Source organism: Mustelus asterias, unplaced genomic scaffold (assembly GCF_964213995.1).
Source record: "Mustelus asterias unplaced genomic scaffold, sMusAst1.hap1.1 HAP1_SCAFFOLD_930, whole genome shotgun sequence".
In the NCBI taxonomy this organism is placed as follows: Eukaryota; Metazoa; Chordata; class Chondrichthyes; order Carcharhiniformes; family Triakidae; genus Mustelus; species Mustelus asterias.
The window spans coordinates 47,634-119,442 of NW_027590876.1; the positions used below are offsets into that span (position 1 = coordinate 47,634).

At 52.1% G+C, this 71,809-nt stretch overlaps 1 long non-coding RNA gene across 1 annotated transcript; it reads left to right on the forward strand.

Annotated features, from left to right (window-relative positions):
• The first annotated feature begins 2,077 nt into the window (after window positions 1–2,077).
• LOC144487622 (uncharacterized) lies at window positions 2,078–54,772 on the forward strand. The gene is made up of 3 exons (XR_013496440.1): window positions 2,078–2,178; window positions 9,102–9,188; window positions 51,222–54,772. It is a non-coding gene; the product is annotated as an uncharacterized LOC144487622 (long non-coding RNA).
• The last annotated feature ends 17,037 nt before the right edge of the window (window positions 54,773–71,809 follow it).

Consider the following 71,809-nt stretch of genomic DNA (forward strand, 5'->3'; position numbering starts at 1 on the left):
GATTCCACTCGCCCACCACCCTCTGTGTGAAAAACTTCCCCCTAACATCTCCCCTGTACCTACCCCCCAGCACCTTAAACCTGTGTCCTCTCGTAGCAGCCATTTCCACCCTGGGAAAAAGCCTCTGAGAGTCCACCCGATCTATGCCTCTCAACATCTTATACACCTCTATTAGGTCTCCTCTCATCCTACGTCTCTCCAAGGAGAAAAGCCCGAGCTCCCTCAGCCTATCCTCATAAGGCATGCCACTCAATCCAGGCAACATCTTTGTAAATCTCCTCTGCACCCTTTCAATCTTTTCCACATCCTTCCTGTAATGAGGCGACCAGAACTGAGCACAGTACTCCAAGTGGGGTCTGACGAGGGTCTTATATAGCTGCATCATTATCCCCGGACTCCTAAACTCAATCCCTCGATTGACAAAGGCCAGATTGATAAAGTTCTTCCTCAACTCAGTCCTAAATCTGCTTCTCCTTATTTTGAGGCTATGTCCCCTAGTTCTAGTTTCACCCGCCAGTGGAAACAACCTCCCTGCTTCTTTCTTATCTATTCCCTTCATAATCTTATATGTTTCTATACGATCTCCCCTCGTTCTTCTGAAGTCCAACGAGTGTAGCCCCAGTCTACTCATCCTTGTAAGAAGACCAAAGATATGCAGGTTAGGTGCATTGGCCGTGCTAAATTGCCCCCTTGTGTCAGGGGGACTAGCTAGGATAAATGCCTGGGGATAGGGTCTGGGTGGGATTGTGGTTAGCATGGGCTGAATGGTCTCCTTCTGCACTGTAGGATTCTATGACCAAAAAGACAACTCTGTCCGTCTGAGGGAGCTACCTAAGGGCGAGGTTCCCCTCGATTATGGAGGACTGGCGCAGTGAATTAGTCTCTGACCTCTTCATGTCAGGTTGTTAATAAACTTAAAACAATTACAGGCCATCCTAAAACACTTCACAGCCAGTTCAGTGCGGTACTTTTTGTAGTGTGGTCCCTGCTGTAATGTAGCGAGTGCACAGCAAGATCCCACAGGCGTCAGTGTGTTTTTTTGTAATGCTGTTTGAGGGCCTCAGGACATCATGTGGAATCCCCTCTTCGCGCAACCCCCCCCACTCCCACAGCCTTCCCACCCTCAGCCTTCGGGTAGGGATTTACATCCACCCACCACATAAAGGACAGACGGGGGCAAGGGTTCAACATCCAAAAGACAGGCACTTCCCACAGTGCGGCGCTCCCTCAGCACTGATCCTCCCACAGTGCGGCGCTCCCTCAACACTGACCCTCCCACAGTGCGGGCGCTCCCTCAGCACTGACCCTCCCACAGTGCGGGTGCTCCCTCAGCACTGACCCTCCGACAGTGCGGCGCTCCCTCAGCACTGACCCTCTGACAGTGCGGCACTCCCTCAGCACTGACCCTCCCACAGTGCAGCGCTCCCTCAGCACTGACCCTCCCACAGTGCGGCACTCCCTCAGCACTGACCCTCCCACAGTGCGGGCGCTCCCTCAGCACTGACCCTCCCACAGTGCGGCGCTCCCTCAGCACTGACCCTCCTACAGTGCGGCACTCCCTCAGCACTGACCCTCACACAGTGCGGTGCTCCCTCAGCACTGACCCTCCCACAGTGCGGGCGCTCCCTCAGCACTGACCCTCCCACAGTGCGGCGCTCCCTCAGCACTGACCCTCCTACAGTGCGGCACTCCCTCAGCACTGACCCTCACACAATGCGGTGCTCCCTCAGCACTGACCCTCCCACAGTGCGGGCGCTCCCTCAGCACTGACCCTCCCACAGTGCGGGCGCTCCCTCAGCACTGACCCTCCCACAGTGCGGGCGCTCCCTCAGCACTGACCCTCCCACAGTGCGGGCGCTCCCTCAGCACTGACCCTCCCACAGTGCGGCGCTCCCTCAGCACTGACCCTCCTACAGTGCGGCACTCCCTCAGCACTGACCCTCACACAATGCGGTGCTCCCTCAGCACAGACACTTGGAATGTCCATCTGGACATTTGTGCTGAGGACTCCAGTCGTGGGACTCGAACCCGTGAACTCCTGACTCGATGGGAGGGAGTGAGGGTTCTAGTCACTGGGGATTGGGGCAGATTAATCACCGTGTTTGTTTTCATAGCCTGACAAAGCACACTGCTTCGTCAACACTTTTGCTTCAAAGAGTGAAATCTTGGCCTGAACAGGTAAATGTCAGCGTTCAGCCTGCTGTTCCTGTGTGTTTGTGAAAAATGATTCTCTTTTAATCCCCTCTCGGAACAGCTTTGTGCTCGGAATGAATTGTACCTCAGATTGTTCAAAGCTTTCCAGCAAGGGAAACAGCTCGTTTAACATCTTCTGGAATGTCTTCATGCCAGCGCTGCCTCCAGCCAGCACGTTCCTCCACGGTCGCCCCTGAGTCCAGAGATAAGACCATAATCCGGGTGTGCCACGCTGTCAGAGGGTCAGTGCTGAGGGAGCGCCGCACTGTGGGAGGGTCAGTGCTGAGGGAGCGCCGCACTGTGGGAGGATCAGTGCTGAGGGAGCGCCGCACTGTCATAGGGTCAGTGCTGAGGGAGCGCCGCACTGTCGAAGGCTCAGTGCTGAGGGAGTGCCGCACTGTGGGAGGGTCAGTGCTGAGGGAGCGCCGCACTGTCATAGGGTCAGTGCTGAGGGAGCGCCGCACTGTCATAGGGTCAGTGCTGAGGGAGTGGCGCACTGTCAGGGTCAGTGCTGAGGGGGTGCCGCACTGTGGGAGGGTCAGTGCTGAGGGAGCGCCGCACTGTCATAGGGTCAGTGCTGAGGGAGCGCCGCACTGTCAGGGTCAGTGCTGAGGGAGTGCCGCACTGTCAGGGTCAGTGCTGAGGGAGCGCCGCACTGTCATAGGGTCAGTGCTGAGGGAGCGCCGCACTGTCAGGGTCAGTGCTGAGGGAGTGCCGCAGTGTTACAGGGTCAGTGCTGAGAGAGTGGCGCACTGTCAGGGTCAGTGCTGAGGGAGTGCCGCACTGTCGGAGTGTTAGTGCTGAGGGAGTGGCGCACTGTCAGGGTCAGTGCTGAGGGAGCGCCGCACTGTCAGGGTCAGTGCTGAGGGAGTGCCGCAGTGTTACAGGGTCAGTGCTGAGAGAGTGGCGCACTGTCAGGGTCAGTGCTGAGGGAGTGCCGCACTGTCGGAGTGTTAGTGCTGAGGGAGTGGCGCACTGTCAGGGTCAGTGCTGAGGGAGCGCCGCACTGTCAGGGTCAGTGCTGAGGGAGTGCCGCAGTGTTACAGGGTCAGTGCTGAGAGAACGCAGCATTGTCGGAGAGTCAGTGCTGAGGGAGCGCCGCACTGTCGGAGTGTTAGTGCTGAGGGAGCGCCGCACTGTGGGAGAGTCAGTGCTGAGGGAGTGCCGCACTGTGGGAGAGTCAGTGCTGAGGGAGTGCCGCACTGTGGGAGAGTCAGTGCTGAGGGAGCGCCGCACTGTGGGAGAGTCAGTGCTGAGGGAGTGCCGCACTGTGGGAGAGTCAGTGCTGAGGGAGTGCCGCACTGTGGGAGAGTCAGTGCTGAGGGAGTGCCGCACTGTGGGAGGGTCAGTGCTGAGGGAGTGCCGCACTGTGGGAGGGTCAGTGCTGAGGGAGTGCCGCACTGTGGGAGGGTCAGTGCTGAGAGCTCCGCATTGTGGGAGGGTCAGTGCTGAGGGGACGCCGCACTGTCGGAGTGTTAGTGCTGAGGGAGCGTTGCACTGTGGGAGCGCCACATTGTGGGAGGGTCACATTGTGGGAGGGTCAGTGCTGAGGGACATAGGAGCAGAATGAGGCCACTCGGTCCATCGAGTCTGCTCCGCCATTCAATCATGGCTGATATGTTTCTCATCCCCATTCTCCTGCCTTTTCCCCATAACCCCCGGTCCCCTTATTAATCAAGAACCTATCTAACTCTGTCTTAAAGACACTCAATGAGCCGGCCTCCACAGCCTTCTGCGGCGAAGAGTTCCACAGATTCACCACTCTCTGGCTGAAGAAATTCCTCCTCATCTCTGTTTTCAAGGATCGTCCCTTTAGCCTGAGGCTGTGCCCTCTGGTTCTAGTTTTTCCTACTAGTGGAAACATCCTCTCCACTTCCACTCTATCCAGGCCTCGCAGTATTCTGTAAGTTTCAATAAGATCCCCCCCCCATCCTTCTAAACTCCATCGGGTACAGACCCAGAGTCCTCAACCGCTGCACCCACAGCTGCGAGGGGGACAGGGTGCTGCACCCACAACTGCGAGGGGGACAGGGTGCTGCACCCATAACTGCGAGGGGGACAGGGTGCTGCACCCACAACTGCGAGGGGGACAGGGTGCTGCACCCACAACTGCGAGGGGGACAGGGTGCTGCACCCACAACTGCGAGGGGGACAGGGTGCTGCACCCACAACTGCGAGGGGGACAGGGTGCTGCACCCACAACTGCGAGGGGGACAGGGTGCTGCACCCACAACTGCGAGGGGGACAGGGTGCTGCACCCACAACTGCGAGGGGGACAGGGTGCTGCACCCACAACTGCGAGGGGGACAGGGTGCTGCACCCACAACTGCGAGGGGGACAGGGTGCTGCACCCACAACTGCGAGGAGGACAGGGTGCTGCACCCACAACTGCGAGGGGGACAGGGTGCTGCACCCACAACTGCGAGGGGGACAGGGTGCTGCACCCACAACTGCGAGGGGGACAGGGTGCTGCACCCACAACTGCGAGGGGGACAGGGTGCTGCACCCACAACTGCGAGGGGGACAGGGTGCTGCACCCACAACTGCGAGGGGGACAGGGTGCTGCACCCACAGCTGCGAGGGGGACAGGGTGCTGCACCCTCAGCTGCCTGGGGTCCTATGCTCAGGAATTCCCTCCATAAACGTCTGTCTCTCTCTCTCTCTCCCCCCTCCTTTGAGACCTTCCTTAAGAAAACCAACAGCCTTTGATCGCGCTTGCGGTCTCTGCCCTGCTATCCCCTCACGCGGCTTACTGTGAAATAGTCTTTGACAACGCAGCTTCCTAAACTGGAGGACGAGCACTCCAGAGACCCGGGGTCAAGTTTCGGGGGCCCTGGGTTCGAATCCCGCCACGACAGATGGGGAGACTGGAATTCAAGACGACACAAAAATGTGGAACTAAAAGCCCACATCCCATGAATAAAAATAATCAAGTTCTTGGAAAGCGAAGTGGTGACTCGCCGTGAGTGCAGGCTGCCTGTCTGACTGTACTCTCAGCTGTTTGGCAGTGGGGCGGTTGGGACTGCAGTAAGAAATATTCCGAGATCTGGGCCAACATTCGGAGGACAGAGCTAAACTCTGGAGATTACTGCGTCTAAATATGTATATAATATACAGTCCTAATGTAAGCAAGTATTAATTACATTTTTAGTCTTTGTGGGAGTTCGAATAGTCACTGATAGACTACATATGTTAGCGCAGAGGCCAGCCAGGTTCTGCAGGCTGTGGTATATAAAACCCATCTTCCTCAGTCAAAAACGATTCAGAGGCCGTTCGTTGCAGCTAAAACTTCGAAAATACGAATACTCCGTACTGTTTCAAAACGCAATATAATCACAGTTAAATGATCTGAACAGGAAGTCCAAATTGTGCAGGTTAGGTGGATTGGCCATGCTAAATTGCCCCTTAGTGTCCAAAGATGTGTAGGTTAGGTGGATTGACCATGCTAAATTGTCCCTTAGTGTCCAAAGATGTGCAGGTTAGGTGGATTGGCCATGCTAAATTGCCCCTTAGTGTCCAAAGATGTGTAGGTTAGGTGGATTGGCCATGCTAAATTGCCCCTTAGTGTCCAAATTGTGCAGGTTAGGTGGATTGGCCATGCTAAATTGCCCCTTAGTGTCCAAAGATGTGTAGATTAGGTGGATTGGCCATGCTAAATTGCCCCTTAGTGTCCAAAGATGTGCAGGTTAGGCGGGTTGGCCATGCTAAATTGCCCCTTAGTGTCCAAAGATGTGCAGGTTAGGCGGATTGGCCATGCTAAATTGCCCCTTAGTGTCCAAAGATGTGCAGGTTAGGCGGGTTGGCCATGCTAAATTGCCCCTTAGTGTCCAAAGATGTGCAGGTTAGGCGGATTGGCCATGCTAAATTGTCCCTTAGTGTCCAAAGATGTGCGGGTTAGGTGGATTGGCCATGCTAAATTGTCCCTTAGTGTCCAAAGATGTGCAGGTTAGGTGGATTGGCCATGCTAAATTGCCCCTTAGTGTCCAAATTGTGCAGGTTAGGTGGATTGGCCATGCTAAATTGTCCCTTAGTGTCCAAAGATGTGCGGGTTAGGTGGATTGGCCATGCTAAATTGCCCCTTAGTGTCCAAAGATGTGCAGGTTAGGTGGATTGGCCATGCTAAATTGCCCCTTAGTGTCCAAATTGTGCAGGTTAGGTGGATTGGCCATGCTAAATTGCCCCTTAGTGTCCAAAGATGTGTAGGTTAGGTGGATTGGCCATGCTAAATTGCCCCTTAGTGTCCAAAGATGTGTAGGTTAGGTGGATTGGCCATGCTAAATTGCCCCTTAGTGTCCAAAGATGTGCAGGTTAGGCGGGTTGGCCATGCTAAATTGCCCCTTAGTGTCCAAAGATGTGCAGGTTAGACGGATTGGCCATGCTAAATTGTCCCTTAGTGTCCAAAGATGTGCGGGTTAGGTGGATTGGCCATGCTAAATTGCCCCTTAGTGTCCAAAGATGTGCAGGTTGGGTGGATTGGCCATGATAAATTGCCCCTTAGTGTCCAAAGATGTGTAGGTTAGGTGGATTGGCCATGCTAAATTGTCCCTTAGTGTCCAAAGATGTGCAGGTTGGGTGGATTGGCCATGCTAAATTGCCCCTTAGTGTCCAAAGATGTGCAGGTTAGGTGGATTGGCCATGCTAAATTGCCCCTTAGTGTCCAAAGATGTGCAGGTTAGGTGGATTGGCCATGCTAAATTGCCCCTTAGTGTCCAAATTGTGCAGGTTAGGTGGATTGGCCATGCTAAATTGCCCCTTAGTGTCCAAATTGTGCAGGTTAGGTGGATTGGCCATGCTAAATTGCCCCTTAGTGTCCAAAGATGTGCAGGTTAGGCAGATTGGCCATGCTAAATTGCCCCTTAGTGTCCAAAGATGTGCAGGTTAGGCGGATTGGCCATGCTAAATTGTCCCTTAGCGTCCAAAGATGTGCGGGTTAAGCAGATTGGCCATGCTAAATTGCCCCTTAGTGTCCAAAGATGTGCAGGTTTGGTGGATTGGCCATGCTAAATTGCCCCTTAGTGTCCAAAGATGTGCGGGTTAAGCAGATTGGCCATGCTAAATTGCCCCTTAGTGTCCAAAGATGTGCAGGTTTGGTGGATTGGCCATGCTAAATTGCCCCTTAGTGTCCAAAGATGTGGGGGTTACGTGGATTGGCCATGCTAAATTGCTCCTTAGTGTCCAAAGCTGTGTAGGTTAGGCGGATTGGCCATGCTAAATTGTCCCTTAGCGTCCAAAGATGTGCAGGTTAAGCAGATTGGCCGTGCTAAATTGCCCCTTAGTGTCCAAAGATGTGCAGGTTTGGTGGATTGGCCATGCTAAATTGCCCCTTAGTGTCCAAAGATGTGCAGGTTTGGTGGATTGGCCATGCTAAATTGTCCCTTAGTGTCCAAAGATGTGCGGGTTAAGCAGATTGGCCATGCTAAATTGCCCCTTAGTGTCCAAAGATGTGCAGGTTTGGTGGATTGGCCATGCTAAATTGCCCCTTAGTGTCCAAAGATGTGGGGGTTACGTGGATTGGCCATGCTAAATTGTCCCTTAGTGTCCAAAGATGTGCGGGTTAGGCGGATTATTAGCGGGGTAAATACGTGGGTTTACGGGGTTAGGGGCTGTGTAATATGCTCTGTCAGAGAGCCGGTGCAGACTCAATGGGCCAAATGGCCTCCTCCTGCACCGTAGAGATTCTATGTTTCTGAAACAGCAGGGTTGGAGGAGTGCAGAGATCTCAGAGGATTGCAGGGCTGGAAGAGATTACAGAGAGAGAGAGACGGGACAAGGAGGGATTTGAAAATGGGGTTGAGAATGTATAAAATCGAAATGGTGTTTATCCAGGAGCCCATGTAGGCTAGCGCGGGGGAGTCACGGTTGGACAGGACTCAGTACGAGTTGGGATGAGAATGGGAGCAGGGTCAAAAGTTTATTATTTATTAACAGGATATGGGCATCGCTGGCCTGGTCCAGCATTTATTGCCCAGCCGTAAGATGTCCGTAATATCCGTAAGATATTGTCCCACGAGAAGGTGGTGGGTGAGTCGCCATCTTGAACCCACTGCAGTCCCCGTCTGGTCCCCAGACTTCTGTATCTTTTTCCCAAAGGAAGAAGGTGGAAGAGAGAATGTCCACGGTGCGTGGTGTCCTTAATTATGCTGGCTACTTTTCCCGAGTCTTCTTACTGTGTTTACCCCAGTCCAATGCCGGCATCTCCACACCATGACTACTTTTCCCATGGCAGCGGGAAGTGTAGACGGAGTCAATGGATGGGAGGCTGGTTTGCGTGATGGGACTGGGCTACATTCACAATCCTTTTGTTGTTTCTTGCGGTCTTGGTCAAAGCAGGAGCCCATACCAAGCTGTGATACATCCGGAAAGGATGCTCTCTACGGTGCGTCGGTAAAGATTGTTTTATTCATTCATGGGGTGTGGGCGAGACTGGCTGGGCCAGCATTTATTGCCCAAATCCCTGGTTGCCGTTGAACTGAGTGGTTTGTTGGGCCATTACAGAGGGCAGTTGAGAGTCAACCACATTGCTGTGGCTCTGAAGTCACGTGTATTGGTGAGAGTCGGAGCAGACATGCCAAATTTCCTTAGCCCCCTGAGAAAGTAGAGGCGTTGGTGGTCTGGACACGTAGAAACTTGAAGCTCTCAACCATTTCCACTTCATCCTGGTTGCTGTCATTGTAATTGATGTGTGATCATTGCCACTGAGACCGGAGGATATAGGAGCAGAATTAGGCCAGACAAGGGCAGCAGATTACCTTTCTTGAAGGAGATCTCAGTCCACTCGTTCCGTGGTGTTCAGGACTGACGCTCTCGTTCTAATCTCGGAATCATGTCCCCCGATCGAATTCGGTGAAAGTTGAGGTTGCGAACCAGAATGTTCCGGCCTTTGTTAATCGCAGCTTATTGTCTTGCAGGAAACTGGAAGAAGTTCACAAAGACTTCATGGACAGTAAGGACCAGGCCATAACCAAGATCTACAACGAATCCAAGGAACGAGCCAGGTAACCTCCCGGCGCGGCGGAGCGCAGAGCGGGCTGGGCCCAGGGAGGCCATGGCCGAGGCTCACGGGGGCAGGGTTGAGACTCTCAGAACCGTCCCAGCACCAGAGGAGGCCGTTTGGCCCATCCAACCAGTGCTGGCTCGTGGCAAGAGCAATATAGCGAGGCCCTCTCATTTCTCCCCCTCTGTAGCCTTTGCACACTTCACTCTCTCCTCAGACGAAGATCCAATTCTCTCCTGAATCTTCCTCCAGCATGCAGGTGGATTGGCCATGCTAGATTCTCCCTCAGTGTATCCGAATAGGCGCCAGAGTGCAGCGACGAGGGGATTTTCACACTAACTTCATTGCAGTGTTAATGTAAGCCTACTTGTGACACTAATCATAGAATCCCCACAGTGCAGAAGGAGGCCATTCAGCCCATCGAGTCTGCACCGACCACAATCCTACTCAGGCCCTATCCCCGTAACCCCACATATTTCGCCCGCTAATCCCTCTAACCTATGTATCCCGAGATACTAAGGGACAATTTAGCATGGCCAATCCACCTAACCTGCACATCTTTGGACACTGAGGGACAATTTAGCATGGCCAATCCACCTAACCCGCACATCTTTGGACACTAAGGGGCAATTTAGCACGGCCAATCCACCTAACCTGCACATCTTTGGACACTAAGGGGCAATTTAGCACGGCCAATCCACCTAACCTGCACATCTTTGGGCCCCCGTAATAAGTAAACTTGATCTCCAGTTACAGAAGACCCACGCCCCCCCCCCCACCACCACCCCCCCCCCCCCAACACACACCTCAGCCCCGATCCCTGTGTCCCGTAAATCTTTTCACACCCTCTCCAAAGCCCTCCCGTCCTTCTCACAGTCTAGTTTAAAGTCTATTTTATTATCGTCACAAGTAGGCTGACATTAACACTGCGGTGAAGTTAGTGTGAGAATCTCCCAGCAGCGAGGACGCACTATGAACGGCGTGAGCTGGGGAGGGGGGGGGGGAATCCCTGCAGTGACTGAGCATCTTTGTGACTGTGTACGTGAGGCAGCTGGCGTGTGAGCTCTCCACTGACTGCTGGCAGCTTTAAACTTTTATTACCGAGCCTATAATTAAGGTTTAAGCGGAGATAAAGGACTGGTTTATTGGTGTGCTTCAACCCGCCACTGATTACAGCGTTCGGGGAATGTTAATATCTGTGGCACCTTTTTTATTGCCCACACGGGTTTGGTATGGGTTTCAGACACTCCCATTGCGATATTATGTTTTCCTGGAATGCTCCCAGCCGGAGATTTTGAAGCAACCAAGCTTCGTAGCAGCTTGCAAAAGCCTCCAGTATCATGAAGCAGTCATCCAGTGTCCTGTTTTGAAGGGGCTGCCTCACGCCTCGGCAATGATTTGATTTATTACTGTCACATGTATTAGTATATGGTGAAAAGTATTGGTTCTTGCGCGCTATACAGACAAAGCATACCGTTCATAGAGAAGGAAAGGAGAGGGTGCAGAATGTAGTGTTACAGTCACAGCTAGGGTGCAGAGAAAGATCAGCTTAATATTTGATTTGATTTATTATTGTCACATGTATTGGGATACAGTGAAAAGTATTGTTTCTTGCGCGCTATACAGACAAAGCATACCGTTCATAGAGATGGAAAGGAGAGGGTGCAGAATGTAGTGTTACAGTCACAGCTAGGGTGCAGAGAAAGGTCAACTTAATGCGAGGTAGGTCCATTCAAAAGTCTGACAGCAGCAGGGAAGAAGCTGTTCTTGAGTCGGTCGGTACGTGACCTCAGACTTTGGTATCTTTTTCCCGACGGAAGAAGGTGGAAGAGAGAATGTCCGGGGTGCGTGGGGTCCTTGATTATGCCGGCTGCTTTTCCCCGAGGCAGCGGGAAGTGTAGACAGAGTCAATGGATGGGAGGCTGGTTTGCATGATGGATTGGGCTTTATTCACGACCCCTTTGTAGTTCCTTGCGGTCTTGGGCAGAGCAGGAGCCCCATACCAAGCTGTGATACATCCGGAAAGAATGCTTTCTATGGTGCATCTGTAAAAGTTGGTGAGAGTCGTAGCTGACATGCCAAATTTCCTTAGCCTCCTGAGAAAGTAGAGGCGTTGGTGGGGCTTTCGTAACTATAGTGTCGGCGTGGGGGGGACCAGGACAGGTTGTTGGTGACCTGGACACCTAGAAATCTTTTACTGGGTGGGTGTGGCGCATTGGACTGCGCTCTGAGCCTCGATCGCTGCATTAAAAAAAACAGCCGGTGACGAGTCAGGTGTCCAGCTTGGAGAAATGCTGCCCTCTCATCAACAATCCCCATGTTCAAAACTCCTGTTTCCTTCCGTCCCAGCCCCCCCCGGTCAAGAACTGCACCCTAAACCGCTTCGCTCAACAAATCTACCCCCCCCCCCCTCCCCACACACCAGGATGACACAAAGCCGGAGTCAGGAAATGGGGAAAGAGAGTTTGGGAATCATTGTGCTGCAGAACCAGCCCTGGACTACCTTCCGTGCTGCCCATCGCGTGTCCCACACAGACAATAAATCTTCAGTCGCGACCCTCTCTACCTCGGTCACATCCGAGGCCGCTACAGCCCTTACCCCAACCCGCCATCGCTGGCAAAGCCTCCATTCCCAAGATTCCGGTCCTCGTGCGCTTTCCGGCTTTGTGCCACCAATGGCAGCCGTGCCTTCAGCCGCCTAAAGTCCGTGAGCACTGGGGGGGAATGGCAGAGAACCGCTGGCGGAAATGCAGCGTCCAGCAGTAGGCCAAAGATGTGCGGGTTAGGTGGATTGGCCGTGATAAATTGACCCCGGTGTGAAGAGGATTAGCAGGGTAAATATGCGGGGTTACGGGGATGGGACCTGGATGGGATTGTAGTCGGTGCAGACTCGATAGGCCGAATGGCCTCCTCCTGCACTGTAGGGATTCTATGGGATTCTGTGACTCGGGGAACCGCAGTGTAGAGCACTGGGGGAATGGCAGTGTCCTGCACTGGGGGAATGGCAGTGCCCTGCACTGGGGGAATGGCAGTGCTGTGCACTGGGGAATGGCAGTGTCCTGCACTGGGGGATTGGCAGTGTCCTGCACTGGGGGAATGGCAGTGCCCTGCACTGGGGGAACGGCAGTGCCCTGCACTGGGGGAATGGCAGTGTCCTGCACTGGGGGAACGGCAGTGTCCAGCCCTGGGGGCGTGGCAGTGTTCAGCACTGGGGAAACGGCAGTGTCCAGCACTGGGGGAACAGCAGTGTCCAGCCCTGGGGGAACGGCAGTGTCCTGCACTGGGGGAATGGCAGTGTTCAGCACTGGGGGAACGGCAGTGTCCTGCACTGGGGGGACGGCAGTGTCCTGCACTGGGGGAACGGCAGTGTCCAGCACTGGGGGAACGGCAGTGCAACACTGGGAGAATGGCAGTGTCCTGCAATGGGGGAAAGGCAGTGGAGCACTGGGAGAATGGCGGTGTCCTGCACTGGGGGAATGGCAGTGTCCTGCAATGGGGGAAAGGCAGTGCAACACTGGGGGGACAGCAGTGTCCTGCACTGGGGGGACGGCAGTGTCCTGCACTGGGGGAACGGCAGTGTCTTGCACTGGGGGAATGGCAGTGTCCTGCACTGGGGAACGGCAGTGCAACACTGGGGAAATGGCAGTGTTCTGCACTGGGGGAACGGCAGTGTCCAGCACTGGGGGAACAGCAGTGCACCACTGGGGGAACGGCAGTGCCCTGCACTGGAGGAATGGCAGTGTCCTGCACTGGGGGAACGGCAGTGCCCTGCACTGGGGAACGGCAGTGTCCTGCACTGGGGAAACGGCAGTGTCCAGCACTGGGGGAATGGCAGTGTCCTGCACTGGGGGAACAGCAGTGCACCACTGGGGGAACGGCAGTGCCCTGCACTGGAGGAATGGCAGTGTCCTGCACTGGGGGAATGGCAGTGTCCTGCACTGGGGGAACGGCAGTGCAACACTGGGGGAAATGGCAATCTCCTGCACTGGGGGAACGGCAGTGTCCTGCACTGGGGAACAGCAGTGTCCTGCACTGGGGGAATGGCAGTGTCCTGCACTGGGGGAACGGCAGTGTCCTGCACTGGGGAAGAGCAGTGTCCTGCACTGGGGGAACGGCAGTGTCCTGCACTGGGGGAACGGCAGTGTCCTGCACTGGGGGAATGGCAGTGTCCCGCACTGGGAGAATGGCAGTGTCCTGCACTGGGGGAACGGCAGTGCCCTGCACTGGGGGAATGGCAGTGTCCTGCACTGGGGGAACAGCAGTGTCCTGCACTGGGGGAACGGCAGTGTCCTGCCCTGGGGGCGTGGCAGTGTTCAGCACTGGGGGCGTGGCAGTGGAGCACTGGGGGCATGGCAGTGGAGCACTGGTGGAATGGCAGTGTCCTGCACTGGGGAACGGCAGTGCCCTGCACTGGGGGCGTGGCAGTGGAGCACTGGGGGAATGGCAGTGGAGCACTGGGGGAATGGCAGTGGAGCACTGGGGGCGTGGCAGTGGAGCACTGGGGGAACGGCAGTGCCCTGCACTGGGGGAACGGCAGTGTCCTGCACTGGGGGAACGGCAGTGTCCTGCACTTGGGGCGTGGCAGTGGAGCACTGGGGGAACGGCAGTGCACAGCACTGGGGGATTGGCAGTGCACAGCACTGGGGGCGTGGCAGTGGAGCACTGGGGGCGTGGCAGTGGAGCACTGGGGGAGTGGCAGTGTCCTGCACTGGGGGAGTGGCAGTGTTCAGCACTGGGGTAATGGCAGTGTCCTGCACTGGGGCACGGCAGTGTCCTGCACTGGGGGAACGGCAGTGGAGCACTGGGGGAACGTCAGTGCTGTGCACTGGGGAATGGCAGTGTCCTGCACTGGGGGATTGGCAGTGTCCTGCACTGGGGGAATGGCAGTGTCCTGCACTGGGGGATTGGCAGTGCCCTGCACTGGGGGAATGGCAGTGTCCTGCACTGGGGGAACGGCAGTGTCCAGCCCTGGGGGCGTGGCAGTGTTCAGCACTGGGGAAACGGCAGTGTTCAGCACTGGGGGCGTGGCAGTGTTCAGCACTGGGGAAACGGCAGTGTCCTGCACTAGGGGAACGGCAGTGTCCTGCACTGGGGGAACGGCAGTGTCCCGCACTGGGGGAACGGCAGTGTCCTGCACTGGGGGAACGGCAGTGTCCTGCACTGGGGGAACGGCAGTGTCCAGCCCTGGGGGAACGGCAGTGTCCTGCACTGGGGGAATGGCAGTGTTCAGCACCCTGACCCTCCCACATTCCTCTATGCCTGGGCTTCTGCTCGATATGAGCAGCCCCCCTGTATTCACTCAGATTGGTAATGTGGAGCAGTGACGGAAGCACTCAGGAGGCCGGGGGAAGCAACCTTTAACATCAGTGGCGGATAAGATAGCAGCAGTGTGAGGGAACCGAGCAGAGAAAGTGAAATCTGGAGATAATAATGTTCTCCCACAGCCAGGAGCCCCCGGAGGTTGAGAGTGAAGCTGTGAATGGTTCACACTTCGTCTGCCCTCGTCACTGGCCTTGTAATCATTCCCGTCTGCTGACTTCCAACACAATCCTGCTACATTCTCACTCCGTCTGTGTTTGCGTTGGCGCTGTTGATCAGGGGCAGTACACATGCTCACACATCCAAACCAATTCTCTCCCTCTCTCTCTGAACATTGGACCAGGAGGAGGCCATTCGGCCCCTTGAACCAGTGCTGCCCATTCAGCTGGATCATGTAAACTCTGCCTTCCGGCCTTGTCTCTCTCATGCCGAACAAAAAACACTTCCTCAATAAATCTTTATTTATTATTGTCACATGTATTGAGATACAGTGAAAAGGATTGTTTCTTGCGCACTATACAGACAAAGCATACCGTTCATAGAGAAGGAAAGGAGAGAGTGCAGAATGTAATGTTATAGTCACAGCTAGGGTGGAGAGAAAGATCAACCTAGTGCGAGGTAGGTCCATTCAAAAGTCTGACAGCAGCAGGGAAGAAGCTGTTCTTGAGTCGGTCGGTGCGTGACCTCAGACTTTTGTATCTTTTTCCCGACGGAAGAAGGTGGAAGAGAGAATGTCCGGGGTGCGTGGGGTCCTTAATTATGCTGACTGCTTTTCCCGAGGCAGCGGGAAGTGTAGACAGAGTCAATGGATGGGAGGCTGGTTTGCGTGATGGGACTGGGCTACATTCACCCTTTGTAGTTCCTCGCAGTCTTGGGCAGAGCAGGAGCCCATACCAAGCTGTGATACATCCGGAAAGGATGCTTTCTATGGTGCATCTGTAAAAGTTGGTGAGAGTCGTAGCGGACATGGAATCATAGAATCCCTACAGTGCAGAGGGAGGCCATTCAGCCCATTGAGTTTGTACCGACCACAATCCCGCCCAGGCCCTATCCGCATAACCCTACTTGTTTACCCTACTAATCCCCTGACACTAAGGGGCAATTTAGCATGGCCAATCTCCTGCACATCCCCAACCATCCCTGTCTCTGTAACCTCCTCCAGCCCCGACACCCCTCCCTATCTCTGTAACCACCTCCAGCCCCTACACCCCTCCCTATCTCTGTCACCTCCTCCAGCCCCTACACCCCTCCCTATCTCTGTAACCTCCTCCAGCCCCTACACCCCTCCCTATCTCTGTAACCTCCTCCAGCCCCTACAGCCCTCCTTATTTCTGTAATCTCCTCCAGCCCCTCCAATCTTCTCTATCTCTGTAACCTCCTCCAGCCCCTCCAACCCTCCCTATCTCTGTAACCTCCTCCAGCCCCTACAACCTCCTTATTTCTGTAATCTCTTCCAGCCCCTCCAACTCTCCCTATCTCTGGAACCTCCTCCAGCCCCTCCAACCCTCCCTATCTCTGTAACCTCCTCCAGCCCCTCCAACCCTCCCTATCTCTGTAACCTCCACCAGCCCCTACAACCCTCCCTATCTCTGTAACCTCCTCCAGCCCTCCAACCCTCCCTATCTCTGTAACCTCCACCAGCCCCTCCAACCCTCCCTATCTCTGTAACCTCCTCCAGCCCTCCAACCCTCCCTATCTCTGTAACCTCCTCCAGCCCTCCAACCCTCCCTATCTCTGTAACCTCCACCAGCCCCTCCAACCCTCCCTATCTCTGTAACCTCCTCCAGCCCCTCCAACCCTCCCTATCTCTGTAACCTCCACCAGCCCCTCCAACCCTCCCTATCTCTGTAACCTCCTCCAGCCCTCCAACCCTCCCTATCTCTGTAACCTCCACCAGCCCCTCCAACCCTCCCTATCTCTGTAACCTCCTCCAGCCCCTCCAACCCTCCCTATCTCTGTAACCTCCACCAGCCCCTCCAACCCTCCCTATCTCTGTAACCTCCACCAGCCCCTCCAACCCTCCCTATCTCTGTAACCTCCTCCAGCCCTCCAACCCTCCCTATCTCTGTAACCTCCACCAGCCCCTCCAACCCTCCCTATCTCTGTAACCTCCTCCAGCCCCTCCAACCCTCCCTATCTCTGTAACCTCCACCAGCCCCTCCAACCCACCGAGATCTCTACAATCTCCAATTCCAGCCTCTTGAGCATCCCCCGATTCCATTCGTTCTGCCATTGGCGGCCGTGCCTTCAGCTGCCTGTGGGTGCCCGAACATTTGGAATTCCCTCCCTGTCGAATCATAGAATCCCTACAGTGCAGAAGGAGGCCATTCAGCCCATCGAGTCTGCACCAATCCCACTCAGGACCTATCCCCATAACCCCATGCATTTACCCTAACTAGTCCCCCTGACACTAAGGGGCAATTTAGCACGGCCAATCCACCTAACCTGCACATCCCTGGACTGTGGGTGGAAACCGGAGCACCCGGAGGAAACCCACGCAGACATGGGGAGAACGTGCAGACTCCACGCAGACAGTAACCCAAGGCTGGGAATCGAACCCGGGTCCCTGGCGCTGTGGGGCAGCAGTGCTAACCCACTGTGCCACCACGCCACCCCGAATTTCCTAAGCCTCCAGAGAATGTAGGGGTGTTGGTGAGCTTGCTTAACCATAGCATTGGCGTGGAGCGACCAGGACAGGTTGTTGGTGATATGGGCATCGAGAAATCATGGCTGGGATGTGTCTTGTGTAAAACCAGGAAGATGGAAGGGTTTGACGCTAAATCTGAATGAAATATAAAACCCCTCGGAGCCCACACTGGCCAGAGAGTCTGGCACACAGGGTCTCAGGGTAAGAGCGTCGGCCATTTTAGACTGAGCTGAGGAGACATTTCTCCACTCGGAGGGTGACGAATATTTGGAATTCTCTGCCCCGGAGGGCCGCGGAAGATCAGCCACTGAGGAAGTCGATAGTGCTGAGGCACGTGGAGCTGAGGAAGGTGACCAGCTCGTGGTCTCATTGCCTGGCGGGGCAGGCTTGAGGGGCTGAATGGCCATCTCCTGTTCCATTTGGCATGTCCGCTGCGACTCTCACCAACTTTTACAGCTGCGCCATAGAAAGCATTCTTTCTGGTTGTATCACAGCTCGGTATGGGGCTCCTGCTCTGCCCATGGGTGGCACAGTGGTTGGCGCTGCTGTCCCACAGCACCAGGGACCCGGGTTCGATTCCTGGCCTCGGATCACTGTCTGTGCGGAGTCTGCACGTTCTCCCCCCCCCGTGTCTGCGTGGGTTTCCTCTGGGCGCTCCGGTTTCCTCCCACAGTCCGAAAGACGTGCAGGTTAGGGTGCATCAACCCCAACAGGCACCGGAATGTGGCGACTAAGGGATTTTCACAGTAACTTCATTGCACTGTTAATGCGAGCCTTACTTGTGACACTAATAAATAAACTTTAAAAAAAGATCGCAAGAAAGGGTCGTGAATGTAGCCCAATCCCATCGCGCAAACCAGCCTCCCGTCCATTGACTCCGTCGACACTTCCCGCTGCCTTGGGGAAAAGCAGCCGGCATAATCAAGGACCCCACGCACCCCGGACATTCTCTCTTCCACCTTCTTCCGTCGGGAAAAAGATACAAAAGTCTGAGGTCACGGACCGACCGACTCAAGAACAGCTTCTTCCCTGCTGCCGTCAGACTTTTGAATGGACCTACCTCACACTGAGTTGATCTTTCTCGACACCCTAGCTATGACTGTAACACTACATTCTGCACTCTCTCCTTTCCTTCTCTATGAACAGTATGTTTAGTCTGTATAGCGCGCAAGAAACAATACTTTTCACTGTATCCCAATACATGTGACAATAATAAATCAAATCAACATTCAAGGATGGCAGGAAGGGTCGTCCTTCAGTGTGAGTGGTTTTTAAAAATGTTTGTGGAATTAGGGCGTTCTTTACCCTGCTTCTCTCCATCTCCAAGACAGGCACCACCTCTTTCTCCGATCATGTCTCTGCCATTCCCCATACTGCCCTTTGGACACACATTGTTTCCAGCAGGGGCCCTGGGCTTAGTGACTTCCGCATCTCCCAAACCTGCCACCTCCAGCACAAGGGAGACAGGTGTGTGGGAATGCCCACCACCTACAAGCTGCCCTCCCTCCCTCCGAGCCACTCGCCATCCCGACTTGGAAATATATCGGCCGTTCCTTCACTGTGGCTGGGGTCAAAATCCTGGAACTCCCTCCCTAACAGCACAGTGGGTGTACCTACACCACACAGGGACTGACTGATGTCCAATCCCAATGCTAGAACTCCCTCCCTAACAGCACGGTGGGTGTACCTACATCACACAGGGACTGACTGATGTCCAATCACAATGCTAGAACTCCCTCCCTAACAGCACGGTGGGTGTACCTACACCACACAGGGACTGACTGATGTCCAATCACAATCCTGGAACTCCCTCCCTAACAGCACTGTGGGTGTACCTACACCACACAGGGACTGACTGATGTCCAATCACAATGCTAGAACTCCCTCCCTAACAGCACGGTGGGTGTACCTACATCACACAGGGACTGACTGATGTCCAATCCCAATGCTAGAACTCCCTCCCTAACAGCACGGTGGGTGTACCTACATCACACGCGACTGACTGATGTCCAATCACAATCCTTGAACTCCCTCCCTAACAGCACTGTGGGTGTACCTACACCACACACCGGGGACTGACTGATGTCCGATCACGATCCTGGAACTCCCTCCCTAACAGCACTGTGGGTGTACCTACACCACACACGGGGACTGACTGATGTTCAATCACAATCCTGGAACTCCCTCCCTAACAGCACTGTGGGTGTACCTACACCACACGGGGACTGACTGATGTCCAATCACAATCCTGGAACTCCCTCCCTAACAGCACTGTGGGTGTACCTACACCACACACGGGGACTGACTGATGTCCAATCACAATGCTAGAACTCCCTCCCTAACAGCACGGTGGGTGTACCTACACCACACACGGGGACTGACTGATGTCCAATCACAATCCTGGAACTCCCTCCCTAACAGCGCTGAGGGTGTACCTACGCCACACACGGGGACTGACTGATGTCCAATCACAATCCTGGAACTCCCTCCCTAACAGCACTGTCATTGACTTCAGCAGCTCCTGAACGTGGCCAACCAGCTCCTTCCTTGAGAGTGACAAACAAGGCCTCAGCCACACAATGTACATAAAGGAACGTCCCAGACTGCAGACTGTCAGCCTTGTGGTCCCACTCTCTCCATAAAGCACCCCGAGATAGCACCCGCCACATCCATATGTGACAGTGTGTGGGGGTGTTTGTGAGAGAGAGAGAGAGTGTGTGTGGGTGTTTGTGAGTGTGTGGGTGTTAGTGAGAGTGTGTATGCAGTCAGAGACAGAATGTGAGCTTGTGTGTGTATGTGAGAGTTTGTGTACATGAGTGTGTGTTTGTGTGAGAGTGTGTGTGAGTATGTGTAAGTGTGAGTCTGTGAGTGACTGTGCGTGAGTTTGAGTCTGTGAGAGCGTGTGTGTATGTGAGAGTGTGCAAGTGTGTGCGACAGTTTGTGAGCGAGAAGACTGAGTACAAGTGTCTGCCTGTGAGAGTGTTTGTGTTTCTGTGTGAGAGAGTTTCTGTACATTGTGTGTGTCTGTGTGTGAAAGAGAAAGTGTTTGTGTATGTGTGTTTGTATTTGTGTGTGTGAGAGTATGCATGTGTGTGCGTGTGTGTAGGTGTATGTGAGAGAGAATGTGTGTTGTGCGTTTGTGTGTGTAGAATAGAACAGTACAGCACAGAACAGGCCCTTCGGCCCACGATGTTGTGCCGAGCTTTATCTGAAACCAAGATCAAGCTATCCCACTCCCTATCATCCTGGTGTGCTCCATGTGCCTATCCAATAACCGCTTAAATGTTCCTAAAGTGTCTGACTCCACTATCACTGCAGGCAGTCCATTCCACACCCCAACCACTCTCTGCGTAAAGAACCTACCTCTGATATCCTTCCTGTATCTCCCACCATGAACCCTATAGTTATGCCCCCTTGTAATAGCTCCATCCACCCGAGGAAATAGTCTTTGAGCGTTCACTCTATCTATCCCCTTCATCATTTTATAAACCTCTATTAAGTCTCCCCTCAGCCTCCTCCGCTCCAGAGAGAACAGCCCTAGCTCCCTCAACCTTTCCTCATAAGACCTACCCTCCAAACCAGGCAGCATCCTGGTAAATCTCCTCTGCACTCTTTCCAGCGCTTCCACATCCTTCTTATAGTGAGGTGACCAGAACTGCACACAATATTCCAAATGTGGTCTCACCAAGGTCCTGTACAGTTGCAGCATAACCCCACGGCTCTTAAACTCCAACCCCCTGTTAATAAAAGCTAACACACTATAGGCCTTCTTCACAGCTCTATCCACTTGAGTGGCAACCTTTAGAGATCTGTGGATATGGACCCCAAGATCTCTCTGTTCCTCCACAGTCTTCAGAACCCTACCTTTGACCCTGTAATCCACATTTAAATTAGTCCTACCAAAATGAATCACCTCACATTTATCAGGATTAAACTCCATTTGCCATTTTTCAGCCCAGCTTTGCATCCTATCTCTGTCTCTTTGCAGCCTACAACAGCCCTCCACCTCATCCACTACTCCACCAATCTTGGTGTCATCAGCAAATTTACTGATCCACCCTTCAGCCCCCTCCTCTAAGTCATTAATAAAAATCACAAAGAGCAGAGGACCAAGCACTGATCCCTGTGGCACTCCGCTAGCAACCTGCCTCCAATCCGAAAATTTTCCATCCACCACCACCCTCTGTCTTCGATCAGCCAGTTACCTATCCAATCGGCCAACTTTCCCTCTATCCCACACCTCCTCACTTTCATCATAAGCTGACCATGGGGGACCTTATCAAACGCCTTACTAAAATCCATGTATATGACATCAACTGCCCTACCTTCATCAACACACTTAGTTACCTCCTCAAAAAATTCTATCAAATTTGTGAGGCACGACTTGCCCTTCACGAATCCGTGCTGACTATCCCGGATTAATCCGCATCTTTCTAAATGGCCGTAAATCCCATCCCCAAGGACCTTTTCCATCAATTTACCAACCACCGAAGTAAGACTAACCGGTCTATAATTACCAGGGTCATTTCTATTCCCTTTCTTAAACAGAGGAACAACATTCGCCACTCTCCAGTGTGTGTGTGTGTGTGTGTGTGAGAAAGTGAGAGTCAACGTGTATGTGACAGTGTGCTTGTGTGTGTGCATGACTCAGTGTGTTGATGACTCAGTGTATGTGTGTGTGTCAGTGTGTGAATGTGTGTGAGAGATTGTGTATGGATGTATTTTTGTGTGTGTGTGAGTGTGTGTATTCTGTGTTTGTGAGTATATTTCTGTGTGTCAGTATATTTCTGAGTGATTGTGTGCGTGATTTTGTGTGTGTGTGAGTATATTTCTTTGTGTGAGTATATTTCTGTGTGTGTGAGTATATTTCTGTGTGTGTGTGAGTATATTTCTGTGTGCGTGTGAGTATATTTCTGTGTGCGTGTGAGTATATTTCTGTGTGTGTGTGAGTATATTTCTGTGTGTGTGTGAGTATATTTCTGTGTGTGTGAGTATATTTCTGTGTGTGTGAGTATATTTCTGTGTGTGTGTGAGTATATTTCTATGTGTGTGAGTATATTTCTGTGTGTGTGAGTATATTTCTGTGTGTGTGAGTATATTTCTGTGTGTGTGTGAGTATATTTCTGTGTGTGTGTGAGTATATTTCTGTGTGTGTGTGAGTATATTTCTGTGTGTGTGTGAGTATATTTCTGTGTGTGTGTGAGTATATTTCTGTGTGTGTGAGTATATTTCTGTGTGTGTGTGAGTATATTTCTGTGTGTGTGTGAGTATATTTCTGTGTGTGTGAGTATATTTCTGTGTGTGTGAGTATATTTCTGTGTGTGTGTGAGTATATTTCTATGTGTGTGAGTATATTTCTGTGTGTGTGAGTATATTTCTGTGTGTGTGAGTATATTTCTGTGTGTGTGTGAGTATATTTCTGTGTGTGTGTGAGTATATTTCTGTGTGTGTGTGAGTATATTTCTGTGTGTGTGTGAGTATATTTCTGTGTGTGTGTGAGTATATTTCTGTGTGTGCGTGAGTTTATTTCTATGTGTGTGAGTATATTTCTGTGTGTGTGAGTATATTTCTGTGTGTGTGAGTATATTTCTGTGTGTGTGTGAGTATATTTCTGTGTGTGCGTGAGTATATTTCTGTGTGTGTGAGTATATTTCTGTGTGTGTGTGAGTATATTTCTGTGTGTGTGTGAGTATATTTCTGTGTGTGTGTGAGTATATTTCTGTGTGTGTGTGAGTTTATTTCCGTGTGTGTGAGTATATTTCTGTGTGAGTATATTTCTGTGTGTGTGAGTATATTTCTGTGTGTGTGTGTGAGTATATTTCTGTGTGTGTGTGAGTATATTTCTGTGAGAGTGTGAGTATATTTCTGTGTGTGTGTGAGCATATTTCTGTGTGCGTGAGTTTATTTCCATGTGTGTGAGTATATTTCTGTGTGAGTATATTTCTGTGTGTGTGAGTATATTTCTGTGTGTGTGAGTATATTTCTGTGTGTGTGTGTGAGTATATTTCTGTGTGTGTGTGTGAGTATAATTCTGTGTGTGCGTGAGTATATTTCCGTGTGTGTGAGTATATTTCTGTGTGTGTGTGAGTATATTTCTGTGAGAGTGTGAGTATATTTCTGTGAGAGTGTGAGTATATTTCTGTGTGTGTGTGAGTATATTTCCGTGTGTGTGAGTGTATTTCTGCGTGTGCGTGAGTATATTTCTGTGTGTGTGTGAGTATATTTCCGTGTGTGTGAGTATATTTCTGTGTGTGTGTGAGTATATTTCTGTGTGTGTGTGAGTTTATTTCTGTGAGCGTGAGTATATTTCTGTGTGTGTGTGAGTATATTTCTGTGTGTGTGTGAGTTTATTTCTGTGAGCGTGAGTATATTTCTGTGTGTGTGTGAGTATATTTCTGCGTGTGTGAGTATATTTCTGTGTGTGTGTGAGTATATTTCTGTGTGTGTGTGAGTTTATTTCTGTGAGCGTGAGTATATTTCTGTGTGTGTGTGAGTATATTTCTGCGTGTGTGAGTATATTTCTGTGTGTGTGTGAGTATATTTCTGCGTGTGTGTGAGTATATTTCTGTGAGCGTGAGTATATTTCTGTGTGTGTGAGTATATTTCTGCGTGTGTGTGAGTATATTTCTGTGTGCGTGAGTTTATTTCTGTGAGCGTGAGTATATTTCTGTGTGTGTGTGAGTATATTTCTGTGTGTGTGTGAGTATATTTCTGTGTGTGTGTGAGTATATTTCTGTGTGTGTGTGAGTATATTTCTGTGTGTGTGTGAGTATATTTCTGCGTGTGTGTGAGTATATTTCTGTGTGTGTGAGGATATTTCCGTGTGTGTGAGTATATTTCTGTGTGTGAGTTTATTTCTGTGTGTGTGTGAGTATATTTCTGCGTGTGTGAGTATATTTCTGTGTGTGTGTGAGTATATTTCTGCGTGTGTGTGAGTATATTTCTGTGTGTGTGAGTATATTTCCGTGTGTGTGACTATATTTCTGTGTGTGTGAGTTTATTTCTGTGTGTGTGTGAGTATATTTCTGCGTGTGTGAGTTTATTTCTGTGTGTGTGTGAGTATATTTCTGCGTGTGTGTGAGTATATTTCTGTGTGTGTGAGTGTATTTCCGTGTGTGTGAGTATATTTCTGTGTGTGTGAGTTTATTTCTTTGTGTGTGTGAGTATATTTCTGCGTGTGTGAGTTTATTTCTGTGTGTGAGTATATTTCTGCGTGTGTGAGTATATTTCTGTGTGTGCGTGAGTTTATTTCTGCGTGTGTGAGTATATTTCTGTGTGTGTGTGAGTATATTTCCGTGTGTGTGAGTATATTTCCGTGTGTGTGAGTATATTTCTGCGTGTGTGTGAGTTTATTTCCGTGTGTGTGAGTATATTTCCGTGTGTGTGAGTATATTTCTGTGTGCGTGAGTTTATTTCTGTGTGCGTGAGTATATTTCCGTGTGTGTGAGTATATTTCTGTGTGTGTGTGAGTATATTTCTGTGTGTGTGTGAGTTTATTTCCGTGTGTGTGAGTTTATTTCTGTGTGTGTGTGAGTATATTTCTGTGTGTGTGTGAGTTTATTTCCGTGTGTGTGAGTATATTTCTGTGTGTGTGTGAGTATATTTCTGTGTGTGTGTGAGTTTATTTCCGTGTGTGTGAGTTTATTTCCGTGTGTGTGAGTTTATTTCTGTGTGTGTGTGAGTATATTTCTGTGTGTGTGTGAGTTTATTTCCGTGTGTGTGAGTATATTTCTGTGTGTGTGTGAGTATATTTCCGTGTGCGTGAGTATATTTCCGTGTGTGTGAGTATATTTCTGTGTGTGTGTGAGTATATTTCTGTGTGTGTGTGAGTTTATTTCCGTGTGTGTGAGTATATTTCTGTGTGTGTGTGAGTATATTTCCGTGTGTGTGAGTATATTTCTGTGTGTGTGAGTATATTTCTGTGTGTGTGTGAGTATATTTCCGTGTGTGTGAGTATATTTCTGTGTGTGTGTGAGTATATTTCTGTGTGTGTGTGAGTTTATTTCCGTGTGTGTGAGTATATTTCCGTGTGTGTGAGTATATTTCTGTGTGTGTGTGAGTATATTTCCGTGTGCGTGAGTATATTTCCGTGTGTGTGAGTATATTTCTGTGTGTGTGTGAGTATATTTCTGTGTGTGTGTGAGTTTATTTCCGTGTGTGTGAGTATATTTCTGTGTGTGTGTGTGAGTATATTTCCGTGTGTGTGAGTATATTTCTGTGTGTGTGAGTATATTTCTGTGTGTGTGTGAGTATATTTCCGTGTGTGTGAGTATATTTCTGTGTGTGTGTGAGTATATTTCTGTGTGTGTGTGAGTATATTTCCGTGTGTGTGAGTATATTTCTGTGTGTGTGTGAGTATATTTCTGTGTGTGTGTGAGTATATTTCCGTGTGTGTGAGTATATTTCTGTGTGTGTGTGAGTATATTTCTGTGTGTGTGTGAGTTTATTTCCGTGTGTGTGAGTATATTTCCGTGTGTGTGAGTATATTTCCGTGTGTGTGAGTATATTTCCGTGTGTGTGAGTATATTTCCGTGTGTGTGAGTATATTTCCGTGTGTGTGAGTATATTTCCGTGTGTGTGAGTATATTTCCGTGTGTGTGAGTATATTTCTGCGTGTGCGTGAGTTTATTTCCGTGTGTGTGAGTATATTTCTGTGTGTGTCAGTATATTTCTGTGTGTGTGAGTATATTTCTGTGTGTGTGAGTATATTTCTGTGTGTGTGTGAGTATATTTCCGTGTGTGTGAGTATATTTCTGTGTGTGTGAGTATATTTCCGTGTGTGTCAGTATATTTCTGTGTGTGTGTGAGTATATTTCCGTGTGTGTGAGTATATTTCTGCGTGTGTGTGAGTATATTTCTGCGTGTGTGTGAGTTTATTTCCGTGTGTGTGAGTATATTTCCGTGTGTGTGAGTATATTTCTGTGTGCGTGAGTTTATTTCTGTGTGCGTGAGTATATTTCCGTGTGTGTGAGTATATTTCTGTGTGTGTGTGAGTATATTTCTGTGTGTGTGTGAGTTTATTTCCGTGTGTGTGAGTTTATTTCTGTGTGTGTGTGAGTATATTTCTGTGTGTGTGTGAGTTTATTTCCGTGTGTGTGAGTATATTTCTGTGTGTGTGTGAGTATATTTCTGTGTGTGTGTGAGTTTATTTCCGTGTGTGTGAGTTTATTTCTGTGTGTGTGTGAGTATATTTCTGTGTGTGTGTGAGTTTATTTCCGTGTGTGTGAGTATATTTCTGTGTGTGTGTGAGTATATTTCCGTGTGCGTGAGTATATTTCCGTGTGTGTGAGTATATTTCTGTGTGTGTGTGAGTATATTTCTGTGTGTGTGTGAGTTTATTTCCGTGTGTGTGAGTATATTTCTGTGTGTGTGTGAGTATATTTCCGTGTGTGTGAGTATATTTCTGTGTGTGAGTATATTTCTGTGTGTGTGTGAGTATATTTCCGTGTGTGTGAGTATATTTCTGTGTGTGTGTGAGTATATTTCTGTGTGTGTGTGAGTTTATTTCCGTGTGTGTGAGTATATTTCCGTGTGTGTGAGTATATTTCTGTGTGTGTGTGAGTATATTTCCGTGTGCGTGAGTATATTTCCGTGTGTGTGAGTATATTTCTGTGTGTGTGTGAGTATATTTCTGTGTGTGTGTGAGTTTATTTCCGTGTGTGTGAGTATATTTCTGTGTGTGTGTGTGAGTATATTTCCGTGTGTGTGAGTATATTTCTGTGTGTGTGAGTATATTTCTGTGTGTGTGTGAGTATATTTCCGTGTGTGTGAGTATATTTCTGTGTGTGTGTGAGTATATTTCTGTGTGTGTGTGAGTATATTTCCGTGTGTGTGAGTATATTTCTGTGTGTGTGTGAGTATATTTCTGTGTGTGTGTGAGTATATTTCCGTGTGTGTGAGTATATTTCTGTGTGTGTGTGAGTATATTTCTGTGTGTGTGTGAGTTTATTTCCGTGTGTGTGAGTATATTTCCGTGTGTGTGAGTATATTTCCGTGTGTGTGAGTATATTTCTGTGTGTGTGAGTATATTTCCGTGTGTGTGAGTATATTTCCGTGTGTGTGAGTATATTTCCGTGTGTGTGAGTATATTTCCGTGTGTGTGAGTATATTTCCGTGTGTGTGAGTATATTTCTGCGTGTGCGTGAGTTTATTTCCGTGTGTGTGAGTATATTTCTGTGTGTGTCAGTATATTTCTGTGTGTGTGAGTATATTTCTGTGTGTGTGAGTATATTTCTGTGTGTGTGTGAGTATATTTCCGTGTGTGTGAGTATATTTCTGTGTGTGTGAGTATATTTCCGTGTGTGTCAGTATATTTCTGTGTGTGTGTGAGTATATTTCCGTGTGTGTGAGTATATTTCCGTGTGTGTCAGTATATTTCTGTGTGTGTGTGAGTATATTTCCGTGTGTGTGAGTATATTTCTGTGTGTGTCAGTATATTTCCGTGTGTGTCAGTATATTTCTGTGTGTGTGTGAGTATATTTCCGTGTGTGTGAGTATATTTCTGTGTGTGTGTGAGTATATTTCCGTGTGTGTGAGTATATTTCCGTGTGTGTCAGTATATTTCTGTGTGTGTGTGAGTATATTTCCGTGTGTGTGAGTATATTTCCGTGTGTGTGAGTATATTTCCGTGTGTGTCAGTATATTTCTGTGTGTGTGTGAGTATATTTCCGTGTGTGTGAGTATATTTCTGTGTGTGTGTGAGTATATTTCCGTGTGTGTGAGTATATTTCCGTGTGTGTGAGTATATTTCTGTGTGTGTGTGAGTATATTTCCGTGTGTGTGAGTATATTTCCGTGTGTGTGAGTATATTTCTGTGTGTGTGAGTATATTTCTGTGTGTGTGAGTATATTTCTGCGTGTGCGTGAGTTTATTTCCGTGTGTGTGAGTATATTTCTGTGTGTGTCAGTATATTTCTGTGTGTGTGTGAGTATATTTCCGTGTGTGTGAGTATATTTCTGTGTGTGTGTGAGTATATTTCCGTGTGTGTGAGTATATTTCTGTGTGTGTGTGAGTATATTTCTGTGTGTGTGTGAGTATATTTCCGTGTGTGTGAGTTTATTTCCGTGTGTGTGAGCATATTTCCGTGTGTGCGTGAGTTTATTTCTGTGAGCGTGAGTATATTTCTGTGTGAGTATATTTCTCTGTGTGTGAGTATATTTCCGTGTGTGCGTGAGTATATTTCTGAGTGTGAGTACATTTCCGTGTGTGCGTGAGTATATTTCTGTGAGTGTGAGTACATTTCCGTGTGTGCGTGAGTATATTTCTGTGAGTGAGAATGTGTGTGGGTGTCTCGATTCAGAGGGTTCCCTCATGTTGTTTTCCAGATGTTTTCGCGGCTGTTTAGAGTTGTGTTCCTTCTGTCACCAGCTACAAGCGGTAGATTATTCAGCTCTCTGACTATCCCGTAGCTTTAACGTGACAAGGATCTCCCCACGAGCACCGGCAGACGACCCCTGACCCTGATCCACGGCCTGAAGGGACAGGCGCCAATAGTGGGCAGCAGCAGCAAGGTGCCCAAGGAAGCAGTGGGGAGGAGCTGGAGGAGCTTACAGAGATAGGGAGGCAGTGAGAGCTGGGGGGGGATTTGAGGATCGAGCAGGTTTTGCCAGCGGGCAGAGAGCAGAGAATGGGGCGGTGCAGAGGAAGAGCAGAGGGGGAGGGAGAGGGACAAAGCCATGGTGGTCTATCGGCAGGATATGGCCTGGTGGTCAGTGGGAGAGCCAGTGGGTGGGGAATGGTGGGGACGGGAGGTTACTGAGAGGGGGGGCAAGCGACTGAAGACCAATGCCTCAACCATCACTTCAAAACACACAGGCTGTCTGCCTCAGGAACACATTCCTGTCTGTGGGAGCTTGCTGTGCACAAAATGGCTGCCGCATTTCCGACATGGCAACAGTGGCGACACTTCAAATCAAAGCACCTCATTGGCTATGAGGCAGTGGTGAAAGGTGCTATGTAAATGCGAGCTCTGCCTTCCAGCAACATGCCTATAAGACCATAAGAAATGGGAGCAGAATCTGGCCATTCGGCCCATCGAGTCTGCGCCGCCACGGCTGATAAGTTTCTCAACCCCATTCTCCCGCTTTTTCCCCGTAACCTTTGACCCCCCCTCACCAATCGGGAACCTATCTATCTCTGTCTCCAATACACTCAATGACCCGGCCTCCTCTGTGGCAACGAGTTCCACAGATTCACCCACCCTCTGGGATCTTGATCAATTGGACCAGTGGGCTGACGAATGGCAGATGGAGTTTAATTTCGATAACTGCAAGGTGATGCATTTTGGTCGATCGAACCAGGGCAGGACTTACTCAGTTAATGGTAGGGCGTTGGGGAGAGTTACAGAACAAAGAGATCGAGGGGTACATGTTCATAGCTCCTTATAGTGGAGTCACAGGTGGACAGAGTGGTGAAGAAGGCATTCTTGGTTTCATTGGTCAGAACATTGAATACAGGAGTTGGGACATCTTGTTGAAGTTGTACAAGACATTGGTAAGGCCACACTTGGAATACTGTGTGCAGTTCTGGTCACCCTATTATAGAAAGGATATTATTAAACTAGAAAGAGTGCAGAAGAGATTTACGAGGATGCTACTGGGACTTGATGGATTGAGTTATAAGGAGAGGCTGGATAGACTGTATCCTGTAAGTTTCAATTAGATCCTCTCTCATCCTTCTGAACTCCATCGAGTACAGACCCAGAATCCTCAACCGCTCCTCATAGATCGAGCCTTTCATTCCTGGGATCATTCTTGAGAACCTCCTCTGGACCCCTTCCAAGGCCAGCACATCCTTCCTTAGATATGGGGCCCAAAACTGCTCACAATACTCCAAATGGGGTCTGACCAGAGCCTCAGAAGTACATCCCTGCTCTTGTATTCTAGCCCTCTCGACATGAATGCTAACATTGCATTTGTCTTCCAAACTGCCGACTGAACCTGCACGTTAACCTGAAGAGAATCTTGAACCAGGACTCCCAAGTCCCTTTGCGTTTCTGATTTCCGAAGCTTTTTCCCATTTAGAAAACAGTCTGCACCTCTATTCTTCCTACCAAAGTGCGAAACCTCACACTTTCCCACATTGCATTCTATCTGCCACTTCTTTGCCCACTCTCCCAGCCTGTCCAAGTCCTTCTGCAGCCCCCCTGCTTCCTCAATACTACCTGTCCCTCTACATATCTTTGTATTGGTGGCTCAGTGGTTAGCACCGCTGCCTCACAGCGCCAGGGACCCGGGTTCGATTCCCAGCACGGGTCACTGTCTGTGCGGAGTCTGCACGTTCTCCCCGTGTCTGCGTGGGTTTCCTCCGGGTGCTCCGGTTTCCTCCCACAGTCCGAAAGACGTGCTGGTTAGGGTGCTAAATTCTCCCTCAGTGTTACCCGAACAGGCGCCGGAGTGTGGCGACGAGGGGATTTTCATAGTAACTTCATCGCAGTGTTAATGTAAGCCGACTTGTGACTAATAAATAAACTTTATCTTCTGCACTCTGGGCCACAAAGCCCACAGTTCCTTCATCTGGATCATAAAGAACAATACAGCACAGGAACAGGCCCTTTGGCCCTCCAAGCCCACGCCGCTCCCTGGTCCAAACTAGACCATTCTTTTGTATCCCTCCATTCCCACTCCGTTCATATGGCTATCTAGATAAGTCTTAAACGTTCCCAGTGTGTCTGCCTCCACCACCTTGCCCGGCAGCGCATTCCAGGCCCCCACCACCCTCTGTGTAAAATACATCCTTCTGATATCCGTGTTAAACCTCCCCCCACCTCACCTTGAACCTATGACCCCTCGTGAACGTCACCACCGACCTGGGGAAAAGCTTCCCACCGTTCACCCTATCTATGCCTTTCATAATTTTATACACCTCTATTAAGTCTCCCCTCATCCTCCGTCTTTCCAGTGAGAACAACCCCAGTTTACCCAATCTCTCCTCATAACTAAGCCCCTCCATACCAGGCAACATCCTGGTAAACCTCCTCTGCACTATCTCTAAAGCCTCCACGTCCTTCCGGTAGTCATAGAATCATAGAAACCCTACAGTGCAGAAGGAGACCATTCGGCCCATCGAGTCTGCACCGACCACAATCCCACCCAGGCCCTACCCCATATATTTTACCCGCTAAACCCTTTAACCTACGCATCCCAGGACACTAAGGGGCAATTTTTAACCTGGCCAATCAACCTAACCCGGTAGTGTGGCGACCAGAACTGGACGCAGTATTCCAAATGCGGCCGAACCAATGTTCTATACATCCGCAACATCAGACCCCAACTTTTATACTCTATGCCCCAGTGAAAAGGTTGTGGTCCCCACACTGACCCCTGCGGAACTCCACTAGTCACCAGCTGCCATTCTGAAAAGCACCCTTTTATTCCCACTTTCTGGCAGTCAGCCGATCCTCCATCCATGCCAGTACCTTGCCTCGAACACCATGGCCTTTTATCTTAGTCAGCAGCCTGCAATGTGGCTGAAAGGGTTAAACCCGCATTCCCCCCCTCCCCTCCCCACTCACTGATCCAATGCTGCTGCAGAGTCAGACACCTGTACCGCACAGCTCACTGCCTTGTCTCCTTCACCACCACTGATAACATCTCCTGAACACTGCCAGCCGAGACTGGCCCAGTCCCGTCCCCCTTCACAGCAGCTTCAGGGAGCGCTGCCGCATGACTCAGTCTCTCGGCCAGAGGACAATGAATTTATGGTGACTGGGAATTCCAGCCTCTGTGTTTTCCTTATTGCAGCTGGGAGTGTTTGATGGGGGACAGTGTAGAGGGAGCTTTACTCTGTATCTAACCCCGTGCTGTACCTGTCCTGGGAGTGTTTGATGGGGGACAGTGTAGAGGGAGCTTTACTCTGTATCTAACCCTGTGCTGTACCTGTCCTGGGAGTGTTTGACGGGGGACAGTGTAGAGGGAGCTTTACTCTGTATCTAACCCCATGCTGTACCTGTCCTGGGAGTGTTTGATGAGGGGGACAGTGTAGAGGGAGCTTTACTCTGTATCTAACCCCGTGCTGTACCTGTCCTGGGAGTGTTTGACGGGGGACAGTGTAGAGGGAGCTTTACTCTGTATCTAACCCCATGCTGTACCTGTCCTGGGAGTGTTTGATGAGGGGGACAGTGTAGAGGGAGCTTTACTCTGTATCTAACCCCGTGCTGTACCTGTCCTGGGAGTGTATGATGGGGGACAGTGTAGAGGGAGCTTTACTCTGTATGTAACCCCGTGCTGTACCTGTTCTGGGAGTGTTTGATGGGGGACAGTGTAGAGGGAGCTTTACTCTCTATCTAACCCCGTGCTGTACCTGTCCTGGGAGTGTTTGATGGGGGACAGTGTAGAGGGAGCTTTACTCTGTATCTAACCCCGTGCTGTACCTGTCCTGGGAGTGTTTGATGGGGGCAGTGTAGTGGGAGCTTTACTCTGTATCTAACCCCGTGCTGTACCTGTCCTGGGAATGTTTGATGGGGACAGTGTAGAGGGAGCTTTACTCTGTATCTAACCCTGTGCTGTACCTGTCCTGGGAGTGTTTGATGGGGACAGTGTAGAGGGAGCTTTACTCTGTATCTAACCCCGTGCTGTACCTGTCCAGGGAGTGTTTGATGGGGGACAGTGTAGAGGAAGTTTTACTCTGTATCTAACCCCCGTGCTGTACCTGTCCTGGGAGTGTTTGATGGGGGACAGTGTAGAGGGAGCTTTACTCTGTATCTAACCCCGTGCTGTTCCTGTCCTGGGAGTGTTTGATGGGAACAGTGTAGAGGGTGCTTTACGCTGTATCTAACCCCGTGCTGTACCTGTCCTGGGAGTGTTTGATGGGGGACAGTGTAGAGGGATTTTTACTCTGTATCTAACCCCGTGCTGTACCTGTCCTGGGAGTGTTTGATGGGGGGACAGTGTAGAGGGAGCTTTACTCTGTATCTAACCCCGTGCTGTACCTGTCCTGGGAGTGTTTGATGGGGACAGTGTGGAGGGAGCTTTACTCTGTATCTAACCCCGTGCTGTACCTGTCCTGGGAGTGTTTGATGGGGACAGTGTAGAGGGAGCTTTACTCTGTATCGAACCCCGTGCTGTACCTGTCCTGGGAGTGTTTGATGGGGGACAGTGTAGAGGGAGCTTTACTCTGTATCTAACCCCGTGCTGTACCTGTCCTGGGAGTGTTTGATGGGCACAGTGCAGAGAGAGCTTTACTCTATCTAACCCCGTGCTAGACCTGTCCTGGGAGTGTTTGATGGGGGACAGTGCAGAGAGAACTTTACCCTGTATCTAACCCCGTGCTGTACCTGTCCTGAGAGTGTTTGATGGGGGAACAGTGCAGAGGGAGCTTTACTCTGTATCTAACCTTGTGCTGTACCTTTCCTGGGAGTATTTGATTGGGGGTCAGTGCAGAGGGAGCTTTACTCTGTATCGAACTCCATGCTGTATCTGTCTTGGGAGTGTTTGACGGGGGACAGTGTAGAGGGAGATTTACTCTGTATCTAATCCCGTGCTGTCCCTGTCCTGGGAGTGTTGGATGGGGACAGTGTAGAGGGAGATTTACTCTGTACCTAACCCTGTGCTGTACCTGTCCTGAGAGTGTTTGATGGGGGAACAGTGCAGAGGGAGCTTTACTCTGTATCTAACCTTGTGCTATACCTGTCCTGGGAGTATTTGATTGGCGGACAGTGTAGAGGGAGCTTTACTCTGTATCTAACCCCGTGCTGTACCTGTCCTGGGAGTGTTTGATGGGGACAGTGTAGAGGGAGCTTTGCTCTGTATCTAACCCCGTGCTGTACCTGTCCTGGGAGTGTTTGATGGGGTCAGTGTAGAGGAAGCTTTACCCTGTATCTAATCCCAACTCTCTGACACTGATTGGAAGGATGTGGCCTGATTGTGATTAAGATGTGGGACGTGTACACTGGCGTGCAGAGCTGATGTTAAGCGTGTTGTGCCGTGTGGAAGCTGTGTCCGTGAGTACATGTGCCAGTGAGACCATCCTTCCCCACTCCTGCCTGTCAGCAGTTCAAACCAAACAGCTGGATCCGTCAGATAAGCGGGCTGTGACAACAGCTTGTGTCCCGGAGGGGTTAAAGCTCAGTTTGGGAAGTCGATGAGGCGGATTTGTTTTTGAATTTGGACAGTTTGCCCCCCCTCCTCTCGCTGCTTTCTTCTGATGTTTTTGAAACTGCGGGCTGACTGATTTGTCATCGGCCTGCCGTCCGAGAGCAGGTCTGCTGCCAGCCCGTGTTTCAGAGTAACGTGGCTTCTCACCCCCCTGCCCCGTCGCCGCCTGCCGCTCGCTCGCAAGACAATAGCTTCGATTCGCAAAAAAAACCAATCGTTCACGTCAAGTCAGCAGGTTCCACCGTTGTCGCGGGAGTCCCGTCTTGTCAGACGAGACGGTAAACAAGGCCTCGCCTGCCTTCGGGAGGGTGCCATTTGGGGCGGCAAGGTGGCACAGCGGGTTAGCACTGCTGCCTCACAGCGCCAGGGTCCTGGGTTCGATTCCCGGCTTTGGATCACTGTCTGTGTGGAGTCTGCACGTTCTCCCCGTGTCTGCGTGGGTTTCCTCCGGGTGCTCCGGTTTCCTCCCACAGTCCGAAAGACGTGCGGGTTAGGTGCTCAATTCTCCCTTAGTGTAACCCGAACAGGAGTGTGGCGACTGGGGGATTTTCACAGTAACTTCATTGCGGTGTTAATGTAAACCTTATTTGTGACACATAAATGAACATTTAAACTTTAAGATGCATTTGGAGGGGCAGAGGGGAGCGGGGTGGGTTCGGGGCAGAGGGGAGCGGGGTGGGTTCGGGGCAGAGGGGAGCGGGGTGGGTTCGGGGCAGAGGGGAGCGGGGTGGGTTCGGGGGAGCGGGGTGGGTTTGGGGCAGAGGGGAGCGGGGTGGGTTTGGGGCAGAGGGGAGCGGGGTGGGTTTGGGGCAGAGGGGAGCGGGGTGGGTTCGGGGGAGCGGGGTGGGTTCGGGGGAGCGGGGTGGGTTCGGGGCAGAGGGGAGCGGGGTGGGTTCGGGGCAGAGGGGAGCGGGGTGGGTTCGGGGCAGAGGGGAGCGGGGTGGGTTCGGGGCAGAGGGGAGCGGGGTGGGTTTGGGGCAGAGGGGAGCGGGGTGGGTTTGGGGCAGAGGGGAGCGGGGTGGGTTCAGGGCAGAGGGGAGCGGGGTGGGTTCGGGGCAGAGGGGAGCGGGGTGGGTTTGGGGGAGTGGGGTGGGTTCGGGGCAGAGGGGAGCAGGGTGGGTTTGGGGGAGCGGGGTGGGTTCGGGGCAGAGGGGAGACGGGTGGGTTCGGGGCAGAGGGGAGCAGGGTGGGTTCGGGGCAGAGGGGAGCGGGGTGGGTTCGGGGCAGAGGGGAGCGGGGTGGGTTTGGGGGAGCGGGGTGGGTTCAGAGACAGAGGCTGGAATTTTACCGACACGGCCGCCAGCAGAACGACATTCTCCATTGGCCTCTGGCGGGTGAGGTGGGATAATTCCAGTCATAGAAACTAGAAGCAGGAGGAGGCCATTCAGCCCTTCCAGCCTGTTCCGCCATTCACTTTGATCATGGCTGATCAACAAATTCAATATCCTGATTCCCCCCCCATATCCCTCGATCCCTTTAGCCCCAAGAGCGAAACCTAATTCCTTCTTGAAATCACACAACGTTTTGGCCTCAACTACTTTCTGTGGGAGTGAATTCCACCACTCTCTGGGTGAAGAAATTTCTCCTCACCTCAGTCCTAAAGGGTTTACCCCCTTATCCTCAAACTATGACCCCCTAGTTCTGGAATCCCCCCACCATCGGGAACATTCTTTCTGAATCTAACCCTGTCGAACCCTGTTAGAATTTTATAAGTTTCTATGAGATCCCCTCTTCTAAACTCCAGTGAATAGAATCCTCACCAACTTAGTCTCTCCTCATATGACAGACCTGTCATCCCAGGAATCAGCCTGGTAAACCTTCGCTGCGCTCCCTCTATAGCAAGGACATCCTTCCTCAGATAAGGAGACCAAAACTGCGCACAATACTCCTCATCCTATGGCCATAGTAGTCGGAAAACGCCCAGACTCAGGCCTGGTTAGTACTTGGGGGCGGCACAGTGGTTAGCGCTGCTGCCCCACAGCGCCAGGGACCCGGGTTCGATTCCCGACTTGGGTCACTGTCTGTGTGGAGTTTGCACATTCTCCTCGTGTCTGCGTGGATTTCCTCCGGGTGCTCCGGTTTCCTCCCACAGTCCAAAGATGTACAGGTCAGGTGGATTGGCCATGCTAAATTGCTCCTTAATGTCGGGGGGGATTAGCAGGGTAAATGCGTGGGGTTATGGGGATAGGACCTGGTTGGGATTGTGGTCGGTGCAGACTCGATGGATTGAGTGGCCTCCTTCTGCACTGTAGGGATTCCACGGAAATAAACTTTTTCTCTGAAAATCCTGAAGGCAGCTGGTCTGACAATGCAGCACTCGCTGTGTGAGATCCAGAGACGGGTACGCAGCAAATTCCCCTCACAACAAGTGAAGCATCGGGTCAGAGCGATGCCTGTGTCCGCAGGGGGCAGTGGGTGCATGGGGTTGGGGAGGGGCCGGGGGGGGGGGGGGGGGCGTTTCAAGGAAGGCAGAAGCCCGTTATTCACCTGCCACCCGCATTTGCCAGACCTATTGTTCCGCTTTTTAGTGTGGCTCGATGCTGTCGTGGGGAGATGCAGGGTCACGCTGAGGATCACAGAATGGTCACGGTACAGAATGAGACCATTCAGCCCATCGCGCGGCACCGGCTCTCCAAATGACCAATTTACCTCTTCCCCGTCACGCTGCACATTCCTCCTTTTCACACCATCACTTCTCTTTCGAAAGCCTCGATCGAACCTGCCTCCACCACAACTCTCAGGCAGTGGCACAGCGGGTTAACACTGCTGCCTCACAGCGCCAGGGACCCGGGTTCAATTCCGCCCTCAGGTCACTGTCTGTGTGGAGTCCCCACGCTCTCCCGTGTCTGCATGGGTTTCCTCCGGGTACTCCGGTTTCCTCCCACAGTCCAAAGATGTGCAGGTTAGGTGGATTAGCCATGCTAAATTGCCCCTTAGTGTCCAAAGGCGTGTAGGTTGGGTGGATTAGCCATGCTAAATTGCCCCTTAGTGTCCAAAGGCGTGTAGGTTGGGTGGATTAGCCATGCTAAATTGCTCCTTAGTGTCCAAAGGCGTGTAGGTTAGGTGGATTGGCCATGCTAAATTGCCCCTTAGTGTCCAAAGGCGTGTAGGTTGGGTGGATTAGCCATGCTAAATTGCCCCTTAGTGTCCAAAGGCGTGTAGGTTGGGTGGATTAGCCATGCTAAATTGCTCCTTCATGTCAGGAGATTACATAGAACATAGAACATTACAGCGCAGTACAGGCCCTTCGGCCCTCGATGTTGCGCCGACCAGTGGTACCAATCTAAAGCCCCTCTAACCTACACTATTCCAATATCATCCATATGTTTATCCAATGACCATTTAAATGCCCTTAATGTTGACGAGTCCACTACTGCTGCAGGCAGGGCATTCCACGCCCTTACTACTCTCTGAGTAAAGAACCTACCTCTAACATCTGTCCTATATCTATCACCCCTCAATTTAAAGCTATGTCCCCTCGTGCTAGCTATCACCATCCGAGGAAAAAGGCTCTCACTGTGCACCCTATCTAATCCTCTGATCATCTTGTATGCCTCTATTAAGTCACCTCTTAACCTTCTTCTCTCTAACAAAAACAGCCTCAAGTCCCTCAGCCTTTCCTCATAAGACCTTCCCACCATACCAGGCAACGTCCTGGTAAATCTCCTCTGCACCCTTTCCAACACTTCCACGTCCTTCCTATAATGCGGCGACCAGAACTGTACGCAATACTCCAAATGCGGCCGCACCAGAGTTTTGTACAGCTGCAACATGACTTCATGGCTTCAAAACTCAATCCCTCTACCAATAAAAGCTAACACACCGTACACCTTCTTAACAACCCTATCAACCTGGGTGCCAACTTTCAGGGATCTATGCACATGGACACCGAGATCTCTCTGCTCATCCACACTTCCAAGTATCCTACCAATAGCCCAGTACTCTGTATTCCTGTTCCTCCTTCCAAAGTGAATCACCTCACACTTTTCCACATTAAACTCCATTTGCCACCTCTCAGCCCAGCTCTGCAGCTTATCTATGTCCCTCTGTAACCTGCCACTTCCCTCCGCACTGTCCACAACTCCACCGACTTTAGTGTCATCCGCAAATTTACTAACCCATCCTTCTACACCCTCATCCAGGTCATTTATAAAAATGACAAACAGCAGTGGCCCCAAAACAGATCCTTGCGGTACACCACTAGTAACTGAACTCCAGGATGAACATTCCCCATCAACCACCACCCTCTGTCTTCTTCCAGCTAGCCAATTCCTGATCCAAACCACTAAATCACCCTCAATCCCATGTGTCTGTATTTTCTGCAACAACTTACCGTGGGGAACCTTGTCAAACGCTTTGCTGAAATCCACATACACCACATCAACCGCTTTACCCTCATCCACCTCTTTGGTCACCTTCTCAAAGAACTCAATAAGGTTTGTGAGGCACGACCTACCCTTCACAAAACCGTGTTGACTATCCCTAATCAATTTATTCCTTTCTAGATGCTTATAAATCCTATCTCTTATAATCCTTTCCAAAACTTTACCCACAACAGAAGTAAGGCTCACCGGCCTATAATTACCAGGGTTGTCCCTACTCCCCTTCTTGAACAAGGGGACAACATTTGCTATCCTCCAGTCTTCTGGCACTATTCCTGTAGACAATGATGACGTAAAGATCAAAGCCAAAGGCTCTGCAATCTCCTCCCTAGCCTCCCAGAGAATCCTAGGATAAATCCCATCCGGCCCAGGGGACTTATCTATTTTCACACTTTCCAGAATTGCGAACACCTCCTCCTTATGAACCTCAATCCCGTCTAGTCCAAAGATTAGCACGGTAAATGTGTGGGGTGACGGGGATAGGGCCTGGGTGGGATTGTGGTCGGTGCAGACTCGATGGGCCGAATGGCCTCCTTCTGCACTGTAGATTTCTATGATTCCAATTCCCATTTGAAAGCCTCGGTCGAACCTGCCTCCGCCACACTCTCAGGCAGCGCCTTCCAGACCCTAACCACTCGCCGGGTGAAAAAGGTTCCCCTTGTGTCTCCATGGCCTCTTTCACCTATTATTTTAAATCCGTGTCCCTCTCTTGTTCCCGATCCTTTTCCGAGCGGGAACAGTTTCTCCCTCTCTGCTCTGTCCAGGCCCCCCTCGTGATTTTGGACACCTCGATCGAATCCCCTCTCGGCTTCCTCCTCTCCAAGGAGAACGGTCCCAGCTTCTCCGATCTGTCTCCGTACCTGAAGTTCCTCATCCCGGGAACCGTTCTCAGGAATCTATCCCGCACTCTGTCCAACGTCTTCACATCCTTCCTAAAGTGTGGGGCCCATAACTGGACACAATTCTCCAGCTGCGGCCAAACTACTATCTTAAACACGTTCAACTGAACCTCCTTGCTCTCGTACTCTGTGTCCCTGTTACTAAAGCCCAGGATACTACAAGACCACAAGACATAGGAGCGGAAGTAAGGCCATTCGGCCCATCGAGTCCACTCCACCATTCAATCATGGTTGATTTCAACTCCATTTACCCGCTCTCTCCCCATAGCCCTTAATTCCTCGAGAAATCAAGAATTTATCAATTTCTGTCTTGAAGACGCTCAACGTCTCGGCCTCCACAGCCCTCTGTGGCAATGAATTCCACAGACCCACCACTCTCTGGCTGAAGAAATTTCTCCTCATCTCTGTTCTAAAGTGACTCCCTTTTATTCTAAGGCTGTGCCCCCGCGTCCTAGTCTCCCCTGCTAATGGAAACAACTTCCCTACGTCCATCCTATCTAAGCCGTTCATTATCTTGTAAGTTTCTATCAGATCTCCCCTCAACCTCCTAAACTCCAATGAATATAATCCCACGATCCTCAGACGTTCATCGTATGTCAGGCCTACCATTCCTGGGATCATCCGTGTGAATCTCCGCTGGACCCGCTCCAGTGCCAGTATGTCCTTCCTGAGGTGTGGGGCCCAAAATTGCTCACAGTACTCCAAATGGGGCCTAACCAGTGCTTTATAAAGCCTCAGAAGTACATCCCTGCTTTTGTATTCCAAGCCTCTTGAGATAAATGACAACATTACATTTGCTTTCTTAATTACGGACTCAACCTGCAAGTTTACCTTTAGAGAATCCTGGACTAGGACTCCCAAGTCCCTTTGCACTTTAGCATTATGAATTTTGTCACCGTTTAGAAAATAGTCCATGCCTCTATTCTTTTTTCCAAAGTGTACGACCTCGCACTTGCCCACGTTGAATTTCATCAGCCACTTCTTGGACCACTCTCCTAAACTGTCTAAATCTTTCTGCAGCCTCCCCACCTCCTCAATACTACCTGCCCCTCCACCTATCTTTGTATCATCGGCAAACTTGGCCAGAATGCTCCCAGTCCCGTCATCTAGATCGTTAATATATAAAGAGAACAGCTGTGGCCCCAACACTGAACCCTGCGGGACACCACTTGTCACCGGTTGCCATTCTGAGAAAGAACCTTTTAGATACTGTCTCCTTTATCAGCCTCACTCTCAACCTGTCCACCTTCAATCATAGAATCCGTACTGTGCAGAAGGAGGCCATTCGGCCCATCGAGTCTGCATCGACTCTCTGACAGATTTTCTTACCCAGGCCTTCCACTTCCCCTATCCTGCACATCTTTGGACACGAAGGGGCAATTTAGCATGGCCAATCCCCCTAACCTACACATCTTTGGACACTAAGGGGCAATTTAGCATGGCCAATCCCCCTAACCTACACATCTTTGAACACTAAGGGGCAATTTAGCATGGCCAATCCCCCTAACCTACACATCTTTGAACACTAAGGGGCAATTTAGCATGGCCAATCCACCTAACCTGCACATCTTTGGACACTAAGGGGCAATTTAGCATGGCCAATCCCCCTAACCTGCACATCTTTGGACACTAAGGGGCAATTTAGCATAGCCAATCCACCTAACCTACACATCTTTGGACACTAAGGGACATGTGCATGTTTAAGCCCAGGTCTCTGTGTTGCTGCACCCCCTTTAGCGGCAGCCCCACAGATCCAGGGCCCTCTGAGAAGGGATGCAGGCGGGGAGGGGAATCCGGGAGCAGTGATTCCACACCGCTGGGCCGGCGCGCACGCCGTGTCCCAGACAAGGTCGGGGGGCAGCTCCTGCCTATTCTCCCGACAGGACCAGGGACAGGCAGCCAGAGCGGGGTGGGTGTGGAATATCTCAGTGGCGCTCACGGGGGGGTGGGGGGAGTGGTCTGTCCCTAGTCTGCCTGGGTTAGCCACTGCAGGGGGAGGGCCGAGCCGGAACAGGAGGGGCTCCCACCAGCTACCTACGTGTGGGAGCACACACACTCACATTCCCAGAGGGAGCCGGGGCGGTCACGCCATGGACCTGGCTGGCCTCTGTGTCTGCGTGATTGTGTGTGCATTGAAAGTCAGGCCACCCCTCTCCCATTGTCCTCCCAGCCACTGGGACTCTCTTGTTCCAGATCGAGTCACGGCGGAAGTATTCATGCTTCCCATTCATCCCCGCTGAATGGGGAATGTGATACCCTATAGTAAGCGGCTTGGAATAAGCTGCCTCTCTCTCCCTCACACACACACACACCACCCCAGCTCCCAGCTTGACTCTAAAGGATGCTTGGGACCTAACGTCAGTGCTGACCACAGGATTGTTGTGTCTGCTCTTGCCGTCTGGTGGTGACGGCAGCTGGTGACGCGGGCGCTGGAGAGGGCAAAAGCCAAAGCGGGCAATGTGGCACGGCCGACACAGGCAAGGCACAGTAACTGTGTCCCTGTGCTGTATGCAAGCACGGCTTGCATCCCCGTGCCACGCCAGCCCCGTCAACTGGAGCTCATCCCAAACCCCCGTTCACTCTGACTACCATCATCGCTCCCTCACCCCGGGTCACCGTCCCGTGCGGGAAAACTCCTGGTTCAAAACTCCGCTCCTTGTTTATAAATCCCACCTCTCTCCCTCCCTATCTCTGGAACCTCCTCCAGCCCCTACACCCTCTCCCTATCTCTGTAACCTCCTACAGCCCCCTACACCCCCTCCCTATCTCTGTAACCTCCTCCAGCCCCTACACCCCCTCCCTATCTCTGTAACCCCCTCCAGCCCCTACACCCTCTCCCGATCTCTGTAACCTCCTCCAGCCCCTACACCCTCTCCCTATCTCTGTAACCTCCTCCAGCCCCCTACACCCCCTCCCTATCTCTGTAACCTCCTCCAGCCCCTATACCCCTCCCTATCTCTGTAACCTCCTCCAGCCCCTACACCCCCTCCCTATCTCTGTAACCCCCTCCAGCCCCTACACCCTCTCCCTATCTCTGTAACCTCCTCCAGTTCCTACACCCCCTCCCTATCTCTGTAACCTCCTCCAGCCCCTACACCCCCTCCCTATCTCTGTAACCCCCTCCAGCCCCTACACCCTCTCCCTATCTCTGTAACCTCCTCCAGCCCCTACACCCCCTCCCTATCTCTGTAACCCCCTCCAGCCCCTACACCCTCTCCCTATCTCTGTAACCCCCTCCAGCCCCTACACCCTCTCCCTATCTCTGTAACCTCCTCCAGTTCCTACACCCCTCCCTATCTCTGTAACTTCCTTCAGCCCCTACACCCCCTCCCTATCTCTGTAACCCCCTCCAGCCCCTACACCCTCTCCCTATCTCTGTAACCTCCTCCAGTTCCTACACCCCCTCCCTATCTCTGTAACCTCCTACACCCCCTCCCTGTCTCTGTAACCTCCTCCAGCCCCTACACCCTCTCCCTATCTCTGTAACCTCCTCCAGCCCCTACACCCCCTCCCTATCTCTGTAACCTCCTCCAGCCCCTAATCCTCTCCCTATCTCTGTAACCTCCTCCAGCCCCTACACCCCCTCCCTATCTCTGTAACCTCCTCCAGGCCCCACACCCCCTCCCTATCTCTGTAACCTCCTCCAGCCCCTACACCCCCTCCCTATCTCTGTAACCTCCCCCAGCCCCTACAAACCTCCCTATCTCAGTAACCTCCTCCAGCCCCTACACCCCCTCCCTATCTCTGTAACCTCCTCCAGCCCCTCCGAGATCTCTGCGCTCCTCCAATTCCGGCCTCTTGAGCATCCCCCGATTCCCATCGCTCCGCCATTGGCGGCAGTGCCTTCAACTGCCTGGGGGGGGCCCGAAGCTCTGGAGTTCCCTCACTAACCCTCTCCATCCCTCTCCTCCCTCAGCCTCTCCATCCCTCTCTCCCCTCCCTCACCCTCTCCATCCCTCTCCTCCCTCAGCCTCTCCATCCCTCTCTCCCCTCCCTCACCCTCTCCATCCCTCTCCTCCCTCACTCTCTCCATCCCTCTCCTCCCTCAGCCTCTCCATCCCTCTCCCCTCCCTCACCCTCTCCATCCCTCTCCTCCCTCAGCCTCTCCATCCCTCTCTCCCCTCCCTCACCCTCTCCATCCCTCTCCTCCCTCACCCTCTCCATCCCACTCCTCCCTCACCCTCTCCATCCCTCTCCTCCCTCACCCTCTCCATCCCTCTCCTCCCTCACCCTCTCCATCCCTCTCCTCCCTCACCCTCTCCATCCCTCTCCTCCGTCACCCTCTCCATCCCTCTCCTCCCTCACCCTCTCCATCCCTCTCCTACCTCACCCTCTCCATCCCTCTCCCTCACCCTCTCCATCCCTCTCCTCCCTCACCCTCTCCATCCCTCTCTCTCCTCCCTCACCCTCTCCATCCCTCTCCTCCCTCACCCACTCCATCCCTCTCTCTCCTCCCTCACCCTCTCCATCCCTCTCTCTCCTCCCTCACCCTCTCCATCCCTCTCCTCCCTCAGCCTCTCCATCCCTCTCTCCCCTCCCTCACCCTCTCCATCCCTCTCCTCCCTCACCCTCTCCATCCCTCTCCTCCCTCACCCTCTCCTCCCTCACCCTCTCCATCCCTCTCCTCCCTCACCCTCTCCATCCCTCTCCTCCCTCAACCCTCTCCATCCCTCTCCTCCCTCACCCTCTCCATCCCTCTCCTCCCTCACCCTCTCCATCCCTCTCCTCCCTCACCCTCTCCATCCCTCTCCTCCCTCACCCTCTCCATCCCTCTCTCTCCTCCCTCACCCTCTCCATCCCTCTCTCTCCTCCCTCACCCTCTCTCACTCTTTGAAGGCACTCATTAAAGCCGCCCTCTTCAAGAGCGCTTTTGGCCCCATCTCCCTCCCACCTCCTTTTGTGGTGTCGTAAGAGAACACCCTGCATTTCTATAGCGCCTTTCATCACCTATCTTCCCAGCCAAGTGCCGTCGTCACGGTGAGGGCTCGCATTCCCACATTGTATCGAGCTATCACCCTCCCTTCAACCACATCCCTCTCCCAGGATCCCCCCACCTTTTCCTCCAACTGTCGATTATGTAATTTGTGCGCTAGGCCCAGCTTTTATTGCCCATCCCTAACTAACTGCCCCTTGAGAAGGTGGTGGGTGAGCCGCCATCTTGAACCCACTGCATGGGGAGGCGATGGCCTAGTGGTGTTATCGCTACAACCATTAATCCAGAAACTCAGCTAATGTTCTGGGGGACCCGGGTTCGAATCCCGCCACGGCAGATGGTGGAATTTGAATTCAATAAAAAATATCTGGGATTAAGAATCTACTGATGACCCATTGTGGGAAAAACCCATCTGGTTCCCTTTGGGAAAGGAAATCTGCCGTCCTTACCCCGGTCTGGCCTACATGTGACTCCAGAGCCACAGCCAATGTGGTTGACTCTCAACTGCCCTCCAAGGGGCAACTAGGGATGGGCAATAAATGCTGGGCCCAGCCAGCGACGCTATGTCCTATGAATGAATTAAAAAGGCCTGTGTGGTGTAGGTACACCCACAGTGCTGTTAGGGAGGGAGCTCCAGGACTTTGACCCCAGCCACAGTGAAGGAACGGCCGATATATTTCCAAGTCTCTCCAGCCTCCCCCTCTCACTGGATAGTCATCTGCAGAGGATCATGACATCTGAAACCTGAGGAGAGACTGAGTAGACTGGGGCTATACTCATTGGAATTCAGAAGAATGAGGGGGGAATCTTATAGAAACATATAAGATTATGAAGGGAATAGATAAGATAGAAGCAGGGAGGTTGTTTCCACTGGCGGGTGAAACTAAAACTAGGGGGCTTGGCCTCAAAATAAGGGGGAGCAGATTTAGGATTGAGTTGAGGAGGAACTTCTTCACACAAAGGGTTGTGAATCTGTGGAATTCCCTGCCCAGTTGAGGCTACCTCATTGAATGTTTTTAAGGCAAGGATAGATAGATTTTTGAACAGTAAAGGAATTAAGGGTTATGGTGAGCGGGCGGGTAAGTGGAGCTGAGTCCACGAAAAGATCAGCCATGATCTTATTGAATGGCGGAGCAGGCTCGAGGGGCCAGATGGCCGACTCCTGCTCCTAGTTCTTATGTTCTTATGAAACCAAAAGAAGAAATGCTGGAAAATCTCAGCAGGCACAGTAGCACAGTGGTTAGCACTGCTGCTTCACAGCTCCAGGGACCTGGGTTCGATTCCCAGCTTGGGTCACTGTCTGTGTGGAGTTTGCGCATTCTCCTCGTGTCTGTGTGGGTTTCCTCCGGGTGCTCCGGTTTCCTCCCACAGTCCAAAGATGTGTGGGTTAGGTGGATTGGCCACGCTAAAATTTCCCCTCAGTGTCCTGGGTTGTGTAGATTAGAGGGATTAGCGGGTAAAATATGTAGGGATATGGGGGTAGAGTCTGGGTGGGATTGTGGTCGGTGCAGACTCGATGGGCCGAATGGCCTCTTTCTGTACTGGAGGGTTTCTATGAGGTCTGGCAGCGTCTGTTTGGAGAGTAAAGAGCTGACGTTTCGAGTCCAGGTGACCCTTTGCCAAAGCTTTGAGAGCGGGTCACCTGGACTCGAAACGTCAGCTCTTTTCTCTCCTTACAGACGCTGCCAGACCCGCTGAGATTTTCCAGCATTTTCTCTTGGTTTCAGATTCCAGCATCCCCAGTAATTTGCTTTTATCATGGAAGCAGAGCTTGGCCCCTGGGGGTTAGATGGGAGTCAGAATCGGGGCGGGTGTGCAGTGGAGGAGTGGTACTTGGGGTAGATACGGGAGATGTGCGGAGTTCCAGGGAGGTTGGGAGTGCCATTGAGGGAGGGAGGTGGCTGGGGGCGGAGCGGGGGGTGGAATGATTCACTAGCTTATTTTCCCATGAGGGTACCAGCTTGGGATGGCACAGGAGGTTGGAGGGGGTGCGTGGAGAGATAGGTAGTTTAGAAACTCGCATTCCTCCCCTGAAGCACCGTGCTGTCACTACAGGAGGGGGCGTCAGATTGTCAAGAGCTGTCCTGGTTTGAGATCCAATAATTCTCCCCTGGAGCCTTCACCGTCACACGTACACACACACACACAAAAGCAAATGTTTGGCAATGGCCACGTGATGGCATTGCCAAATAATATAATCCCACAGTCTCCCCAGGGGGAATGACACAACTCCGAGGCCATTTGGCCCCTCCAGCTCCCTGCCGGCCCTTGTGATAGAAAAGCCCGCTCCTGTGTCCTCTAATCCAACAGAATGAGAACTTTTAAATATGTTCTTTTTTTATTCTTTCACCGGATTCGATTCCCGGCCTCGGGTCACTGTCTGGGCGGAGTCTGCACGTTCTCCCCCGTGTCTGCGTGGGTTTCCTCCGGGTGCTCCGGTTTCCTCTCTCAGTCCAAAGATGTGCAGGTTCGGTGGATTGGCATGCTAAATTGCCCCTTAGTGTCCAAAGATGTGCAGATAAGGTGGATTGGTCATGCTAAATTGCCCCTTGGTGTCCAAAGATGTGCAGGTTAGGTGGATTGGCCATGCTAAATTGCCCCTTGGTGTCCAAAGATGTGCAGGTTAGGTGGATTGGCCATGCTAAATTGCCCCTTAGTGTCCAGAGATGTGCAGGTTAGGTGGATTGGCCATGCTAAATTGCCCCTTAGTGTCCAGAGATGAGCAGGTTAGGTGGATTGGCCATGCTAAATTGTCCCTTAGTGTCCAAAGATGTGCAGGTTAGGTGGATTGGCCTTGCTAAATTGCCCCTTAGTGTCCAAAGATGTGCGGGTTAGGTGGATTGGCCATGCTAAATTGCCCCTTAGTGTCCAAAGATGTGCAGGTTAGGTGGATTGGCCATGCTAAATTGCCCCTTAGTGTCCAAAGATGTGCGGGTTAGTTGGACTGGCCATGCTAAATTGTCCCTTAGTGTTAAGGGGGACGAGCTAGGGTAAATGCATGGGGTTATGGAGATAGGGTGGGATTGTGGTCGGTGCAGACTCGATGGGCCGAATGGCCTCCTTCTGCACTCTAACACTCTATGACTCTATGGGGATGAGGGGCATTGCAGCGCAAGGCCCAGCATTTATTGCCCATCCCTAGTTGCAATTTGAGAAGGTGGTGGTGAGCTGCCGCCATCTTGAATCGCTGCAGTCCACGGGCTGTGGGTTGACCCACAATGCCGTTAGGGAGGGAGTTCCAGGATTTTGACCCCAGCCACAGTGAAGGAACGGCCGATATATTTCCAAGTCGGGATGGTGAGTGGCTCGGAGGGGGGAACTTGCAGGTGGTGGTGTTCCCCATGTGTCTGCTGCCCCTTGTCCATCTGGATGAAGTTGTCGTGAGTTTGGAACATGCTGGCTAATTGCCCCTCGGACTGAGTGTCTCATTCGACCCATTTCAGAGGAGGGCAGTTAAGAGTCGACCACATTGCTGTGTCTGTGGGGGGTCTGGTGTCACATGTAGGCCAGACCGGGGAAGGACGGCAGATTTCATAGAATCCCTAGAAGGAAGCCATTCGGCCCATCGAGTCTACACTGACCACAATCCCACCCAGACCCTATCCCCGAAACACCACGCATTTACCTTAGCTAGACCCCCTGACACTAAGTGGCAATTTAGCGTGGCCAATCCACCCAATCCGCACATCTTTGGACACTCAGGGCAATTTAGCACGGCCAATCCACCTAACCTACACATCTTTGGACACTAAGGGGCAATTTAGCATGGCCAACCCACCTAACCTACACATCTTTGGACACTAAGTGGCAATTTAGCATGGTCAATCCACCCAATCCGCACATCTTTGGACACTAAGGGGCAATTTAGCATGGCCAATCCACCTAACCTGCACATCTTTGGACACTAAGGGGCAATTTAGCATGGCCAATCCACCTAACCTACACATCTTTGGACACTAAGGGGCAATTTAGCATGGCCAATCCACCTAACCTACACACCTTTGGACACTAAGGGACAATTTAGCATGGCCAATCCACCTAACCCTCACATCTTTGGACACTAAGGGGCAATTTAGCATGGCCAATCCACCTAACCTGCACATCTTTGGACACTAAGGGACAATTTAGCATGGCCAATCCATCTAACCTACACATCTTTGGACACTAAGGAGCAATTTAGCATGGCCAATCCACCTAACCTGCACATCTTTGGACACTAAGGGACAATTTAGCATGGCCAATCCATCTAACCTACACATCTTTGGACACTAAGGAGCAATTTAGCAGGGCCAATCCACCTAACCTGCACATCTTTGGACACTAAGGGACAATTTAGCATGGCCAATCCACCCAACCTGCACATCTTTGGACACTAAGGGGCAATTTAGCATGGCCAATCCACCCAACCTGCACATCTTTGGACACTAAGAGACAATTTAGCATGGCCAATCCATCCAACCTGCACATCGTTGGACACTAAGGGGCAATTTAGCATGGCCAATCCCCCTAACCTGCCCATCTTTCGGACTGTGGGAGGAAACCCACGCAGACACGGGGAGAACGTGCAGACTCCACACAGACAGTGACCCGAGCCGGGAATCGAACCCGGGTCCCTGGCGCTGTGAGGCAGCAGTGCTAACCCACTGTGCCACCGTGCTACCCATTTCCTTCCCGAAAAGGGACATTAGTTAACTAGATGGGTTTTTACGACAATCGATAGTTTGTCACGCTCGCCATGACTGAGACTGGCTTTATAATTCCAGATTTTATTAATTGAATTTACATTCCACCAGCTGCCCGAGATGGGATTTGAACCCGTGTCCCCCAGAGGCTGGGGCCTCTGGATTACTGGTCCAGTCACATTCCCGCTACCATACCCGCAATTATTGGTTTTAAATAGATGGAAATGGAGCTGCCTGAGGAGGGGCAAAAACGGTGGGAGGGCATGGAGAGGGGGGGTGGTTTGCACACCTGTAAACTAGGCATCAGGGTGGCACAGCGGGCTAGCACTGCTGCCTCACAGCGCCAGGGACCCGGGTTCGATTCCCGGCTCGGGTCACTGTCCGTGCGGAGTCTGCACGTTCTCCCCCGTGTCTGCGTGGGTTTCCTCCGGGTGCTCCGGTTTCCTCCCACAGTCCCGCAAGACATGCTGGTTAAGGTGCATTGGCCGTGCTAAATTGTCCCTCAGTGTCAGGGGGACTGGCAGGGTAAATACATGGAGTTACGGGGATAGGGCCTGGGCGGGATTGTGGTCGGTGCAGACTCGATGGACCGAATGGCCTCCTCCTGCACTATAGGACTTCTTCCATCCCCCCTCTCCCCTCAGCCCACTTACCAGGCTGATTCCTGGGATGGCGGGTCCCTCATACGAGGAGAGACTAAGTGGGTGAGGATTATATTCACTGGAGTTTAGAAGAGTGAGAGGGGACCTCATAGAAACTTATAAAATTCTAACAGGGTTAGACAGGGTAGATTCAGAAAGAATGTTCCCGATGGTGGGGGGAGTCCAGAACTAGGGGGTCAGAGTTTGAGGATAAGGGGGTAAACCTTTTAGGACTGAGGTGAGGAGAAATTTCTTCACCCAGAGAGCGGTGGAATTCACTCCCACAGAAAGTAGTTGAGGCCAAAACGTTGTGTGATTTCAAGAAGAAATTAGATATCTCTCTCGGGGCTAAAGGGATCGAGGGATATGGGGGGGAAGGGGGGGGGATCAGGATATTGAATTTGATGATCAACCATGATCAAAATGAATGGCGGAACAGGCTGGAAGGGCTGAATGGCCTCCTGCTTCTAGTTTCTATGTTGGTGAGGCCACACCTGGAGTATTGTGTGCAGTTTTGGTCTCCTTTTTCTGAGGAAGGATGTTCTTGCTCTCGAGGGAGTGCAGCGAAGGTTTACCAGGCTGATTCCGGGGATGGCGGGACTGATGTACGAGGAGAGATTGACCAGGTTAGGATTGTTTTCACTGGAGTTCAGACGAATGAGCGGGGGGGGGGATCTTCTCGAGACTTATAAAATTCTAACAGGACTAGACAGGGTGGATCATAGAATCCCTTCAGTGCAATGGAGGCCATTCAGCCCATCGAGTCTGCAGCGACCACAATCCCACCCAGGCCTTATCCCCGTAACCCCACATATTTACCCCTCTAATCCCTCTAACCTACGCATCCCGCAACACTGAGGGGCAATTTAGCACGGCCATTCAACCTAACTCGCACACATCTGTGGGAGGAAACCGGAGCACCCGGAGGAAACCCACGCAGACACAGGGAGGACGTGCAAACTCCACACAGACAGTGACCCCCAAGCCGGGAATCGAAGCCGGGTCCTTGGAGCTGGGAAGCAGCAGTGCTAACCCACTGTGCCGCCCAGGGTAGATGCAGGGAGGATGTTCCCGATGGTGGGGGGAGTCCAGAGCCAGGGGGTCACAGTCTGAGGATTCGGGGTAGACCATTTAGGACGGAGGTGAGGAGACATTTCTTCACCCGCTGAGCCTGTGGAATTCATTCCCACAGGAAGTAGTTGATGCCAAAACGCTGAATGTATTCAAGAGGGGGCTGGATAGAGCACTTGGGACGAACGGGGTCAAAGGTTATGGGGGGAAAGCAGGATTAGGCTATTGAGTTGGATGATCAGCCATGATGGTGATGGATGGGGGAGCAGGATCGAAGGGCCGAATGGCCTCCTCCTGCTCCTATCTAAGTTTCTGTACACGACCCCCCCCCGCACCCCTCTTTTCAATGCCCGCCTTTCCCCCGCAGGATGAACGGCTTCAGAAAGCAGCAGGAGCTCCTGCGGAGGAAGCACGCCGAGTTCATGGAGAAATACAAGCTGAAGAAAGGCGGAGGGGGCGACGACTGACTGAGGAGCCCCGGCCAGGGTGCGCCCCCCCGAGGTGGGCAAGGCCGCAGGGCCGGGTCCCCCCGGCCGCCCGCGTCCCCGCCAGCCCCACTCAAACTGGACAGACGAGAGAAGCCGAGTCCACACTCCTTTGTCGTGCAGTCCCTCCCCCCGGACGATGGGGGTGGGGGGGGGAAGGTGGTTTACCCTCCCGCGCTCGGTGGGCGGTTCCCCTCACCCCTTTCCGACACGGTCTCTCTTTCAACATATTTTATCAGTCGTAGCTTTAAAAGAACTTCCTCGGCCACTTCCACCTCGGGTATCACGTCCAGGGAGGGAGGGAGGGCCTCCCGGATGAAGCCAGGACCCCAGGGAGGGGGGAAGCTGGGGAGGAATAATATTAATGGCAGCAACCGGACATCCGCAAGCTCATTTTTGGACGAGCCGGCTCTTTAGTTCCAGACGCTTTCGCAAACTGCGTTGGAATAAAACATCGGTGGTGGCTCTCACACCCGGGCTCAGACCATGATGGGATCGATAATCGGGGCAATGGTCCCTTTGCACAGAAGCCGAACTCCATCCCCCCCCCGCCTTCCTCCCGCGCCTCATTGCCGTCACGGTGACTTCGGCACAACTGGTGGTTCGGTAACTGCTTGGCACAAGTCTGCAGGGTGAATTCCACCATTTTATTTGCACCGGAGCGGAATAGGATCCCTACAGTGCGGAAAGAGGCCATTCGGCCCATCGAGTCTGCACCGACCACAATCCCACCCAGTCCCTACCCCCATATCCCGACATATTTTACCCACTAATCCCTCTAACCTACGCATCCCGGGACACTAAAGGGCAATTTAGCACGGCCAATCAACCCAACCCGCACATCTTTGGACTGTGGGAGGAAACCGGAGCACCCGGAGGAAACCCACGCAGACACGAGGGAGAATGTGCAAACTCCACACAGACAGCGACCCGAGCCGGGAATCGAACCCAGGACCCTGGAGCTGTGAAGCAGCAGCGCTAACCAGAATCAAAGAACAAAGAAAATTACAGCGCAGGAATAGGCCCTTCGGCCCTCCAAGCCTGCACCGACCATGCTGTCCGTCTGAACTAAAGCCCCCTACCCTTCCGGGGACCATATCCCTCTATTCATAGAATCATAGGATCCCTACAGTGCAGAAGGAGGCCATTCGGCCCATCGAGTCTGCACCGACCACAATTCCACCCAGGCCCTATCTCCATAACCCCTCATATTTACCCTGCTAATCCCCCCGACGGGCAATTTAGCACGGCCAATCACCCTAACCCACACATCTTAGGACACGAAGGGACAATTTAGCATAGCCAATCACCCTAGCCCACACATCTTTGGACAGTAAGGGGGCAATTTACCATGACCAATCCACCTAACCCGCACATGTTTCAGACTGTGGGAGGAAACCGGAGCACCCGGCGGAAACCCACGCAGATACGGGGAGAACGTGCAGACTCCGCACAGACAGTGACCCAAGCCGGGAATCAAACCCGGGTCCCTGGCGCTGTGAGGCAGCAGTGCGAACCACTGCCACAAATTCATGTATTTGTCCAGACGCCCCTTAAAAGTCACTATCGTATCTGCTTCCACTACCTCCCCCGGCAGCGAGTTCCAGGCACCCACCACCCTCTGTGTAAAAGACCTGCCTCGTACATCTCCTTTAAACCTTGCCCCTCGCACCTTAAACCTGTGCCCCCTAGTAATTGACTCTTCCACCCTGGGAAGAAGCTTCTGACTATCCACTCTGCCCCTCATAATCTTGTAGACTTCTATCAGGTCACCCCTTCAACCTCCGTCGTTCCAGTGAGAACAAACCAAGTTTCTCCAACCTCTCCTCATAGCTAATGCCCTCCATACCAGGCAACATCCTGGTAAATCTTTCCTGTACCCTCTCCGCTATTCTTCTGGTAGCGTGGCGACCAGAATTGAACACGATATTCCAAGTTTCTGAAATCACACAAGCAGATCTCGCCCAGGTCTCACTTTCCAGAGCCACGAGTTGTGGCGCTGTCTCCTTCACCCACTGGATAAATCTCACTGCGAGACCAAACCTTACTCCTTCATGATTCTTCCCCCTGCCATTTCAGCAGGAGAGGGTTGGGGGGGGGGCTGTCCCGGAAAATTAGACAAACTGGCCGAAAGGTCCACCTACTCTGAGGGCATGGACTTCGGGACAAAGTCCCTCTCGCCATTTCGGGAGGGGCGCTGCACCACACGTCAGCCTGGTCTCTCCCACCTCAGGTCAACAATGAATTACACTGCACAGCACGGAGGGAGGCCCTTCAGCCCATCTGCACCATGTCGTACCAATCGGGCAGGAGTAGGCCCTTTGACCCTTCAACCCTGCTCCCCCATTCATGGCCAATCTGATTGTAACCTCAACCCCACATTCCCCGCCCCGATAACCTTTCACCCCTCCCCCCGCGTTAATCAAGAATCTATCCACCTCCGAATTAAAAATATTCAAAGACTCTACTTCCGCTGCCTCTTGAGAAAGAAAGTTCCAGAGACTCAGCACCCTCAGAGAGAGAACATTTCCCTCCATCTCTGTTCCACACAAACTCATCCCACCCCCTCTACATCTCCCCCATCACCATGCCCTCTACTCCTCTCTCCCTCGAGCGTTTATCCAGCACCCCCCACCTCCATATGTATCGACACTTTTCACCTCCCCCACTCCCCGTAGGAGCGAGTCCCACATTCTCACCCACTCCCCCATGGGAGCGAGTCCCACACTCTCCCCCACTCCCCGTGGGAGCGAGCCCCACATTCTCCCCCACTCCCCCATGGGAGCGAGTCCCACACTCTCCCCCACTCCCCGTGGGAGCGAGTCCCACACTCTCCCCCACTCCCCGTGGGATCGAGTCCCACATTCTCCCCCACTCCCTGTGGGAGTGAGTCCCACATTCTCCCCCACTCCCCCGTGGGAGCAAGTCCCACATTCTCCTCCGTGGAAGCGAGTCCCACATTCTCCCCCACTCCCCGTGGGAGCGAGTTCCACATTCTCTCCCACTCCCCGTGGAAGCGAGTCCCACATTCTCCCCCACTCCCCGTGGGAGCGAGTCCCACATTCTCCCCCACTCCCCGTGGGAGCGAGTTCCACATTCTCCCCCACTCCCCGTGGGAGCGAGTCCCACATTCTCCCCCACTCCCCGTGGGAGCGAGTCCCACATTCTCCCCCACTCCCCGTGGGAGCGAGTCCCACATTCTCCCCACTCCCTGTGGGAGCGAGTCCCACATTCTCCCCCACTCCCCGTGGGAGCGAGTCCCACATTCTCCCAACTCCCCAAGGGAGCAAGTCCCACATTTTCCCCCAGTCCCCGTGGGAGCGAATCCCATGTTCTCTCCCACTCCCCCGTGGAAGCAAGTCCCAAATTCTCCCCAATCCCCATGGGAGCGAGTCCCACATTCTCCCCCACTCCCCCGTGGGAGCGAGTCCCACATTCTCCCCCCACTCCCCGTGGGAGCGAGTCCCACATTCTCCCCCACTCTCCCGTGGGAGCGAGTCCCACATTCTCCCCCCACTCCCCGTGGGAGCGAGTCCCACATTCTCCCCCACTCTGTGTGTAAAGTCTCTCCTGAATTCCCAATTGCATGTATCAGTGACTATCTGATGTAGATGATGGAGCAGGGCAGATACAGAGAGAGAGAGAGTGCAGTGCATTGAAATGTTCAATTGATAAAGGAGAGGTAGTTTGAGTAAGGAGCGGTCAGTGTAAGGGCCATGGATTGAAACAAAGCTCGCTCCTGAGGCTGAAAGCCCAGGACAGGGGCTGTGTGTACTGACAGAGTGCTGCTGGGTTATCGGTGCTGCCTTTCCAATCAGGTGTGGGACTGAGGCCATACCTGGAGCTCTGACAAATGCCCGCAGTGTCAGGAGAACGCCGGACGTGCCCTCAGACACCCCTCAATCGGCAGCCATGGAGAATACTATCTGACAGTGTCCCGCTCTGCACCAGTGACTGTATTTAATAAGCTCTGGGATCGGCGCTGGGGAAATCCAAGCCTGCCTCATGATTGCGGTTTTGTGAGACCGCTCCGTATCTGCTCCAACCACGACGGCGGTGGGTGCGAAGCCTTTGATTCCTGTCCACGGACCTGGCGTGGGCTTGGCTGGCCGCGGACGGGATTGTTTAAGGGACAATCCGGGAAGGGGATCTGCAGAGAGAGTGGATGGACTTCAGGGTCTGGTGGCTTCTGCTACTTTATTTTCCATTCCTTCACGGGGTGTGGACATCGCAGGACAAGGCCCAGCATTTATTGTCCACTCCTAATTACCCCTGGAACTGAGTGTCTCACGCGGCCCATCTCAGAGGGGGGCAGTTAACTGTTGACCACGTTGCTGTGAGGTCTGGAGTCACGTAGGCCAGACCGGGTGAGGACGGCAGCTTTTCTTGGTGATCAGTGAACCCGATGGGTTTGGAAACGGTTGATGACGGTTTAATGGATTATCTTCAGAGAAATCTTTGCAGTTGTGTTTTTATTCTCTGTGCGGTTGATGCATGAACTGCCCTCCCCAACTCGCTTTCTACCCCCACACACACACTGTCACACACACACACTCTCACACACACACACTCTCACACACACACATTCTCACACACACTCTCACACACACACACTCGCACACACACTGTCATATACACACACACACACACACTGTCATACACACACACTGTCATACACACACTCACACACACACTCATATACACACACACACACACACTGTCATATACACACACACACACTCTCACACACACACATTCTCACACACACTGTCACACACACTCTCACACACACTGTCACACACACACATTCTCACACACACACTGTCACACACACACACTCACACACACACTCTCACACACACTCACACACACACTGTCATATACACACACACTGTCATACACACACACTGTCATACACACACTCTCTCACACACACACTCATATACACACACTCACACACACACACTGTCATATACACACACACACTCTCACACACACACTGTCATATACACACACTCTCTCTCACATACACACACAGTCACACACACACTGTCACACACACACTCACACACACACACTGTCATACACACCCTCACACACACACTGTCACACACACACTGTCATATACACACACTCTCACTCACACACTGTCATATACTCACACACACACACACACTGTCATATACACACACACACTGTCACACACACTCACACTGTCATACACACACACACACTGTCATATACACACACACATACTCACACACACACACTCTCACACACACTGTCATATACACACACATACTCTCACACACACACTGTCATATACACACACTCACACACACACTGTCATATACACACACTCACACACACTGTCACACACACTCACACTGTCACACACACTGTCATACTCACACACACACTGTCATATACACACTCACACACACACTGTCATATACACACACACTGTCATATTCACACACACACTGTCATATACACACACACAGCCACACACACACACAGTCACACACACACACACAGTCACACACACTCACACTGTCACACACACAGTCACACACACTCACACTGTCACACACACACAGACACTTTCACTCACACACACTGTCACACACACACACTCTCACCACACACACTGTCATATACACACACACACACACAGTCACACACACTCTCTCTCACACACTGTTACACACACACTGTCACACACACTCACTGTTACACACACACTGTCACACACACTCTCTCACACGTGCGTTTCGGTATCAGCTCGAGTGAAGCCTGTTTTCCACAGCAGAGTAGCGCTCCTCTCTCTCACACAAACAAAGGTGCTGACGTTAATCCTCAGAGTTTTCAATGCTCAGTCACCTGGCTCACAACAACTGGCAGCCAATGAAGCCATTGTCTGAAGCACGGAGGAAATTGGACAGTCCATTTGTGCACAGCATGATCCCACAGCAGGAATGTGATACGCACCCACATCATCGATTTTCGTTATAAATATTGTTAGTTGAGGGATAAATACTGACCCTGGCTTTTACCCCCTCCAGGTAGGGCATTCAACACCCTCCAGCTAACGTGCCCTCTGAGAAGACAGCCCCTCCAACCATGCAGCTCTCTCTAACCCAGGGATCAGGAGCAGGAACCCTGGCTGATTTCCCCTCTCTAACCCTGGGGTCACTGGACAGTGATCAGGAGCAGGAACCCTGGCTGATTTCCCCTCTCTCTCTAACCCAGGGGTCACTGGACAGAGATCAGGAGCAGGAACCCTGGCTGATTTCCTCTCTCTCTCTCTAACCCAGGGATCAGGAGCAGGAACCCCGACTCTCTCTCCCAGTGTCACTGGGGAAGGTTGCAGTATCACAGACAATCCAGTGCCAGCCCCCTGCACGGGGAGGTGGGTATAGTGTCATACTCCCTTGCCTGCTTGTCTGAAAGAGCATTTGAAATGTTGCAGGTGGCATTAGCCCCTCACTGACTCAAAAATGCAGAGCTCAAAACAGCTTGCCTGAACCTTGTAAGGCCGTACAGAACAGGAGGAGGCCATTCGACCCACCAGGTCTGCGCCAGCCCTTGGCAAGGTCAAATGGCAGGCTGGTTGGTTAGTGTAGCTCGGGGCACACTGGCTGCCTGAGTGGGAGGGGGAAGATGTTGGGGAGGATGATACAACTTTAGCCCCCCGCACACACAAGGGCAAATAGCGGGGAGGGAGGCACACGCGCTGGATACATCTGGGGAGACGTCATCTGATCGGAACAATTCCCCACACCCAGGACATACGTTGCTCAGCGAACCTTGGTGCCGCAAAGGGTAACATTGCCAGCGCTGTGCGAGTGCTGCACTGTCAGAGGTGCTGCCCTTCGCACGAGACCTTAAACCAAGGCCCGTGGCTGCCTCTGCACTGATTTATGTGAAAGATCGCAGAGCCGGGGACAGGTGGAGCTCTCCATGGTGCTCTGGGGACAACACTTCCCCCTCAACCAACCACGGTGAAAAGATTATCACACCATTTTTGCAATGCTGCTTGCCGGAGCTTGCTCTGTGCAAACTGGCTGTTGCCTCTCCTCCTTTCAACATCCTGGGGGTTGCCATTCACCAAGATGGGTGTAGAGGGATATGGTCCAAACGCCGGCAATTGGGACCAGCTTAGTGGTTAAAGAAAAGGGCGGCATGGACAAGTTGGGCTGAAGGGCCTGTTTCCATGCTGTAAACCTCTATGACTATGACCAGATACTGAACTGGACCCAGCCATATAAATACTGTGGCTACCAGAGCAGGTCAGAGGCTGGGAATCCTGCAGAGACTAACTCCCTCCCCAAAGCCTGTCCACTGGGAATCCTGCGGAGAGTAACTCACCTCCTGACTCCCCCCAAAGCCTGTCCACTGGGAATCCTGCGGAGAGTAACTCACCTCCTGACTCCCCCCAAAGCCTGTCCACTGGGAATCCTGCGGAGAGTAACTCACCTCCTGACTCCCCCCAAAGCCTGTCCACTGGGAATCCTGCAGGGAGTAACTCACCTCCTGACTCCCCCCAAAGCTTGTCCACATTTCCACTCCATCTGACGAAGGAGCAGAGCTCCGAAAGCTAATGGCATTTGCTACCAAATAAACCTGTTGGACTTTAACCTGGTGTTGTTAAAACTCTCACTGGGAATCCTGCGTAGAGTAACTCACCTCTTGACTCCCCCCCCAAAGCCTGTCCACTGGGAATCCTGCGGAGAGTAACTCACCTCCTGACTCCCCCCCCAAAGCCTGTCCACTGGGAATCCTGCGGAGAGTAACTCACCTCCTGACTCCCCCCCCAAAGCCTGTCCACTGGGAATCCTACGGAGAGTAACTCACCTCCTGACTCCCTAAAGCTGGTTCACCAGCCACCATGTGGCTGGGGTCAAAATCCTGGAACTCCCTCCCTAGGGGATTTTCACAGTAACTCCATTGCAGTGTTAATGTAAGCCTGTTTGTGACAATAATAAATAAAATTTAAACACATTTGAATGTCAAACTGGCTTGCTGTTCCACAAATCTTAGATGGTCCGCATATTCACGCTGATTAAAAACAAATGCAGACACCGGTACGCCCAGCTCAGGAGTGTGATGGAATACTTTATGCTTACCTCCGCTTACTCTCGAGAAACTCAACACCATCCAGGACAAAACAGCCCCACTCGATCAACACGCTCACCACAAACATTCACTCTCTCCACCACCGACGCACAGTTAGTACCATCTACAAGATGCACCACAGCAACTCACCAAGGTTCCCTTGATAGCACCTTCCAAACCCGCCACCTCTACCACCTAGAACATAGAACAGTACAGCACAGAACAGGCCCTTCGGCCCACGATGTTGTGCCGAGCTTTATCTGAAACCAAGATCAAGCTATCCCACTCCCTATCATCCTGGTGTGCTCCATGTGCCTATCCAATAACCGCTTAAATGTTCCTAAAGTGTCTGACTCCACTATCACTGCAGGCAGTCCATTCCACACCCCAACCACTCTCTGCGTAAAGAACCTACCTCTGATATCCTTCCTATATCTCCCACCACGAAGGACAAGGGGGGGGGGGTGCAGCAGACACATGGGGGACACCCCCACCTGCAAGTTCCCCCCTCCGAGCCACTCACCATCCCGACTTGGAAATATATCGGCCGTTCCTTCACTGTGGCTGGGGTCAAAATCCTGGAACTCCCTCCCTAACAGCACTGTGGGTGTACCTACACCAAACGGGGACTGACTGATGTCCAATCACAATCCTGGAACTCCCTCCCTAACAGCACCGTGGGTGTACCTACACCACACACGGGGACTGACTGATGTCCAATCACAATCCTGGAACTCCCTCCCTAACAGCACTGTGGGTGTACCTACACCACACACGGGGACTGACTGATGTCCAATCACAATCCTGGAACTCCCTCCCTAACAGCACTGTGGGTGTACCTACACCACACACGGGGACTGACTGATGTCCAATCACAATCCTGGAACTCCCTCCCTAACAGCACTGTGGGTGTACCTACACCACACAGGGACTGACTGATGTCCAATCACAATCCTGGAACTCCCTCCCTAACAGCACTGTGTGTGTACCTACACCACACGGGACTACAGTGGATTCAAGATGGCGGCTCACCCACCACCTTCTCAAGGGGCAATGAGGGATGGGCAATAAATGGTGGACCTGGCCAGCAACATCCCGTGAACAATTTTAAAAAATAAATCACAGGCTGGTTATTGGGGATGGAGAGAATCACAGGCTGGTTATTGGGGATGGAGAGGGACCAAGTCCCCAATTAATCATTAAATGGTTATATTTTAGCCATGGAGTCAGAAAGTCACGGGTGTAAGTCCCACACTGGAGACTTTGGAAATATCTAGCCCTCCACTCCCAGTGTCAGCACTGAGGGAGTGCCGCACTGTTGGAGGAGCCCTCATTTAGATCAGACTTCCTCCTCTAGTGTGTGTGTGTAAATGATCCTTGGGGCCCTATTGGAGGGATGGGGGGGACATGCCCTGGGGCTATAAAAAATCTATCCCTCCACCGCTAAAAGAAGACAGACGATCAGTCACAAGTGGGATCTTGCTGTGCACAAATTGGTTGCAGCTGGTTTAGATTTTCCCCATAGCTTCAGGCAGGAGGGAATATTGAAACAAGGGGGACAGTTCACTGGCTCTCGAGTGTGTGGGGGGTGGGGGAAGAGATCCAAAAGAGAAAGTGTTGGAAACTCTCAGCAGGTCTGGAAGCATCTGTAAGGAGAGAAAAGAGCCGACGTTTCGAGTCCAGGTGACCCTTTGTCAAAGCTAAAAGGCAGAGAAAGTGAGAGATATTTATACTGCAGGGGGAGGGAATGAAAGATGAGTCACAGCCATGGAAACCGGGGGAAAGGCTGCTAATGACAGCCCATAGACAGAATAAAGGGTGTGAATGGCCAAACGGCAGAGAAGCTGAAATCAGAGGGTAAACTGTGACAGATGAAGATTGGGAGGGGGTGGGGAAGGTAGGTGGGAGAGAGATTATAATTGAGGAAAAGGGAAGCAAAGGGGGAGAAAAGGTAAAGAAAGGGGGGAATAAAGAAGTAAAGTTCATTAGTCACAAGTAAAGCTTACATTAACACTGCAATGAAGTTACTGTGAAAATCCCCCTAGTCGCCACACTCCTGTTCGGGTTACACTGAGGGAGAATTTAGCACTCTAACCAGCATGTCTTTCGGACTGTGGGAGGAAACCGGAGCACCCGGAGGAAACCCACGCAGACACGGGGAGAACGTGCAGACTCCACACAGACAGTGACCCAAGCCGGGAATCGAACCCGGGTCCCTGGCGCTGTGAGGCAGCAGTGCTAACCCACTGTGCCACCATGCCGCCCCATGTAAATAAAAGGCAGTGGACAGTTAAAAATATAAAAAGTTAAAGTTTACTCATTAGTCACAAGTAGGCTTACATTCACACTGCAATGAAGTTACTGTGAAATTCCCCTCCTGAATCTATAATAATCTATGCGGGGCGGGGGGGAGTATGTGGAATCCAGTTAGAGAGAGCTGGAGTTGCAGGGTGGTGGGAGTGTGTGAGTGTTGGTGTGGGGTCCAGTTGGTGTTGCAGTGTGCTGGGAGTGTGTGTGTGGGGTCCAGTTGAGAGTTGCAGGGTGCTGGGAGTGTGTGTGTGGGGTCCAGTTGGTGTTGCAGGGTGCTGGGAGTGTGTGTGTGGGGTCCAGTTGGTGTTACAGGGTGCTGGGAGTGTGTGTGGAGTCCAGTTGGTATTGCAGGGTGCTGGGAGTGTGTGTGGGGTCCAGTTGGTGTTGCAGGGTGCTGGGAGTGTGTGTGGAGTCCAGTTGGTGGTGCAGGGTGCTGGGAGTGTGTGTGGGGTCCAGTTGGTGTTGCAGGGTGCTGGGAGTGTGTGTGGAGTCCAGTTGGTGTTGCAGGGTGCTGGGAGTGTGTGTGGGATCCAGTTGGTTTTGCAGGGTGCTGGGAATGTGTGTGGAGTCCAGTTGGTGTTGCAGTGTGCTGGGAGAGTGTGTGTGGAGTCCAGTTGGTGTTGCAGGGTGCTGGGAGTGTGTGTGGAGTCCAGTTGGTGTTACAGGGTGCTGGGAGTGTGTGTGGAGTCCAGTTGGTGTTACAGGGTGCTGGGAGTGTGTGTGGAGTCCAGTTGAGAGTTACATGGTGCTGGGAGTGTGTGAATGTCTGTGGAGTCCAGTTGAGAGTTACAGGGTGCTGGGAGTGTGTGTGGGGTCCAGTTGGTGTTGCAGAGTGCTGGGAATGTGTGTGGAGTCCAGTTGGTGTTGCAGGGTGCTGGGAGTGTGTGTGGAGTCCAGTTGGTGTTGCAGGGTGCTGGGAGTGTGTGTGGAGTCCAGTTGGTGTTGCAGGGTGCTGGGAATGTGTGTGGAGTCCAGTTGGTGTTACAGGGTGCTGGGAGTGCGTGTGGAGTCCAGTTGGTGTTACAGGGTGCTGGGAGTGTGTGTGTGGAGTCCAGTTGGTGTTACAGGGTGCTGGGAGTGTGTGTGTGGAGTCCAGTTGGTGCTGCAGGGTGCTGGGAGTGTGTGTGGAGTCCAGTTTGTGTTGCAGTGTGCTGGGAGAGTGTGTGTGAAGTCCAGTTGGTGTTACAGGGTTCTGGGAGTGTGTGTGGAGTCCAGTTGGTGTTACAGGGTGCTGGGAGTGTGTGTGGAGTCCAGTTGGTGTTGCAGGGTGCTGGGAGTGTGTGTGGGATCCAGTTGGTTTTGCAGGGTGCTGGGAATGTGTGTGGAGTCCAGTTGGTGTTGCAGTGTGCTGGGAGAGTGTGTGTGAAGTCCAGTTGGTGTTGCAGGGTGCTGGGAGTGTGTGTGGAGTCCAGTTGAGAGTTACATGGTGCTGGGAGTGTGTGTGGAGTCCAGTTGAGAGTTACATGGTGCTGGGAGTGTGTGAATGTCTGTGGAGTCCAGTTGAGAGTTACAGGGTTCTGGGAGTGTGTGTGGGGTCCAGTTGGTGTTGCAGTGTGCTGGGAGTGTGTGTGGAGTCCAGTTGGTGTTGCAGGGTGCTGGGAGTGTGTGTGGGATCCAGTTGGTTTTGCAGGGTGCTGGGAATGTGTGTGGAGTCCAGTTGGTGTTGCAGTGTGCTGGGAGAGTGTGTGTGGAGTCCAGTTGGTGTTGCAGGGTGCTGGGAGTGTGTGTGGAGTCCAGTTGGTGTTACAGGGTGCTGGGAGAGTGTGTGTGAAGTCCAGTTGGTGTTACAGGGTGCTGGGAGAGTGTGTGTGAAGTCCAGTTGGTGTTACAGGGTGCTGGGAGTGTGTGTGGAGTCCAGTTGGTGTTACAGGGTGCTGGGAGTGTGTGTGGGGTCCAGTTGGTGTTGCAGTGTGCTGGGAGAGTGTGTGTGAAGTCCAGTTGGTGTTACAGGGTGCTGGGAGTGTGTGTGGAGTCCAGTTGGTGTTGCAGGGTGCTGGGAGAGTGTGTGTGGAGTCCAGTTGGTGTTGCAGGGTGCTGGGAGTGTGTGTGTGGGGTCCAGTTGGTGTTGCAGGGTGCTGGGAGTGTGTGTGGGGTCCAGTTGGTGTTGCAGGGTGCTGGGAGTGTGTGTGGAGTCCAGTTGGTGTTACAGGGTGCTGGGAGTGTGTGTGTGGAGTCCAGTTGGTGCTGCAGGGTGCTGGGAGTGTGTGTGGAGTCCAGTTGGTGTTACAGGGTGCTGGGAGTGTGTGTGTGTGGAGTCCAGTTGGTGCTGCAGGGTGCTGGGCTGAGCTGGAGAGGGAAGGGTTAACTGTGAAGGAGTCACATGGGGGCGGGGATAGCACAGGATAAATCAGAGGCTGAGAGCCGAGAGAGAGCTGTGTGTGTGTGAGTGGTGGAAGTGTCTCTCAGACTTCACTGCAGCAACACAGCCTGCGATCTCCCAGCCTGGGAGGACACAAGATCTCTGCAGCTCCTTGGACTGAACTTCGAGTTGTCTCTGGGGACGAGGGTGGATGCACCCCCGGATCTGCCCTCCAATTTGTCCTGAGGATGCCTTGGAGAAAAGTCAAATGAAAGCAACAAGATTCTGTCTCTCGACTGCTGCACAAGAGTTCTAGGAGGCGGGGGTGGACTGTCTGACCCCGGACTGAAGTTTTAGAAATTCACACCCCCCCTCGTACTCACTCCTGTACTGACCCCTTCCCCCCCCCCTATTTTTTTGTGGGGGAAGGAGGAGAGATTTGGGGTTATTTCTAAAGATGGATCGCTCTGCAATCTTGCACTGGCTGCTCGCTGTCTGCCTGCATTGGTCCTTTGCGAAGGTAAGGGTTTCATTCACTTGTCAAGGTGTGAGTTGATGTTGTGGTGGTGGGAGGGGAAGGGGGGGTCCCCCTTATGTCCTCTGCCACCTACACCACCCCCCCCCACCCACCCCCCCCCCCCCACAAACCACCACCCACCAAAACGTACAAATCTGCCCCCAAAAAAGTGTGTGTGTGTCTGACTCAGTTCAAAATCGCTTTACACTTTGGAGCTCACTGTCCCATCCTGTGTTGGCATTTGCCCGGCAGGGTACATGCTGGTGGTCCCCGGGGCTGCCCCTGCAGTTAGAACCCTCCCTCCCAGCTCCTTCTGGGGTAGCACTGGAGTAGCCCGGGGCAAAGAGAGGAGATAGATCTGTGTTAGTGTGTGTGAGTGAGTGAGTGTCACACTGTCACTGTGGGAGTGCCACACACTCTTAGGTGCTTGAGTGTGGCTCTTATTCTGTGTGTGTGTGTCTCTCTCTAAGGGGCAGCACGGTGGGCACAGTGGGTTAGCACTGCTGTCTCACAGCTCCAGGGACCCGGGTTCGATTCCCGGCTTGGGGGTCACTGTCTGTGTGGAGTCTGCACGTTCTCCCCGTGTCTGCATGGGTTTCCTCCGGGTGCTCGAGTTTCCTCCCACAGTCCGAAAGACCTGTTGCTTAGGGTGCATTGACCATGCTAAATTCTCCCTCGGTGTTGCCCGAACAGGCTTATTAATGTAAGCCCACTTGTGACACTAAGTAAACTTTTTTTTTAAACTGTGTGTGTGTGTCTGTCTCTCTCTCTGTCTGTCTCTGTGTGTGTCTGTCTCTGTGTGTGTGTGTCTCTCTCTCTCTGTCTGTGTGTGTGTGTGTCTCTCTCTCTGTCTGTGTGTGTCTGTGTGTGTCTCTCTCTGTCTGTGTGTGTCTCTCTCTGTCTGTGTGTGTCTCTCTCTGTCTGTCTGTGTGTGTCTCTCTCTGTCTGTGTGTGTGTGTCTCTCTCTCTGTCTGTGTGTGTGTGTCTCTCTCTCTGTCTGTGTGTGTGTGTCTCTCTCTCTGTCTGTGTGTGTGTGTCTCTCTCTCTGTCTGTGTGTGTGTCTCTCTCTGTCTGTGTCTGTGTGTGTGTCTCTCTCTGTCTGTGTCTGTGTGTGTGTCTCTCTCTGTCTGTGTCTGTGTGTGTGTCTCTCTCTCTGTCTGTGTGTGTGTCTCTCTCTGTCTGTGTGTGTGTGTCACTCTCTCTGTCTGTGTGTGTGTGTGTCTCTCTCTGTCTGTGTCTGTGTGTGTGTCTCTCTCTGTCTGTGTCTGTGTGTGTGTGTCTCTCTGTGTGTGTGTGTGTGTATGTGTGTCTCTCTCTGTCTGTGTGTGTGTGTCTCTCTCTGTCTGTGTGTGTGTGTCTCTCTCTGTCTGTGTGTGTGTGTCTCTCTCTCTGTCTGTGTGTGTGTGTCTCTCTCTCTGTGTCTGTATCTGTGTGTGTCTCTGTCTGTGTGTGTGTCTCTCTCTGTCTGTGTGTGTGTGTGTCTCTCTCTCTGTCTGTGTGTGTGTGTGTCTCTCTCTGTGTCTGTATCTGTGTGTGTGTGTGTCTCTCTCTGTGTGTGTGTGTGTCTCTCTCTCTGTCTGTGTGTGTGTGTGTGTCTCTCTGTGTCTGTATCTGTGTGTGTGTGTGTCTCTCTCTCTCTGGGACCGATCAGTTCTATTTTCTCTGCCTTGCTGTCAGTCTTGAGGAAGTCCGCTTTGAATTTTTTTTTGCCTTCTGCTTTCCGGGGAGGCGGCCGCTGTGGGAATCGAGGGGCCGGTGTGTTGGGAAAAGTGATGCACCTGAGACGGGACGGACTGACTGTGGAGAGGGCTGCCAGTCCCCACCCCTTCTCCCCAGGCTGTCGCTGAGCAGTGGAGGTGGGGAGGGGACTCTGAACCCCTCTTGAATGTTCCATGTGTCCAAACGTGAAGCTGTCAAATACCGAGAACAGATTTCTCTGATGAAAGGGGGCAGAGCTGTCAGCCAGTAGCGAAGGTCCAACTCTCACCCCTGAGGTTGAGGTGGGGGGGGGGGGGGGGGTGGGGGTAGGTGAAACTAGAGAGAGAGAGAGTGTGTTTGTGTTTGTCAGGAATCCCAAGCTATTTGCGAATCTGTTAATATCAAACTAAGGGCAATGGGACAGGAGAGAGAGAGAGCAATGTTGTCCAGAAACAGTGTCACTCCACACTGCCGATCAGGGGTGACTCCCAAGCAACTGCAGGAGGGAGCTGTGAGATCCAGCACCCGGGACCATTTCCCCCCCTGGGGCCACCGAAGCTCGTCACAGAATCCGAGTGGATCTGATTTCTTTTCCCCCAGCACAAACAGGCCCTTCGGCCCCACAAGTTGCGCCGGTCATGTCCCTACCTACCTAGGCTTATATATAGGCCTACCTATAACCCTCAATCCTATTAAGTCCCATGTACTCATCCAGAAGTCTCTTAAAAGACCCTATCGAGTTTGCCTCCACCACCGCTGACGGCAGCCGATTCCACTCACCCACCACCCTCTGAGTGGAAAAACCTACCCCTGACATCTCCTACTCCCCCAGCACCTTAAACCTGTGTCCTCTCGTAGCAGCCATTTCAGCCCTGGGAAAAAGCCTCCGAGAATCCACCCGATCTATACCTCTCAACATCTTGTACACCTCTATCAGGTCTCCTCTCATCCTTCGTCTCTCCAAGGAGAAAAGACCGAGCTCCCTCAGCCTATCCTCATAAGGCATGCCAACCAATCCAGGCAACGTCCTTGTAAATCTTCTCTGCGCCCTTTCAATAATTTCCACATCCTTCCTGTAATGAGGCGACCAGAACTGAGCACAGTACTCCAAGTGGGGTCTGACGAGGGTCTTATAAAGCTGCATCATTATCCCCGGACTCCTAAACTCAATCCCTCGATTGATGAAGGCCAGCACACCATACGCCTTCTTAACCACCTCCTCTACCTGCGGGGCCGATTTTAGAGTCCTATGGACCCGGACCCCAAGGTCCTTCTGATCCTCTACACTGCTAAGAGTCTTACCCCTGATATTGTACTCCTTCATCCCATTTGACCTGCCAAAATGGACCACTACACATTTATCCGGGTTGAAGTCCATCTGCCACTTCTCCGCCCAGTCTTGCATCCTATCTATGTCATGCTGCAGCTTCTGACATCCCTCCAAACTATCCACAACCCCACCAACCTTCGTGTCGTCGGCAAACTTACCAACCCATCCCTCCACTTCCTCATCCAGGTCATTTATGAAAATGACAAACAGCAAGGGTCCCAGAACAGATCCCTGGGGCACTCCACTGGTGACCGACCTCCATTCAGAAAAAACCCATCTACAACCACTCTCTGCCTTCTGCAGGCAAGCCAGTTCTGGATCCACAAGGCAACAGCCCCTTGGATCCCATGCCCTCTCACTTTCTCGAGAAGTCTTGCATGGGGGACCTTATCGAACGCCTTGCTGAAGTCCATGTAAACCACATCTACCACTTTTCCTTCGTCAATGTGTTTAGTCACATTTTCAAAGAACTCCACCAGGCTCGTAAGGCACGATTTGCCTTTGACAAAGCTGTGCTGACTACTTTTGAGCATACTAAACTTCTCTAAATGTTCATAAATCCTGTCCCTCGGGATCTTCTCCATCAACTTACCAACCAATGAGGTTAGACTCACCGGTCGGTAATTTCCTGGGCTATCCCTATTCCCTTTCTTGAATATAGGAACCACATCTGCAATCCTCCGGAACCTCTCCCGTCTCCATTGACGACGCAAAGATCATCGCCAGAGGCTCTGCAATCTCTTCCCTCGCCTCCCACAGTAACCTGGGGTACATCCCATCCGGTCCCGGCGACTTATCTATCTTGATGCTATTCAAAATTTCCAACACATCCTCTTTCTTAATGTCCACATACTCAATCTTTTCAGTCCACCTCAATCCTGTAGTACAACCACCCAGGTCTTTTTCCACCGTGGATACCGAGGTAAAATATTCATTCAGCATCTCTGCTATTTCTTCCGGTTCCGTACAGACTTTCTCACCTTCACATTTTATAGGTCCTATTCCTTCACATCTCATCCTTTTACTCTTCACATATTTATAGAACGCCTTAGGGTGCTCCTTAATCTTACCTGCCAAGGCCTTCTCGTGACCCCTTCTGGCTCTCCTAATTTCTTTTTTAAGTCCCTTCCTACTAGCCGTATACTCATCTAGATCCCTATCATTGCCTAGCTCTCTGAATCTTTTGTACGCTTTCCTTTTCTTTTTGACTAGGTTCAGCGCAGCTTTCGTGCGCCACGGTTCCCGTAACCTACCAAAACCTCCCTGTCTCATCGGAACGTTGTCATGCAGAACTCCAGACAAACATTCCTTGAAAATCTGCCACCTTACTTCGGTACTTTTCCTCGAGAATACCTCCTTCCAATTTACGCCTCTAATCTCCTGCCTGATGGCTTCATATTTCCCCTTCCTCCAGATAAACACTTTCCTAGCTTGCCTGATCCTATCTCTTTCCAATGCTAGCGTAAAGGAGATAGAGTTATGATCAGTTGCATGGGTACGATGGGTATAGAGGGATGTGGGCCAAATGCGGGCAATTGGGACTAGCTTTGGGGGTTTAAAACAAAGGGGAGGCATGGACAAGTTGGGCTGAAGGGCCTGTTTCCATGCTGTAAACCTCTATGACATTGCAAAAGTGCCCTTTGCCACCCCAGAATATCCCACGAAAAAAAGCCTCTCTGTCGGAAGTTTTTTCTCCAATTCTTTCACAGGGATGCAGGCGTCACTGGGCAAAGACAACAGTTATTGCCCATCTTAAATTACCCCGCTTGGCCTATTGAGCGGCACGGTGGCACAGTGGGTTAGCACTGCTGCCTCGCAACGACAGGGACCCGGGTTCGATTCCCGGCTCGGGTCACTGTCTGTGCGGAGTCTGCACGTTCTCCCCCCGTGTCTGCGTGGGTTTCCTCCGGGTGCTCCGGTTTCCTCCCACAGTCCAAAAGACGTGCTGGTTCGGTGGATTGGCCGTACTAAATTAAACTGCCCCTAAGTGTCAGGGGGCGTAGCAGGGTAAATACAGAGGTAGGACCTGGAACATTGGAATTGTGTGGAGTCTGCACGTTCTCCCCCTCCCCATGTCTGCGTGGGTTTCCTCCGGGTGCTCCGGTTTCCTCCCACAGTCCGAAAGACCGTGCTGGTTAGGTGGATTGGGCCGTGCTAAATTCTCCCTCAGTGTTACCCGAACAGGCGCCGGAACAAAGAACAATACAGCACAGGAACAGGCCCTTCGGCCCTCCAAGCCCGTGCCGCTCCCTGGTCCAAACTAGACCATTCTTTTGTATCCTTCCATTCCCACTCCTTTCATGTGGCTATCTAGATAAGTCTTAAACGTTCCCAGTGTGTCCGCCTCCACCACCTTGCCTGGCAGCGCATTCCAGGCCCCCACCACCCTCTGTGTAAAATACGTCCTTCTGATATCCGTGTTAAACCTCCCCCCTCCCTCACCTTGAACCTATGACCCCTCGTGAACGTCACCACCGACCTGGGAAAAAGCTTCCCACCGTTCACCCTATCTATGCCTTTCATAATTTTATACACCTCTATTAGGTCACCCCTCACCCTCCGTCTTTCCAGGGAGAACAACCCCAGTTTACCCAATCTCTCCTCATACCTAAGCCCTTCCATACCGGGCAACATCCTGGTAAACCTCCTCTGCACTCTCTCTAAAGCCTCCACGTCCTTCTGGTAGTGTGGCGACCAGAACTGGGAGCAGTATTCCAAATGAGTGTGGCGACGAGGGGATTTTCACTAACTTCATTGCGGTGTTAATGTAAGCCTACTTGTGACACATAAATGAATGAATAAACTGAATTGGGTGGCACAGTGGGTTAGCGCTGCTGCCTCACAGCGCCAGGGACCCGGGTTCGATCCCCGGGCTTGGGTCACTGTCTGTGCGGAGTCTGCACGTTCTCCCCGTGTCTGCGTGGGTTTCCTCCGGTTTCCTCCCACAGTCCGAAAAATGTGCGTGTTCGGTGGATTGGCCGTGCTAAATTGCCCCTTCCTGTCCCAGGATGCGTAGGTTTAGAGGGATTAGCAGGGTAAATATGTGGGGTTACAGGGATAGGGCCTGGGTGGGATTGTTGTCAGTGTAGACTCGATGGGCCAAATGGCCTCCTTCTGCACTGTAGGATTCTATGATTTCAGAGGGGCAGTTGAGAGTCAACCACATTGTTGTGGCTCTGGAGTCACATGTAGGCCAGACCGGGGTAAGGACGGCAGATTTCCTTCCCTGAAGGGAACATCAGTAACCCAGATGTTTTTTTACGACAATCGATGATAGCTGTCATGGTCGCCGTTACTGAGATTATCTTTATAATTCCAGATTTTATGAATCAAATTTAAATTCCACCAGCTGCCCGGGTGGGATTTGAACCCTTTGCCTAGAGCGTCAAGGATTACTGAAGTTTTTAAAATTTATTTATTAGTGTCACAAGTGAGGCTGACATTAACACTGCAATGAAGTTACTGTGAAATTCCCCGAGTCGCCACAGTCCGGCGCCGGGTTCGGGTCGATGCACCCGAACCAGCACGTCCTTCGGACTGTGGGAGGAAACCGGAGGAATCCCACGCAGACACGGGGAGAATGTGCCAACTCCACACACACACACACACAGTGACCCAAGCCGGGAATCGAACCTGGGACCCTAGCGCTGTGAGGCAGCAGTGCTAACCCATTGTGCCACCGCCCCCCCCCCCCCCGCCCCCTCACAATCCGGTGACGTTCCCACTATGCCACCTTCTTTCACTTGGCTTGTACACAGCAAGATCCCACAAACTGCGAGGTGATCACGAGCAGCTGAAGGAATAAGTGTTGGTCAGGACACCAGGGGAGCTCTCCGTAAGCCCCTCCGTGCCTCTCCTACCAGGAGCGTGCCCGGAACCTTTCACATGCACCTGAGAGGCCAGACAGGGACTCGGGTTAATGTCGCGTCTGAGAGACTGCGCACGCAACAGTGCAGCACCTACCACAGCGCAGTCCCTGCGACAGTGCAGCACCTACCACGGCGCAGTCCCTGCAACAGTGCAGCACCTACCACAGCGCAGTCCCTGCGACAGTGCAGCACCTACCACAGCGCAGTCCCTGCGACAGTGCAGCACCTACCACAGCGCAGTCCCTGCGACAGTGCAGCACCTACCACGGCGCAGTCCCTGCAACAATGCAGCACCTACCACGGCGCAGTCCCTGCAACAATGCAGCACC